This window comes from Oryctolagus cuniculus, chromosome 7 (assembly GCF_964237555.1).
Source record: "Oryctolagus cuniculus chromosome 7, mOryCun1.1, whole genome shotgun sequence".
In the NCBI taxonomy this organism is placed as follows: domain Eukaryota; kingdom Metazoa; phylum Chordata; class Mammalia; order Lagomorpha; family Leporidae; genus Oryctolagus; species Oryctolagus cuniculus.
Genome location: NC_091438.1, coordinates 54,013,974 through 54,084,325, shown reverse-complemented (window position 1 = coordinate 54,084,325; position 70,352 = coordinate 54,013,974). Strand labels below are relative to the sequence as shown.

The 70,352-nt window shown below is 52.3% G+C and overlaps 1 protein-coding gene across 2 annotated transcripts; it reads left to right on the top strand.

Moving 5' to 3' along the window:
• Positions 1–11,261: 11,261 nt before the first annotated feature.
• Positions 11,262–38,245, top strand: ATP1A1 (ATPase Na+/K+ transporting subunit alpha 1). 2 transcript variants are annotated; one of them, NM_001163074.1, is given in 23 exon segments: positions 11,262–11,300; positions 20,434–20,544; positions 21,111–21,170; positions 22,902–23,105; positions 23,904–24,017; positions 24,270–24,404; positions 24,493–24,610; positions 25,000–25,268; positions 25,676–25,874; positions 26,557–26,666; positions 28,221–28,355; positions 29,226–29,418; positions 30,216–30,391; positions 31,245–31,381; positions 32,214–32,364; positions 32,727–32,895; positions 33,011–33,165; positions 33,690–33,813; positions 34,997–35,142; positions 35,234–35,364; positions 35,629–35,730; positions 37,602–37,693; positions 37,895–38,245. In NM_001163074.1, coding segments are annotated over 23 exon segments (3,072 nt in total). In that variant the 5' UTR covers positions 11,262–11,288; the 3' UTR covers positions 37,924–38,245.
• Positions 38,246–70,352: the final 32,107 nt, after the last annotated feature.

Sequence of the window (70,352 nt, the reverse complement as noted above, 5' to 3'; positions counted from 1 at the left end):
GATTGTATATTTCAAAGATATTTTAAGACATTCAGAAATGTTCATTATATAATCTTTTATAAAAATAGAATATAAAACCATGCATGGAGAATGCTCTTCATTTGCGTTTTATTATGTCTAAAACAAGAGGGGCCAGCGCTGTGGTGCAGTGGATTAAGCTGCCATCTACAGTGCTGGCATCCCTGCTGCTCTGCTTCCTATTCCGCTACTTGCTAATGGCCTGAGAAAGCAACAGAAAATGGCCCAAGTGCTTGGGCCCCTGTGCCCACATGGGAAACCAGGAAGAAGCTCCTGGGTCCTGGCTTTGGCCTGGTCCAGCCCTGGCTGTTGTGGCCATTTGGAGAGTGAACCAGTGGATGGAAGATCTCTCTCTGTCTCTCCTCTTTCTCTGTAACTCTGCCTTTCAAATAAATAAATAAATCTTTTTTAAAAAAGGATTGTGGGGCTAATGATTGTGACAAATGATGAGTTTTCTTTTCCTCCTTATATTATACAACTGTTTCTAATTTCTGAACTCATTAATAAATAGGTCATTCTTTTTTTATAAAGATGTATTTATTTACTTACTTACTTGAAGTCAGAGTTACACAGAGAGAGATGGAGAGGCGGGGGGGGGGGGTGTCTTTCATCCACTGGCCCACTCCTCAACTGGCTGCAAGGGCTGGAGCTGCGCCGATCTGAAGCCAGGAGCCAGGAGCTTCTTCAGGGTTTCCCACATGGGTGCAGGGGTACAAGGACTTGAGCCATTTTCCACTGCTTTCCCAGGCCATAGTAGAGAGCTGGATGGGAAGTGGAGCAGCCAGGACTCGAACCGGCATCCATATGGGATACCAGCACTGCAGTTGGTGACTTTACCCACTACACCACAGTGCTAACCCCAAATAGATCATTCCTACAATCAGAAAAGACTTACACAGATGCTCAGATGTATTCTCAGTAGGTACTTTTTTGAGGTAGATAAGGAAGAGACATCAACCTTCTGTTTTAAATTAGAAATATCCTGCCTCTAATCACATAATTCATGGCCAAAAACAAGTGGAATCTGAAAGAGAAAGCAGCCTCTTGTGTTGGCAGGATCTGCCCCCTACTCCTCTTAGATAAACCTGATAAGAAGTGCACAGACAGGTTTCTTGGGGCCTCGCCCTGGCCGGCGCTCTGGGCTGCCTCCCTGTCTCACGAGTGCACCTGCAGGAGGCAAGGAGCACGAGCCTAAGACCCCACTTCTGCAAGAGCTCTCCCCAGCCTTCTGCCTGGGCAAGGGAGGAATCCTGAAACATAGCTCTGGATAACGTTCAAACGACTGGGCCTGTCTGGTTTTAGGTCATTCCAGGTCCAAGTGCTGCTGTCAAAGAGAAGCATTTCCACGTTCCCAAATTGCCGGAAGCCTAACTTTGGAATCGCTGCACCCTTCTCCCCTTGAGAACAAAGACTGCCGATTCCTTTCCAAAGATGCCTCGATGAATCCCCCCTCACAGAGACAACCTCCTTGTGGAATCTTCATAAAGACTCACTAGCTCACTTGTCACCAGCCATGGAACACTGTCCGTTCAGGGACAGATCAGGTGTGGTTGACAGCAAATGCAACATGGAACATCTTCCTGCCATGCCTCATGCCTTGTTCTTCAGGCTGGGATTTGTTTCCATTTGGAGAATCCACAGACCACGTTATCCTTTTTAAGTGCTTTTTATATTTTTGAAGTAATAAATGTCACCTATTTTTTTTCTTTTCATTCCAACTCTTAGGAAAAATATTAGTTACTTGGGTCCAGCTGTAGGAATTCGGCTCTGACTGGCCCCAAGCGGCTCTCCGGCATGGGTATTCTTTTTTAATCTCCTTCGACAACTCTGATGTTCAGCTAGAGTTGAGAGCTACTGATTTAAACTGTGAATCTTTGTCTCTACGACATATTTAGTATCTGTGATTTATCTAATGCCAAGTCTCTGGTCAAGAATGCAACATCCAATTATAACACAGATCCCACGGGTGAGATCAATTTTAGGATTTTTCCACATGGCTTCTAGAAATGTACTGCAGTGGGAATCAAGTACTGTTGGATATTTTACATTTGCCTAATTCCCCCATACCCTCAACAGGGATACTCAGGAGAAATCTCTTTTCTTGATGTAGAGACTGTGGGCAGCCTCCAAAGAAAATCACAGTATGGGTCTCCTACAAAAAGCCAACCCTTTATCATCAGGGGGATGTGGTCAGAAGGGCCGCCCTAAAAAAGGAAAATGAGGTTGCCGGAGGACTGTCTGATGCAAGTGTTGACAGAGGGAAGTTCGGCTGCCAAGACAACAGCTTTCGCCTCTGGAGATCCGGGACTGACAGGTGCCCCCAGCCTCCTTGCATCCCTGCCCAGCAACGGACCTCAACTCTGCACTCCTCCTCGCCCCCCATTCCAAACCCCGGGGATCTGACCCATGCACACGGAGCATGGCTCCAGGTGTGGGGAAGGAGTTTAATTAGAGCCGGAAAAGTGGATGCCGCGGCAGCAGAGAAACAGGAGTGGGTGAGGGAGCAAGGAGAGTGGAACGCTGTCCATTTGGCAAGGAAGAGGAGGAGAAAGAGGCTTCAGATGTGATTCTAGATCAATATTGAAAGAGCCATATTGGACAGGAATTAGTTTTGAGGAGGAAGTTCGTGAACTTGAATGCTTGAGGACAGGATGTGGATGAAATAATATTACAGCATCCTTTCAAATTTAGGCTAGTGCCCTTTTATTGAATTAAGGAAAGAAATCACGAGGTTGAGAGAGCACAAGTGAGCCTGCTGGGAGTTGGCACAGGCCACGGGAGGCTCTTCAGCCACCTCTGCTTTCTCACTCTCCACCCCTGGTTCCTGCTCACGCCTTCCCCCAGCCCCAGCGCCGGGCCCTGGTCCCTCAAGCCACTGCCCTCCCATTCACTCCATCACTCTAGGATTCTCCTTTTGCCTCCTCCATGGATCATGGCTGAGCGATGCCATCCGGCAGCCTGACGGTCCCCTGTGCAGGTGTGGGCCAGGGCCCTGGGTTCAATCATCCAAGGGAGAAGAGGCTCCCCAGGAAAGAGGCAGAGGGACCTCATCCTAAGCCTGGGAAGCCTACAGAAGATTTTTAATATTTTTGCCTCAATACCATTTTGAACAATGGAGAAGCTTCCTTGAACTCTCTCAAATTGAAAACACCAGTGTGTGTGTGAGTGTGTGCACGTGCATACACATGCATACACACTCACTCAGATACAGTTCTCTTGAGAAATGAGGAAACTGAGATTTATGAGATGAATGTCTATGAGTATCCAGGGTATCATGGAAAATTCTATTTTAAAGGAGTTGGTTCTTCAAATTACATATTTGGGACAACCCTCATTTGTTTGTTTAGAAGGAAAACATTTCTGTTCTCAGAGCTGATTCTTTTCCAGTGGCCCTAATGCTAAGGAAGCGGCACAGGGCGATGGGAAGAGAAGTGGCTGGGCTCTGATTTCCCTCTGAAAAGCAGCTCTGTGACCCTGGGGAAGCGGATGCACCCTCTTAGCCCCAGCCCACCCTGTAAAAGGGGGGGAGGTCTGCCCAGTTTTATTTCTGGCATGGAATTCTCATTGCAAAAGCTCAGTGTCCTATGTAAAACCCAAACTGCCTGCAAGCAAGAGTTCCATTCACTGCATAGCCCCTCCCAACTCAAGAATCAAACGCTGCCTAAGCAAGACTCTTAATTGCACTCAGTCCTATTGTAGACATTCCAGATATGTAGGACATGGACTCAAAGGAAAACCCCAGGACTTGCACAGGACCACCCAAGTTCAGAGCAGCCAACCCTTCCCCATGTCATCAGCTCTGTCTGTGCACTTGGCCCAGACAGCTCTAGCTAACGATTTGCATGCAAAGCCCCTGACTCCTTTTCTCTTAGTATGTGAGGATCTGAACTGGGGGAACAGGACTGCGATCTCCACAAGCCACTCACGCTGCATGCACATGTGTTCCTTGGGAGAGTAGGACTGGCTGGCAGCAGACAAAGCAGCAGAGACAGGTAGGGCTTGGCGCCAGCCTCGGGAGAAACCCTCAACATTCCTTCCAAGCTGTCACCCCTCTCTCCACTCGGAGAAGCTGGAAACACTCTGCCTCTGGAGTCCTCTAGGAGAGCAAGGTGATTTAAGTCACGCATATTTCTATGACGTAGATGTCCAAACAGGAAGCCAAAGAGAACTGACTTTCCAGCTGTTGCTTTTACAAGGCAGCATGTGGCTAGGAACGGACAAGAGCAACCATTACGGTTGTAATTCTCCATGTGTGCATCCTAGGAAATGTATCGTGGTAACCTGATCCGAAATGGCTTTCAGGATTTAGAAATTAGGGTTTCTCCACTGCCCATGGAATTTGAGCCCATGTTTAGAAGTCAGTGCTGGACCTTAGCTGACACTTCCATACCTGCCAAGAGCAGCTGATGGGAACCAGGTGGCCTGCTTCAAGCAGAATTCAATTACCCAGATGGCAACTGTTTCTTAATTCAAAACTTTAGCAGCGCTTTTTTTTTTTCCATTATGAAAAATGAGAGGGGGGAAAAATACATTGAGCCTTAGCACTCCTGGTTGATGAGATTAAGGGCAAGGCAGGCAAGCAGGGCCCTGGCCTCCACCAGCTCCCCGCAGCTCCAGTCTGCAGCACATCGCCTGCCCGACATGCAGCTTATTCCTGGAACAGGAGTGATGGCCTGAAACTCAGCCTCCTCTTGGGTTGGTTCTTGGGAAGCTAGAATAACTCTCCCTCACTAATTAGCGATTGCATTAGCAGATGGTATCTTTTTTTTTTTTTTTAAGTAAAAATGATAATTAAGTAAAGGTTTTCAATTGCATTTGGAGACAATGCTTTCTTTCTCCTGAGAGGCTGTGCGGCCTCAGTCCCTGCCGTGCACACCCTTACTCTGAAAACAGAAGGCTCTGACTACACTACAGCTGTGGGGCTTACTTCCCCAGTCCTCACAGGGCTTGGTACTAAGCAGACCAGTTCAGACAGGTGCAGTGTTGACTGGACCCTTTCTCCCAGCTTTGCGTGTAGCTGGCTGGCATTCAGGAGACAAGTTCCTTATTGGACAAGGAGATGGGTTGGGAAGAGGCAAGCAGCATGAAGTAGATTCTGCTCTCCACCCCTTCTCCTCCAGATACATTTTTGTGAGTGCCTTCATCATTCATTGGCCCTCCATCATTCAAGGGCTCAGGGTCTCCCCAGGCGGTAGGAATTTGGAATCGACAAGCTCTCAACCATTACTTCATGGCAAGCGATGTCCTAATACTTCCTGGGGATCGGGTCTATCAATCCTTATGGCAGCCCTGTGATGTATTTACCAAACTATATGGCTTTTATAGGCTGCCTATGACTAAGAAAATGTTACTGCTTGGGGCCAGTGTTGTGGTGTATCAGATTAAGACAACACAATGTTGCCATCCCATATTGGCGCCAGTTCATGTCCTGGTTGCTCCACTTCCAACCCGGCTCCATGTTAATGCACCTGGGAAAGCAGTGGAGGATGGCCCAAGTGCTTGGGCCCTGCCACCCATGTTGGAGACCCGGATGAAGCGCCTGGCTCCTGGCTTCAACCTGGCCAAGTCCTGAGTGTTGTGGCCATCTGGGGAGTGACTCAGCAGATGAAAGAGGGCGCTCTCTCGCTCTCTCTCTGTAACTTTAAAATAAGTAAATCTTTAAAGGAAAGAAAAAGAAAATACTACTGTTTGAGAAAGTGTTTGGTTGGGATTCTGTTATTTGATCAAAAGTTTTGGGTCTACCACCTCTACCACCACCATTACCATTATCACCATCATCCCCTACAACCATCTCCATTACCAGTGCCACCACTTCCATCCCACCATCACCTCCAGTACCACCATACCATCACCATCACCTCCTACCACCTACTTCCACTATCATCTCCACTATGACCATCATTCCCATCACCACCATCACCTCTGCCACCACCTCCATCACCACCTCCACTACCACCATCACCTCCAGCTTCACCATCACCTCCCACCACCACCTCCACTAAAACCATCACCCCCAGTGCCACCATCACTTCCATTTCCTAACATGACTTCCATCACCACCCCCCCCACTACCACCATTACCTCCAGCAACATCACCATCACCTCCACTACCACCATCACTACCACTATCACCTCCTACCACAACTTCCACCTCTGCCACCACATCCATAATCAAGTGTCAAATGTCAAGCTGGCAGGGATTTGTCAAAAAATCAAAAAGCTGAGATTTGTTGGCACAGGGACATCTTCAACTTGAGCTATTTGGACTATTGAAGATAAATTATTCATTAATTTGGCCTCCTCCTCCATTCTCTTTATTCTCTCAATTCCAGTCATTACATATGAGACTGATTGCCAAGTGGCTTAAATTTTCTTTAGTCAGTGGAATTGCAGTAAGCACTGGTCTCTTAGAGAAATGGCAGCCAAAAACGTCTTTGGACTATTTGGAATTTTGTTCAGTAAAACATACCGGGAAACCAGATAAAATGCCTGAGCCGTCTCAGCAAATTAAGCTATCTTCCATGAGTAGGAATTGTATGTTAACAGACTGTTAGAATTACGTCTTAAGTCCAGCATTTTCACCATATCTAGCAATTTAAAACACTCAGTGTGGGGGAAATAGTAGATAATAGGAAAGACAATGGAAATTTAGGCGTGCTGCGTGTGTGTCTGTGTGTGCAGAAAAGGAGGGAAAATGAAATCAGCATGCAAGTGCAAGGCTACATGGAAAGATGGAAGTCCTGGGCCTCTGAATCCAGAACTATGCACAGCACACTATGGGTGTGCTGGTTGTGAACGCTGTCCCAGTATAACAGTGCTGCCAGGGAAATCTCTCCACAGCTTCGATCTGATCTTCCACGCCCCGTCTTCAACCCAGCCATGCCTGCCTTTGGCCTGCAGGATAAAGTCCAAGGCCTCGGATGGCCTCCGAGTCCTCTACGTCTGGACTCTCCTCACTTCCCCAGGCCTGCCTCCTGCAGCTCCCACTCTCGCAGTCTAGGCTTTAGCCATTTTAAGTGACAGTTCTCCAACAGACTAATTTATTTCTGTCCTAAAAATTTTACCCATGTGCTGCTTCTGCGAGTGCCTGTCCTACCCCTAAACATGCGGCCCACTTAAGGAACTCCTATCCATCTTTCACGATCCAGCCCTAGCCAGGAAAGACTTTGCAACTCTGTAGGCAGAGCTGGCCTTGTCTTCATTCACGTTCCCATGTGCCCTGTGTAGACACAGCACCTCTCACTGTCTTACAACATCTCTTTGCGTGTCTTTTCCATCAGATGGTGAGCTGTTTGCAGGGAGAGACTGTGACTGAGTTACCACTACACACCAGCACTAAGCACTGTGCTCAACTCAGAGAAATAAACACCCGATAATTGTTATTATGGGGTGCATTTTTTTTGCATGAACTAGCTCTTATTTCTGCTAAACATTGTAGAGTACCAGAGGTAGAGGTTGGAAAGGTCCTTTATAAGAGAGAAAAAAAAAGAGGGACCCCTTCTTAGGGAAAAAAATGTGGCATCTTCAACAAACATTAACTGGAGAAAATATGTTTAAAAATTTATTAAGGTGCTTTCAAAGGGAACAAAGAGATGAGCAGAAAAGGAGTTTGGAAGGGAGGGTTTTGGGTATCAGAATTATCAGGGTGACAGATTTTTATGGTCTGTGGTGTGCCTTAAAATGTGCTTTTATTTTATTTACTTGAGAAACTAGCAGCCTGAAAAAGAAAGTTAGATGGGGCCAGGGAGAACTCCTATCTGCTGATTCACTCCACAGTAGTGGCGGTGGTGGTGGTGGAGTGGGCCATGCAAATGCTGGAAGCCAGGAACTTAATCCAGGTGCCAGGTACCCACTCACTGCAGCCATTGCTGCCTCCCCTCAGGGTGGGCAGTAGCCAGAGGCCAGCTTCAGCAGCTGCAGCTGGGTATCAAACTCAGGCACTCTGCTGTGGGACCTGGTATCTGAACTGCTGGGCCAAACAGCTGGCCCAGATCTTTAAAAGCAGGAGGAAAACAGTTCTTAGAAAATGGAATTCCAAGTTAAGTTTTGTGTTTTCTTTTTGGTGAAAAATTTTTTGAAATCCGTGAATTTGAGGGATTCCTAAAAAAGTGTACAGAAAGTGCCTATTATGAAAAAACTATGCATGGATTTCCAAATTTTGCACTGAAAGAAATTCCATCTTCTCAGAACTCACTGAAGTGCCCTGGCACGCTTCTTGACAGGAATGAAGGGATGGATTTGCAATGGAGGGCTGGACGGAGGCTTAGGATGAGGCGAGTTGGCTTTCAGGGGAACTGGGAATTAGGGAAAGCGTATGCCTGCTTATGGTTATTTCCATGCTAACCCCAGGCAAGTTAGAGCAAAGAAAATCCTGTGCATTCAAATCCCTTGTTCATTGATCTCCCCAATTTTTGCTTGCTATGGAAAAATGCTATCTTGGTGTGGGCTCCAACTCATATTCTAAAATCCTTAATTGCAGTGGTGTGTTTATTCAGTTCAGCCAGTACTCACCCAAAGTGCCAGCGCTCTTGGCACAAACACCTGACTTGCATCATGTTTTTCATACATCTGCTGAGTCTACTCACACGGAGCGGGTCAACCCTCCCCAGTTGTCATCAAACCCTCCTCAGAGCCCCCGTCTGCACTTGGCAGCCGCAAGGTGTATAAACACCGAGATTCTGGGCCAGTCGCTTTAGTTGTGCCCCAAGCTGGGAGCTGATGGGATAGGAAGTAGACTAGAGGGGCCTTACTCCCTCCCAGCCCGCCCCTCTGTGGAAGCTACATTTGTTCCCTGCAGTGGTCTGAGAATGAGAAAGGCACCCCAAAGTCCTCCCACTATCCTTGGTCGATCACACAGGGACAGGGCTAGGGAAGTGGTTGGTCTATGATACCTCAGACTCTCACGACAGGAAGAAAGAAGCCTCTTCCACGAAGATGACCTTGCCACCTTTGGTTGCCAGTGTTCCAAGGTGTCTCCTTCACAGCTGGACTTGCACAGTTCAGTCCTGGCCCACCCTCAGCTGTTCCTTGTTTGCATACGCAGGCCCAGGGCGCCACACGACAAGGCCAGGATTCTTTCCATCACTCTCTTCCCGTAGAAACGCCATTCTGTATTCTGAGACTAAACTGTACGTGGAAGATGGGTACTGTTTTGCAATTACGAGACCAGACGCCCCCACTCGCTAGCTGAGAACCCTTACGAGAGAGTCCCCGGGCTCCAGTTTCCCACTGTCTGCTGCGCAAACTGCAGAGAATTCAGAGCTACTGTATATGGGGTCCTCCCAAAAGGATCTTTGGCAACGTATGGCTGCCAGTGTAGCAGCTCTAGGGACAAAGAGAGAAGCCTTGGCCTACCAGGGCTATGTTGTTAAAGGAATGGATGATAACTTACCAGCGCGCACGCAGTCTCCCCATTCAGACCAGGGCCCAAATGGGGTATTCATCTTAAACAAGGAGAAGGGTCCTGGGCAAGCAAAAGCTTCCCACAGGGCAGGAGTCATGGGGGCAGTTAGGCATGAACGTGAAGCACTTTCTGGAACCTTGAAAACAACTTTCCAACCTTCTGTTGAATTCACAGTGTCGGGAATCCTGGGCTGGACGGAGGGACTTTCCCCTTAGGGGTCACGATTTTGAGTTCTGTTTACAATTCCTCTCTCCCGGTGGCCTGGACTGGTTGAACCAAGCCTGCAGATGGCTGGAGGAGACCCCACCCCTTAACAATGCCATTCTTGGGCAAGAGAGACTCCTGCAATAAAGTTCTTCTTTTTTTTTCCCCCTTTTTCTCAAGGGGGATGAAAATTAGCGCAATGATGTAACTGATAACAGAACGGCTAGTATCTCCTCCCATCTTTTCCAAGCTTCCTATCTTCATCTGTTCACGTGAAATTTAATACCTGAAGAGGACAGTGTTGGCTGCGGCTTGCTTAGGAAGTTAGGTTTTCCCCGAGTTTCTCCTAGGAATTCCCAGAGACGTGGAGTGCCTTTCTCCTGCCAATCCAGCGCTTTTCCAGAGGGCACTTGACTTTCCAGAAAAGCACCGTTAATAATAATAATAATGATAATGATAATAATAATATACTTTGTGTTTTAAGTGTTGAGGGGCTCCAGTCTCTACAGCCTTTGCTGGGGCAGAAATCAAAATCGAGAGAGAAGCCCCAAAGAGGGGCCCGGCTCCCAGAGGCGGGAGGGAGGATCCCTGGTCGCCAGGAATACCCCGGACTGCGCTGGAGGAGGGGCGGCTATGCCGGTGTGGGGCCTGCAGCAGCACCGACAGGCCCGCAGACGCATTCCTTCGGGGTTCAGGTTTTTCTCCCCTAAAAGGAGAGTCCTCACACTGGGGAGGCAGGCTCCCTTCACGTGGTGTGGATCCGAGTCCTTCGTCACCACTTCGGGGTCTTGTAGGGAGGGAGATGCGGAGGGCGCCTAGGGCTTCTGGCGAGGCCAGTTCAGACCCATTCCACCTTGAGGCCCAGCAGGGAGTGGTCACCACGACCTTCGGGGTCACCACGACCCTGGGAGGCCAGCCGCAGGTGGGCGAGCAGCCTGCCTCCTACCGAAAGGCGGAGCCCCTCCGGCGGGCGCGCCTCAGTCCCGCAGGAGGTCCCGGACGCGCTGGGAAAGCTTCTGTTCCTAGTGGGCGGCGACTGCAGGAGTCCAGGGGAACCCGCACCGCACCCACCGTGGACCGTAAGCGCCCTGCACCGCCGCCGGGTCACGCAGGCGCCATGGCCGCCGGGTCCTCGGCTGCCCGGCCTGCAGGCGCGCCCCACAGCCCTCCCAGGACGTGGCCACGCGCGTCCCGCGCCGGGCGCCCTCCTGCCGGGAGCTCGGGACTGGCCGCCACCGGCGCGGCCCCGGCCGGGGGCGGGGCTCGGGCCGGGGGCGGAGCCGAGCCGGCAGCCGGTGTCAGGTTGCTCCGGTAACGGTGACGTGCCGCGGCGTGGGCGGGGCCGGCACGCAGGTTGCATATTTTAGGAAGTGAGGAGGCGGCGCGGGCTTGAGCTGCGGCGGGGTCTGGGGCGCGGAGCAGCGGCGGGAGGAGGCGGACACGTGGCAGCAGCAGCGGTAGCAGCCCCAGCAGCGGCGGCGGCGGCGGCGGCGTCGGCCCGAGCCGCCTGCCGCCCTCCCTCCCTCCCGCCCGGCGCAGCCCTAGCTCCCCGCGCTCGGCTCCCCCGGCCCCGCTCGCTCGCTCTTGGCCGGGAGCTGCTCTTTTCCTCTCCTCTCCGCTCCACCGCCACAGGACCCGGCGCCGGGCTCCGAGTACCGCCACCATGGGGAAGGGGGTGAGTGTCTGGCGAGCCCTGGCGGGAAGAGGAGGAAGTCGAGCGGGCGGGCGCGGGGCGGGTTGGCGGCGCGCTCGGCTTCAGAGACGACGCAGCCTGGAAATGGAGGGAGCGCGGGGACGCGGGGGGGACCGCAGCGCCGCGGGGCGGTGGGCTGCGGGCCGCGCGCCCAGGGCCCTCGGGGCGGCATCCCCGCGCCTGGCTGCCCTCGCTCCGCCCGCCCTCGCCGCCGTCTCGCCTTCCTTCTTCCCTCCGCCCTCCGTGCCCAAAGGAAAGGCGCGCTCCTCCCCTTCCCCTGGGGCGTTCCGCGGGCCCCCTCCCGGGCCGCTGCGGCCCGGCGCCGGCGGGGCAGCCTCGGGGTCGAGTCTCCTCCCGCCGGAGGCGCCGGGGCTTAGCCAGCTCCGCGCCGAGGCGGCCGCCCTCCCCCAAGGGGAAAAACTGGCTTCCCCTTACCGCGGAGCCGGTCGGGCGGGCTGGTGCCAGAACGGGTGTGTCCGCACCGCCCCAAGATGGCCTTTAAGGTATACTTTTGAGAGCGTTGGTGGCCGCTTTCCTCGGCAGGAGGCGCCGCCGGCCACTTGCGGTGGTCATCTCGCCGGCCTAAAGCCATTGGAAGGCCGAGAGGCTGCGCTGGCGAAGGGCTGGCCCGGCGGGCCGCGGGCGGCTGGGGGCACGCCTGGCCTGTTGCCAGTACCGCAGGCTCGGCTCGCCTGGGAGCCTCCCCGGAGGTGGCGAGGGGTCTGGGGGGCACAGGCGATGGAGGGCCCAGGGGCGTGCGCTCCTGCGTTTTTGCCGCGCCAAGCCCTCGTTACCTTGGTCCCTGCAGAGGACCCCAAAGGGAGTCAAGGGTCGCTTGAGAAAAATGTCCCCCAAAGCAGCTCCGAAAGGGCTCATCAGTTCGTGGAATAAAAATCAACAGGGCAGGAGATACAGGTGGGAGAGAACCCTGCATTGTCTCCAGGGCTTAGCGCGGTGCGGACACTCACTGGGGCTTTGCAGGTCCTTAGGCGCCTGGGTGGGGACATTGTGGAGGGGGTTAGGGGGAGGGCGCATTCTTGGGGGACTCTAAATGGATTTTGAAGGAGGGAACTGAAAGGCCTTGGGCTGGTGGGGAAAACAGCCGAGTGGGAATGCACAGTGTGTAGGCTTTAAAGCCCTAACGGCTGGCTCAGGTACAGCAGCATCCTACCCTGGAGCAGAGTACGGCCCCTCTGCTCCCCACCGGGAAGCTGGTGGATGGTGGCCTGGGCTTCAGCCACGCCTTGGAACTCCAGGGCACTCCCGCACTCCTTCTGATTCCTAAGCCGGGTCGGACTGATGTTCATGGGAGGTGAAGGCCGTTGATTTGTACCCAAGGCCTTAGGAAGGTGAGGTGACTCGCTCAAGGTCAAAAGCTTGGTCAGACTAGATGTGGCCGATTGCTGGAACAGCTTGTGGTCTCCAGAGCTGGAACATGCACTTGATTCCTTCAGGTTGCCTTAGATGCGGAAGTCTGCAGTTAATCCTCAGGTGGAATGGGAGTGTTTGTGATACTAAATTCAGAGGCTAGGCAGATGTTTGGGTAACTTAAGTCGTGCCCCTGTATCTAGATGTCTCTGAAAACTACCCAGGCACAGTAGTGGTGCCGTGATATTGCGGCTGAGTGGGCAGTGCAGGCTCGACCCCCCGCGCCCTAGGAATCCCAGCAGAAGGCCTAGTGGCTGCTGCACAGGAGATGGAGGCTGCTTGTCTGGTGGGTTGTTCTGTGTTGAGGGTACTCTGACACATCCCACAGTAGAAGTGTGTGTGTGTGTGTGTGTGTGTGTGTGTGTGTTGTCCCCAGTGACTTACTGTGACAGTCCAAGTGTTCAGAAATGCTGGGATTTTTCCACACGGGGATTAAAATGTGGGTGGGGTGGTGACTAAAGCCCTCCTGATAATTGGTTAACCAGGAAGCCTGTGCCGGCAGCTGATTTTTAAGGTCACTGTTAGTTTCTTCACCTCTTCTCAGTACTGTTTGGGGCCTAGTTTTTGATGACATTTCAGGTATATGACTTTAAAAGATCTAGTTCCCAAGCATTTGCTACAAAAATGAAAGAACTGCTGCTGCTGCATCATTCCTGGATGAAATAGGATTTGCCCCCCCCCCCCCTTTCTTACTGGGTTTTCTGCCAGAGATTTGGCTTAAATCCTCAGCTAGGTCTACCACCCACAACTGTTTAGCTCACCACGGTGCACACCAGAACTGTTTAGAAATGCTAGAAACTTTCTGTTTTGTCTAGTTTATAAAAGATGGAGGGAGAGGGGTCCCAGCAGGTCTTCATTGTAGTTCTGGATTTGGTTTGATTATTAACTTAGTTACCTAGAAAAGAAAGCAGAGCTTCTGGGTAGTGACTGTTCAAGGGGCCGGGAAGAAAAGCTCCAGATGAAGGTTGCCCCAGGGCCCCACGTGTCAGCAGAAATGCTGGTTGTAGGGTAACGTTATCAAGTGCCCTTTTGGAGCTCAGCTTGGAAGGGTGACTAAATACCCTCTGGCCGCTGTAAAGCTAGTACTTTAGACTCAGCCCATTGTAAGGCAGAGTGGAAGGTTGCCCAGGCCTGGCCGTGGTGGGCAGGAGTTCCAGAGTTCCCTGCCTCTTGGGTTCTTTCCGTACTCTCTCAGGAGGGTGTATCTCCTTTTGGTAACTTAGTGTTTGCTAACTTGTAGTGTTCTCTGCCGGTAAGTTTGTGACAGTGCAGTGACTCACCTGGGGGGTGGCAGAGTAGGAGGGGGGAGGCCACATCATAAACCCAAGAAGGAGAAGGGAGCCTGCCCCCCATGCCTCCCCACAGTCCCGGAAGGTGTTCATCCAGGTCACAAACTCCTGGGACTGTTATTCCTAAACCACATTTAAAAATACAAAGCGAATGCAGCCTATGAAACACAATAGACTTGGCACTCATCCATGCGCCATCCCAGTAACCTTCTAGATCCATTGTGTTCTGGATATTTTAGCAACAAATGAACAGATCCAGTGACTTTCTCTTCAAAGAAGGCTATGGTCTTTTAAATATATCTACATTGAAGAATGAAAGAGTGGAAAGCCATAAGTAACGCAGCTCTGAGAGATTTTGCCTGGGAAAGTAAGCAAAGCAGTCTCTTCACTTAGAAGCAGGTTTTTTTTTTTTTTTTAAAGGCCCTGAAGCTGTCTCACGTGGCCTGGGGGCAGGACATTCACCCTGAGGATCAAGTGCAGTAATCTATGTTCTGTTTATAGAGGGAGTGCAGTGGCAGCCTGAGTTGCAGCTTTTGTTAGTGCTTACCAAGTAATGGGAGCAGAGAAAAGATCAGATCTCTATAAACTAGATTTGCTGTTTTCCTTCCCCGCTGTGAACATGTTAAGGATTGGAAATAAAGGGAGATACTATGACTTGCTCTTCAAAGGAAGGTCAGTTGGAAGCGTCTATTGACATTCATGAGCTTTTAACTTTGCTCTGGGAGCAGGGCTCCAACTTAATAGCATCTATAGAGTCTTCTTGGACTTTTCAGTAAGGGGTTTTCTCTCGTGGTTGCGGATCGTATTTACTTTTTTTTTTTTAATCTTGCAAAAGTAAAATGGGCTTTTCAGCCTTACGTGCTAGGAGGGAGCCTGGCCATTTGTGCTGAGCTGCCTTCCTCGTAGCTGCCCAGGGCCATCCGCCAGCCCACGGGCCAGGAGCAGAAATGCGAGTGTCAGATCAGATGGGCTCACAAGTAATCGGACTGGCTGGGTTTGGACAGCAGAACACCGGGCAGAATGTTTGCCCAGCCCTGCCAGATCTGGCCGGTTCTGGATGATACTGAACGGCCGTGTCCGGTTAAGTGATAGTACAGCATGGAGAGAACTTTAAGATCCACCAGCTCCGTTTCAGACTCCACGTCCGTGAACTTTCTCACAATTGCTGTGAGCGGAGTGTGTGAGAGGGAGTGTGTTCTTTGGCTGGCGCTGGAGGGAGACTGGGCTGTGTATGACGCAGCTCCTGAGCTGTGCTGAGGTCCCCGGTAGCGGGCCTCCTGATCACTTGACACTGATGCCACCAATGTAGGGGTGGCCGATTCTGCCCTGAGAAGACAGACTTCCCTCTGCGCCCTCCACTTTCTCTCTGCGTTGGTTTCATCTGGGTCCTGAGCCCGGGATTTGGGGGCAGTGAACGGCCTCCTCTAGCTCCTTTGTGACTCTACAATGCAGCGCATTTGGACATGATCTCTTTATCTGGTTTCATTCAAACTCTGTTTAGTAACAGCTATGAGGTACTCCCTCTCGGTAATCTGAAAAGTTGATTTCATGGTGGCTTATGCTTTGTCTTTGGAACTGCTAATCAGGGTAAGATTTTGTGGATCCAGGGGCTTGGTGTCAGTCACTGGGAGGTCAGCGCCCTGAGGCACTTTGGGTCCTGCTCTGTGCTGTTACCCTCCTCTGCCTGGCATCCCTTGTGCTTCAGGGGACACCCTGTGAATTGACTGGGTCCCCTGGGTCCCCTTGGATCAACTTGTGACAGTTGCTCACCGCATGTCTCTTGCAGTGTAGCACAGAGAAAGCCCCGACTCATAACCCCAGTGTCTAAGGTAGAGTGCCCCATTTTTGTGTATTAGTTTATTTTTATACCAACAGAGGCGAGATACATTGTTTTAAGAGGAAGTAAATCTAAACAGCATTGATTCTTTTCACATCTTAGGAATTATTTTTTGAAAGATCATAGATGTATGCTTGACTGTTAGAGGTAAGAGGGCTAGCAGGTTCCTTGGGAATTGTGTGTGCGCGTGTTTTTGAAAGGCAGAGTTACAGAGAAAGAGGGATTCACTCCCTAAATGACCACAATGGTCAGTGCTGGGCCAGGCTGAGTCCAGGAGCTTCATCCAGGTCTCACGTGTGGGTAGCAGGTGCCCAAGTACTTGAGCCATCTTCTGATGCCTTCTCAGGCCCATTAGCAGGGAGCTGGATCTGAAGTGGGGCAGCCCCAGGACTCAAAGCAGCATCCATACGGATGCCAGCACTGCAGGCAGCGGCTTAACCCTCTAGGCCTCAAAGATGGCACAGGAATTTTTTACATGCAGCCCGACAGGGAGGAAGCTTAAATCCTGTTCACACTGGAATGCAGGAACCTATGTGCTGCAGCCCTAGCTGCTCTCTTTGGCCCCTGCTGGCTGATGGGTTGCAGCCCAAGTGTGGAGACACTGAACTGGGTGCACACAGGGACCTTCTGCTTTGACCTTGCTAGATTGTATTCTGTGGCCTGTTGAAGGAGAGAAGGAATCTAACGACATGGCGGCCCCCTGGTATGGTGAGGAGTCCCCACTGGGGCTGGAGAGCGGCCCACAGCACTGGCTGTCTCTTGGCCCTCAGTTACGCCTTGCACGTAAACTAAACTAAAGTTATTTGGGAGTGAATGGAATGGAATGGAATGGACTGGGCTTGATCCTCCTTGACTGCTATTTTTCTTCCATTTTAGTTGACAAGATAAACTGAAGAAGTAGTCCAAAAGAGTTTTTCTTTGTAGGTTTAGCAGGTTTTTGCAAGTCAGTGTGAAATGTCAACCTCTGTCGCAGAGTGTCCCTGCACGCACAGTATGTTTGATGGTGACTTAACAGCAGCCTGTCCAGGACAGCTTGGAAGCCCCCTGCTGCTTTTATGTAAGGGGAGTGGCCAGACTAGGCTTGCTTCTAGGCAACCAGCAGGATCAGGGTCCAGCCCCCAGCTTCTCTGCCAGGCAGGATTTGCTAAAACCTCTTGGCCAACTTTGAAATGGGTTACATTTGGGGCAATTAACTTTTCCCTTTCTTTTCCGGGTTTTGAAAGCTGCAAGCCTCAAATGTTTTAGTTTCGGGTTTGATGGCAGTTTCTTGACTAATCAGACTATCAGATAGCCTTCTCTGGGTTCTTTGACAGTTATGCCAAGTGTCACTCTCAGTTTAGGGACCAGGAAACTGAGGCTACTGTCTAGGGTCACGTAGCTGGGATGTAGCAGCCCTATGTGACTGCAGGCGGAAGTCAGCGTACCAGCCACAGAGCTGTCTGAGGCAAGTAGGAGTCTTGGGCTTCTAAGTACCCTCTAGCCTTTCCCAGGAGGAAGAACCCTGAGCTTCCTGCACTGGCCACAGGGCGCTGTTCCGATGCGGTGGAGACTGCCCGGGACATCCTAAGGCGCAGTGGAGAAACCCAAGGGCTGCCTAACGTGGGGGTGGTGTTGGGGAGTAGCTGCAGCTGATGCAGGCCTCAAGCTGTCTATCCGCGGGCCAGATGCGTCTTTCCTAAACTAAATTGTACTGGTTTTTGTGTGATGCCTACTTCTCTGTACCCACTATCTCTGACCCACCCACCCCCCTTTGAATTTCTGCTCTTCGGCCCTGACGGGTCCTGGGGACACCTGCCTTGTTGGGAGCATGGAGGAGGCGTTTCTGAAGCAGTGGGCAATGTTACAGCCTTGATGCCTCCTGCCTACGGCTCTCTCTCAGGCCCCAGATCAGATACTGGCAGAATGCATGGTGGATCCCAGTGGATGGGGGCGCTAAGAAGCCCAGGGTGTGGTAATGACACTGCCTCCCACTGTGTCACATTGGGCGAGCCGTGCCCTTGCCTGGACTTCCCAGTTCCTAAATTAGAATGGGGGGCGGAGGGAGCAGCCAGCTTGCTTCATTGCACAAGTGGCCCTTGTGAGAACGCTGTAACCTGTGGAGCGTTGTGCTGGCTTTCCTTGGAGACATCCCGAGGGGTCCCATCACCAGGCCGCTGGTGGCAGTGGGGATGACTCAGGCCCACTCCTGTCTGGGCGTCAGCCAAGACTGCCCAGTTCTCTCAAAATCTGAAGGTGTAGGGGTCGGGTGCCCGGTGCCCAAGGTCGCTGGGGCTGAGCGAGGAAACACAACATTGATCATTCTTCTCGCCACAACTTTTTGTTTTTCAAGAAAATGTTGTTTTGGCCTTGTTTGACCCAGCACACGCACACACACACACACACGCTCACACACACACACATGTGGCCTTTCCAGCTTGGAGGCCGCAGTCATTGAGACCTCTGGGCACCTCAGTGATACGTGGATCCTGCCGGGACAAGCTCACATTAAACTATTGCTTTGCTGTGGGGAAGAACAGAACTGGGTAAGCTGCCTGGTTCCTCTGGACAGAGATTGCCTAGCAAAAACAAAGAATTAAAATGTTGAAGAACAAGCAGTGTCACGTGTTAGTACTTTCCATGTCGCTTTCACAAACGGCCTGATTTAGAGCGCACCTTCTGCAGCACTGGGTGGATGAAGAGGGGGAGTATTATTGGGAAATTTACCATGGATAGCTGAGAAGCTGCAGGCAAGAGGCTTGTTTTGTAAATGGGGATAACGGTTTGGAACACGTCCAAGGCTGGCTGCTCCAATAAGGCTTTCTGTCTCTCTTGGGGAGTGGAAAATATTGGAAGTCTGGAAATGATCGAAGTGTGGGAACGGTGAGCCTGGGAGCCGCTTTAACTCTGCTTTTTGTCTATTTAAATGTTTGGGGATGGCACTCAGCCATTTATGGAGAATTAGTCGGCTGTATTTTACAAATCGGTGCAAGCTGGCGGCGCCATTCACAGGGTCCGCCTGTCCATCTTTCCGGGGTGCCTGGGCGGTGTCTTCCAGTGGGGTGCTCCCCCATGAAATGTGTGAGGTACAGCTGTAGACAGCGGCTCTTCTTGGGGAGAAGCTCTTGCCTCTGCCTTTGGTTTTGTCTGTTTGCTGGCAGCATGCGCCTTATTTTTTCATTTTAATTCTGGCACCAAGAGCGGTCCTCCGGCACTCACAAATGCGGTCGCCGCGCATGGAGAGGACTCTGGCTATCTTTAGACCTGCCTCAGCCCTAACAGACAAGCCAGAGACTCAGGTGCCCCTTGGAGGAGGTTCCCCTTCTAGTGACATGCCACACGCGGTGGCCGCGGGGCTGAGCCACGCCAGGAGTATTTCAGGTCCTAGCGAATAGGGTGCTTCCTTGCAACTGTGTTGGAAGCAGGCACTTTCCTCCTTTCAGTCCAGCACAGTAAGCTTAGGGTCTGGGCACATGAGTACCCAGTTGCCACTGTAGTAGCTGGTAGGCGACTTCTCCAAGTTGGAAACCAGCAGAGGAGGCCCCCAGAGTCATTGGGGCCGCACCACGGGGCATGTGTTTAGAAAAGAGTGCGCATGTGTCCCCTGTGAAGCCGCACGTGTGGCAGGTGGCCCGTGGGGAGCAGCGGGGGAGTGTGGGATGAGGGGCCTCCCGTGCTCTGGGCCGGGCTTTGGAGCACTGAGTTCAGGCTTTGTAGATAAGCTCTAGCACTTCTAGCAGGGTGGGGGAGTGGAACAATCTAAATTTAAACTGGAGATCAACATTTTCTCTCAAAATCGTTCCAGTTTTGAAGAGCCGTGGGTGGACCCTGTGAATTATGTGACAGCGCACACGCTTTTCCTACATCCTGCTTATGTCAAAACACTTCCAGTGGCTTTCACTTTGGGGGTTTTACTTGGCTGCAGAATGGGGTGGGGACTCCTTTTGTGTCTCTGGAAGACTCTCAGGGACTTCTAGGGGGTGAGGTTTCTCTTCATCCAGTTGTTTTTTCAGTAAGAGAAGATGAAAAGGCTGGTGTTCTCTTGTGAGCACCGAAGCTGTTTACATTTGATGTTTAATGTCTTCTTGCAATAGGAAGAGCCCTGACGAGATACGAAAGCCAGTGCTTAGATGTGCGATAGCATGAACCACCTCAGGGACGCTGCGTGCGGTTGGCACGGCGACCTGCCCCAGGATGCCCCGCTGGGGAGAGGCGGGGCCAGGACGGTAACTCCGGCCTCTGTGACTTGGAGTGCAGACGCATGGGTACCGTGCTGTCCTCCAAGTGAATAATGGGAAGAAGACAGCTTCGTGGCAGTGGGGAAGGGGCTGCAGCACGGGGATTCTGGCGGCCCGCTCTCCATTCGCCCCAAATGGAAGTGACTGGCAGGCTTTGGGGTGGGGGTGGTGTGGAGCAGACCGTGGCAGGGTGAGCACGTGGCTCTGGTGACAGAGTGAGTGTTCAGAGCTCGGCATCTCCCTGGATGTTCTTCCTGATGACTAGCCATCCTTAAAACCGCCGAGATCCTCTGCTCCACATCTCGGGTCGCTACTCACAACCACGCCTTTCCTATATTCCCCCGCAGGTTGGACGCGATAAATATGAACCTGCAGCCGTCTCCGAACATGGCGACAAAAAGGGCAAAAAGGCCAAGAAGGAGAGGGACATGGATGAACTGAAGAAAGAAGTTTCTATGGTAGGGACCAGCGGGAAGGTTGGATTTGACTCTGTGCCCGTCCCTACGCCCTCACCCCAGCCCGTCAGTGAGACGGCTACTTTATTTTAAGAGTAGCATTGTCCAGCTCTCACCCCACGGTACAGAGCACAGCTGAGAAGGTTTTGAAAGTTGTTGACGGTTGATGAAATAATTGGGTCACTCTGGCATAAACCGGAGTCCGCAGCAGGACCCAGGGCTGCTGCCCCAGCCCCTGGCTTCTCTCTGCATCAGGCAGTCCAGGCTCCCCCAGCTCTGGAAGCGCCCACACACTTCACCCACCTCTGATCTTCCTGGTCGCCAGGGAAGGCCAGGGAGGTTCTCAGTAGATCTGGGAGCTGCTGGGTTTGTCGGAAGTGACAGGCCGTCTGTCCCGCGAGGACCTGTCGGCCCACAGCCATGAGCTTGCTGTGAGCCATCGCGATCCTCACTTGTGCACTAAGGCAAGATGCATGTCTCGGGCCCAGAGAGAGGAACGAGTGGTGTGGGTGCCTTCTCGGCCTTTGTGATGCGGCGGCGTTTCAGCCTTTGTTTCTGTTCTCTCCTAGGATGACCACAAACTAAGCCTTGATGAGCTGCATCGGAAATACGGGACAGACCTGAGCCGAGTACGTCCTCCTTTGCTTCCCAGCCTTCCCTGCGGATTTCCCGCCCTGCCGGTGGCAGCCACGATCCGTGGCTCTGCTGTGTGACACGCACAGGGCTTGGGCGCTCGCATGCTCCTATCTTGTTTTCCCGAGCCTTTCTGAGAGAGGTTGTTTTTCCTGCTTCCCGGTAGGTGAGAACCAGTTAAGTGGGAGCAGCAGGTTCTGCAGTTGGCTTCAGTGAAGCCGTGCTCATCCCCCGACCTCCTGGTCGCAGATCTCCCCTTTGTTTTTCCTCCTGTGTTGTGCTGAGTCGGCAGTTCCAATTTTGAACTTTTCCCAGCTAGCTCACTGCACTGTGTCAGAACCTTGGCGGTCCCATCAGTGACTTGAAGCTTGGGTACAGAACCTTTCAGTCAGATATGTGCTGGGGGATTTTGATAGCGAGCTTGCTACAAACACTATAAAAGTGAGTCGTCTAGGGGGTGGCGTTTATTTTTAGATGGTCACTAAGAAGAGTCTGAGGAATGGTGAGGATGCCAAGCTAGTAAGCAGCCATTGTTCAGGAGGCGGTGGGGCGGAGTGCCGGCTTGGGTACCCTGGGCTCCGAGGGGAGGCTTCGGCACCCCTAGAACCGTGCGCTGGGAGCTGCTCCGCCCACCGTTCCTGGTGAGCTCTCGGCACGGCACGTGCGTCATCTCACGGAGGGGCTTGGGAGGTGCATGCCCAGAGACTCGGGTCAGCTGCTTGGCTGTTTCCATACTTGTAAAATGGGGCTGGTAATACCGGGAGAGGGGTGTCATGGAAGAAGCAGGTTGACGGAGGGACAGCATTGGGTTCCGCACCTGGCACATGGTCATGTCTGGGTCTGTTACGGTTCTGTTAACTCTGCTGAGGGCTGAGCTGGAGGCAGAGGGGGAGCTGAGAGAATTCTCTCCTTTCTGACTGGCCTCCCCACCTTCATTTCTGCTCTCCCCACACTCCCTGGCCAGCTCCAGTATTAAAAAGAACACAATCACAAAATATATATGTAAGCACTTTTAGGCAAAAATATATTTTTATTTATTATTTGGTACTTGGGTAGTACAGAAAGAATCATATTTCCCCCTCTTTGCAGGAGCCAAATCTGTTGCTGTCGTGAGCCTGGGTTTTAGGGTCTGTTAGGAAACAGCAGGGTTTCAGCAGAGAGGGATTTTTCCCACAGACACTTTGCAGTTGACAGGTGAACCGGGGGTTGGCTAACATTGGCGTGGGTACCAACCCTTTCCTGCTCACCAGTGTTTTAATTGCTACCCAAAGAATAAGGTCCTATACTTAAAACTTGGCTGCTGGCCCAATGGGAGGTTGGATTCCTACGGAACTTTTTTCTCTTCTCATGTCTGTAGAGGGTTTTTCCCAACCTCCCTGACAAAAATCAATGCACAGGAAATGCAAAGCTCTTCATTTACAAAACTGAAATCAATCTCAATCGGTTAATAGGCTTTTGTTGTTGATTAAAAATGCAATTTGGCACGAATCCCCTGATCTGAAACCTGGGGGCAGGGGGGTGGGTATACGCGGCTGGATTCAAATTTGTCTGCGGATGAATTCAGGAAGAGTTTTGATGTGGGTGTCAGCATCACAGGCCGGGTGTTGCCCAGCACTCTGGGTTGGGAAATTGTTCTCCCCCGAGTCGGGTGTCCTAGCTGTCCAGCGAGGGCACCACTGGCGTGTGCTGGTGCACACTGTCTAATTTACGTCCCCTCTGCTTCTCAGGGCTTGACAACTGCTCGAGCTGCTGAGATCCTGGCCCGAGACGGCCCCAACGCCCTCACTCCCCCTCCCACCACTCCTGAATGGGTGAAGTTCTGTCGGCAGCTGTTCGGGGGCTTCTCCATGCTGCTGTGGATCGGAGCGATTCTCTGCTTCCTGGCTTACGGCATCCTAGCTGCTACAGAAGAGGATTTTGACAATGATAATGTGAGTTCCTCAGTTCCACGCGGGGCTTAGTCAGCACCCCTAGGGCATCCTCTTGGCCGTTTGCTGTCCACTTAACTTTCCTTCACCACTAGCTACTTCGGGGTTTTTAACACTGGCAAGCACTGTGCAGCAGGTGGCTTCCAGGCCCAGCCCTCCTTCTGCACTGCAGGTCTGTCTGCCCTGCACACACCGTGGGTGCACCTGCAGGCCAGACGTGCCCAGGTGGCTTTGCCCAGCCCCTGGCCCAGGGCTGGCTGCCCCACCAGGGAGGGCAGAACACAGCATGCAATGTCAGACCTGATGGGCTTGGTAGCCTTTCTTCAGACAGTTGCAAATTGTTTGGAAAATGTCTTTTTAATTGAGTAGGGGAAGTGGATTCATCTAGTGCAGGGGCTGGGGACATACAGCCCACAGGCCATCTGAAGACCGGGCAGTCAGTTGTCTGGCCTTGCCAAGGCAGCTGTAGGTGGGACTTGAAACTCGATAAGTCCATAGTTTTTAAGTTGACCATTTTGTGTGGCCAGAGAGCAATATTATAAATACCTACATAGCCCTAAAAAAAAAGAAAAAGTCTTACCAAGTTTAGTGGCCAAATGTCTGGGGGATTGAGTCCATTTCTGACCCCCCCGCACACACACACACACACACACAACAAGGGCCCTAGAAAGATCCCCGTGAAGATGGCTTCTGATGACTTCATCGCTCCTTAAAAGTCTGCTTTGATTCAGTCAAAAATTCACTGGATGTTCCCAGTTCTTCCCGAGCCGGCCAGCCTGAACTTTGCGTCTTCTCTCGCAGCTGTACCTTGGCGTGGTGCTGGCCGCGGTCGTGATCATCACTGGCTGCTTCTCCTACTATCAGGAAGCGAAAAGCTCAAAGATCATGGAGTCCTTCAAAAACATGGTCCCTCAGGTACCTGGAGTTTGTCCTGCCCCCACGGGGTGGCCCCAGGGGTCAGCCAGTGTGCCGTGCCGTTAGCACACTGAGAGCTTGAGCCACCTCCTGGAACGTGTGTGGATCAAGTTTGTAATTCAGATGATTGGTGTTACAGATCATTTGTCACTGGATGGCTTTCTTGTTAGGGCACCATCCTCTCCTTGTTGATGTCTTTTTTTTTTTTTTCTGATCTAACATTGTAAACATTATTTTATTTGCCTTCCAAAGCAAGCCCTGGTGATTCGAAATGGTGAGAAGATGAGCATAAATGCGGAGGATGTGGTGGTCGGGGACCTGGTGGAAGTGAAGGGGGGAGACCGCATCCCTGCTGACCTCAGAATCATATCGGCGAACGGCTGCAAGGTAGCCCTGGGATGGGTGCGGTAGAGGCACGCAGCAGCCTGTGGTGAGGCCGCGGGATTCGCACAGCACCTGTTTTTCTCTCCTCTAGGTGGATAACTCCTCACTCACTGGTGAATCAGAACCCCAGACCAGGTCTCCGGATTTTACAAATGAAAACCCGCTGGAGACGAGGAACATCGCCTTCTTTTCCACCAACTGCGTTGAAGGTACTGTGTGTCCGGTGTGGCCTGGTGGTCACCCTGGGCATCAGTAGCATCTTGAAACCTCCTCTGGCTCCTTTCCTGACAGCCCCAGCAAGTGCAGGGCAGAGGGGGTTCACCTGCGGCAGGGAGACCTGGGAAGCCTCGTGGCTGCTTTTTCTCTTCCCTGCACTGAACTAGGGTGGATCCCGAAGCCGCTGGCCTGCCACTGGATAAAAATCTCTTTGCAAAAGTGTGCGTGGTTTAAAACAAACACATACACACCCAGAGAGCTGGCCCTCAGACACGTGTGGTTTTGTCTGTTTTTTTAAACCGTGCTGTGTAACTGCAGATCTGTGGCTGCTGTCCAGGTAACTGCACGTTGGTACAACACCTTCTCCCGTTCTGTTTTTAAGGCACTGCACGTGGCATCGTTATATACACTGGGGACCGCACAGTGATGGGAAGAATCGCCACGCTTGCTTCTGGGCTAGAAGGGGGCCAGACACCCATTGCTGCTGAAATTGAACATTTTATCCACATTATCACGGGTGTGGCTGTGTTCCTGGGTGTGTCTTTCTTCATCCTTTCTCTGATCCTTGAATATACCTGGCTTGAAGCTGTCATCTTCCTCATTGGCATCATCGTAGCCAACGTGCCAGAAGGTCTGCTGGCCACTGTCACGGTAAGAGGCGTGGAGATGGCAGCCACTGTCACTTAGATCAGCAGTTACGTTTCGATAGTGAGAAAACCTCACATGTATTCACCTAGAAACCTAAAAGCATGCATTTTGTTCTTGTCACATAATGCAGAACAGTTTAATAAAGAAAGGAGAATTTGGGGATTCGTGGGGGAAGTGGAGTGTGTGGTGAGTCCTGGCTATTACTGTTTATCCTGCTGGGCTGTCACACACCTCTGGGAAGGAGTGGCTTCACAATCATGTCGCTGTTGCTACTACTTCATAAGCAGATTGGAGAGACTGCATTCTGGACACCTGTGTACCTAACCGTGATAGGCTGTAGAGGAGTTCGGATAGAATCCCAAGCTAGTTCAATGATCTTGTCTTTTTTTTTTTTTTTTTTTTTTTTTTAGGTGTGTCTGACACTTACTGCAAAACGCATGGCAAGGAAAAATTGCTTGGTGAAGAACTTGGAAGCCGTGGAGACCTTGGGGTCCACATCCACCATCTGCTCAGATAAAACTGGAACTCTGACTCAGAACCGGATGACAGTGGCCCACATGTGGTTTGACAATCAGATCCACGAAGCTGACACGACAGAGAACCAGAGTGGTAAGGCTGCCTCACGTTTTATCCATGGGCACCTTGCTGCTGCTGCTGCATGCTTTTTTTTGTTTTGTTTTGTTTTGTTTTTAAGATTTTAATTTATTTGAAAGAGCTACAGAAAGAGAAGAGACAAAGAGGAAGAGATAGGGAAATCTTCCATCTGCTGGTTCACTCCCCTTAAATGGCCTCAATGGCCAGGGCTCATGCAAAACCGGGAGCCAGGAGCTTCTTCTAGGTCACCCACGTGGGTTCAGGGGCCCAAGTGCTTGAGCTATCTTCTTCTGCTTTCCCAGGTGCATTAACAGGGAGCTGGATCAGAAGAGAAGCAGCTTGGGCTTGAACCAGCACCCATGTGGGATGCTGATTTTGCAGACACTGGCTTTAACTGCTGTGTTGCAGTTGATTTCTCATCCCACCACACTGCTGGTCCACTTTTTTTTAAATCACATGCATTTTTCTTAAGCTTATGGTAGTTTTTTAATTTTTTTTTAATTTCTGTCATTTGGTGAGGAGTCAAGGGTATGGGTTTTAGATCTTTTTTACTTGTCAATAGAAAACTTAATTTGCCTCACACTAAAAATGCCTAAAGCCTGCTTAGTTTCATTGACTGGCAGGTGAGATGCAGCATTTCCGATACACTTCAGTCTTCGGCAGGTGAACTGAGAACGTGTCTTCTTCCCTCCATCAGGTGTCTCATTTGACAAAACGTCAGCCACCTGGCTCGCCTTGTCCAGAATCGCAGGCCTCTGTAACAGGGCGGTGTTTCAGGCCAACCAGGAAAACCTGCCTATTCTTAAGGTACGCTCAGGACTTGCTCTGGTAGCCATTAGATTGCCTTCAGGGGTAGGATGTCCCAGGCACTGACTGCTGTCCGAGTGCTCTGTTTAAACAGCATGTGGCCTGTGTGGCCTGTAGAACCTATGCAGTGGCTGTGTGGTGGGCCCTGAATCACTCACAGTACCCGTGGTCTGTACAGGCAGGGAGATAGAGTGGAAATCCCACAGGCAGTATGTCCTGCTGTCAGCCAGTTTCCCTGTTCTGAGTTTATATGCTCTCGCCTAAGATAGCAAACGGTGAAGACTCCTTTAGTAAACCGGTCGTGGTGTTCAATGAGGATGCGGCCGTTTCCACTAAGCCCTGTAAGCCATCTATTTTCTTAAAATAGCTGCTTCTGTTGTTTGTTCTCCGCTTGTGTACTGAGGCCGAAACCCAGGCGCAGCCCTGTGGGCTTCTCAGGCAGTTTGGGGTGACTGGGGTCTCACCGTGCTGCCCCCGTGAAGGCACCGTCCCAGACACAAAGTCCTTTAGGAGGGCGAGGAGCTGCGGGGGGCTTCATGGGCCCAGCACAACCTCCGTGAAGCTGCCATGGCTGTTCTGGGTATAAACCTGATGGCCCAAAGAGGTGGAGGTGGCTTCTGGATAAAGGTGGCGTTCTTTAAAGGAGATACTCCTGACGTGCCGCTGATACTGATTTGAGGGCAGCGTTGTCTATCTGCGTGGATGTTTTCTAGGCCCTGAGCGTCGGGACTCGAGTAGCAAACCTTCAGTGATTCAGAAGCCCCAGAGAGCCAGCAGCTGGTGTAATCTCAGTATTTCAGGAGTTGGCCATGTCTGATTTCTACTTTGGGGCTTTTTAACCAAACCTGGCTACCGTTCTTTCTGCTCTCCTTGTGAGCATTCATGTGCTCGTCTGCACATCCAGCCTCACTTGTCAGGGCTCTAAAGCGTTTGCCGTGTGAAAGTCCGTGCAACTGGAAATGTGTTCACTGTGTCACTCAGGCTTAGCAGGCTGAATGTAAGTGTGGGTAGCTCCAGTGTAGACTTTAACTAAGATGCTAGCTGATGATGTTGCTGCTGGGATTAATGATAGCTTTCGCTTTGCATCCTTTGGGCCCAGTTAATTCGGGCAAATGAGCTGTGTTGAGAATACAAAGTCCACTATTTTGCCCTAGACACAGTTTGCTCCCAGTCCTGAGACCCTAAGGCATTTTCTTCTAAATTCCAGGGCAATGAAGTGAGCTATAAATGTTTGCTTTCTCACTTGGTGTTTTCAGACTCATAACCAGAAATAGGTAGTTGGGGTTAGTGTTGGTTTTAAGACTTTTTTTCCTAAGAGGCCAGAGGAAGGTAAAAATAGGTTGAGGTGGGTTGAAGGTGTGGCAGGCTTCTCCGGGGGCAGGTGGCATCTTCCCGCACCCTTTCACCAGAGGCTGACTTGGGGTGGGGAAAGAGTGCTTGGTGGGCTTCTGTCCCTCCCAGCAGCACCGCTTCCTCTCTCCTTGGGCGTTGTTTGATGCCTGTGGAGCTTTTCCGGGTCGTTGACGGCTGCCGTGTCTGTCTGTCTGTCCGCAGCGGGCTGTTGCAGGGGACGCCTCCGAGTCGGCACTCCTGAAATGCATCGAGCTGTGCTGCGGTTCCGTGAAGGAGATGAGGGAGAGATACACCAAAATCGTCGAGATACCCTTCAACTCCACCAACAAGTACCAGGTCTGGAGGGCTTGGAGCTCGTGTGGTGGCTGCAGGTGCACAAGCCAGGAGAAGCAGTCCCCTACCTACTGGAGTTTTGCAGGGTTTAACTTTAAATTTGACCCTTGACTTGTATATGGAAAATCTTAATTTATTTGAATATCAGTAGCTGGCATAAATGAATGCTCTTCCAGACCATTGTTTGGGCTGTATCGGAATTTTTACTTAGGATCCGGTGGGGGGGGGTGGGTTTGGGGGGAGAGGCTAGGAGTGTGGGCGTGACAATCATTTTGTATGCAAGTTTGTTTGTTTGTTTAAGATTTATTTATTTATTTGAAAGGCAGAGAGACAGAGGCAGGGAGAGAGAGATCTTCCATCCACTGGCTCATTTCCCCAAATGGCTGCAACAGCCAGAACTGGGCTTATCCAAAGCCAGGAGCCAGGAGCTTCTTCCAGGTCTCTCACACGGGTGCAGGGGCCCAAGGACTTGGGCCATCTTCTTCTACTGCTTTCTCAGGCCTTAGCAGAGAGCTGGATCAGAAATGGAGCAGCCAGGACTCGAACTGGCGCCCTTATGGGATGCACGCACTGCAGGCGGCAGCTTTACCTGCTACACCACAGCGCCAGCCCCTAAAATTTGCTGGAGGGAGGTTTTCTATGAGGACATGTGTCAGGAACTTATGTATATAGCATGATGCCCGTTGACTCTGCAGTAGCCAAGGTGTGCTGCTGTCATTCAGAGTTCAGAAGGAAAGAATAATAGCGTTGGTTGGTTCGGTTTGGTTTGGTTTTGAAAAAAAAGCAATCCTAAACAGTAGGTGGAGCTTTGTTTTCCTCCCTGGACTGCCGTATTCAGCCATCTAACGTGTGCATCTGAATCACCTTTCCCAGCTGTCCATTCATAAGAACCTCAACGCCAATGAGCCACGGCACCTGCTGGTGATGAAGGGCGCTCCAGAAAGGATCCTGGACCGGTGCAGCTCTATCCTCTTGCACGGCAAGGAGCAGCCCCTGGACGAGGAGCTGAAGGACGCCTTTCAGAACGCCTACCTGGAGCTGGGGGGCCTCGGCGAGCGAGTGCTAGGTACGCAGACACACCTGCTGACTCGCCCATGGCCGCCATCCCAGGACACAGAAGGGACGTCTCCAGGATCTTGACTCCGGGCTTCATTGTGATCCTGGATGATAAACCTTGGGCTCAGAAGGTGTCTGCTCTTTACTCAGCCTTGGGGTGTCCAGCGTGGACCCTGCACACTGGTGCTTGGGTTCATATTTCGATTAAGTGAACAAGTAAGCAGAGAAGTAGCCCTGGGGTAGCAGAAACAGGTAATTATAAGGTTTGCCAGACCTAAACACCCTATCATCAGGGAGTGGCTCTGAAGCCTAGGTATCAGTGCTGTCCATTCAGTCTTCTCCATGTTAAACAGTTCCCAGTTCTTTGAGGTTTGGTAATGGAATCTGACTTTCAGATGTTTGGTTCTTTTCTCAGACTCTGTATCATTCATGGATATGAAACAAAACACTCATTGATTGTAAAACTAGACTTTGGGGGCCAGCGTGCTGGGGCAGAGGTTCAAGCCTCTGCCTGAGATGCTGACATCCCCTGTGAGCGCCAGTTTGAGTCCCGGCTGCTCCACTGCTGACCCAGCTCCCGGTTAATCTATGTGGGAAAGCAGCAACAGATGGATCCCTGCCACCCACATGGAAAACGTGGATGGAGTTCCAGGCTCTTGGCTTCCACCTGCCCCAGCCCGGGCCGCTGCGGTCATCTGGGGAGTGAAGCAGTGGCATCCCGGAACAGGCAGATGTGGGCAGCTGGCTGCTACCAGCCTCATACCTCCTGCAGTGTAGACACGCTCACAGGCCCCTGCTCTCTCGCAGGGTTCTGCCACCTTCTTCTGCCAGACGAACAGTTCCCTGAAGGATTCCAGTTTGACACCGATGAAGTGAACTTCCCTGTCGATAACCTCTGCTTTATCGGGCTCATCTCCATGATCGACCCTCCACGGGCGGCCGTCCCCGATGCCGTGGGCAAGTGCCGCAGTGCTGGAATTAAGGTAGCACCCGCCGGGGACGCTTGCTCTTTTCTCCCCTGGAGGGCTAACTTCTCTTCTCCAGAGCCTTGGTTGTACGAGAGAAACCAAATAGTACTGAAATGCGGGTCTGAACAGCAGATGAGGGATTAGAGAAAACCCACGTTCCTAAAGAGGAAATGCGGGCGAAGGGAATAGAGCAAAGGCCTGGAGTACAACCGGGACTGCTCCGTTACTGAGCTGCTACCCTGCGCGCCGATGGCGTCTGCTCAGGTCTCGGTGGAGCTGATGGTCCGTGGGTGTCTGGTGTGCTCTGACTTCTTTTTCGAGTAGCTGACTGTGACTCAGGTGTCCTGCCAGCTCCCTGTTGGATGTTTGTGTCCCCAGGCTTTCATACTCAGGAGTCATACTGCCCTGAAAGGCTTCGTAGAAATGATTTCCCTACAGTTGCACTGTTTCTTTGAGACTGTATTCTTCCAAGTATAAGCACTGGATCGATAACAAGTTTGAATTCTTGTTACCTCCTGCTCTCCTCCCCGCCCTCTGCCTCAAATTGGGTCGATTTGAGAATGCTGACTAGTGATACGTGGCCCCTTGGAGGCCCACTAGTGTCCGTCTTCCCTTTTTGCTGGTTTTAGAGGTTGAGTATTTTTATGTGGCTGTGTAAAAGGGGAAGCAGATAGGTTGTGCGCTCACGCACCGAGTCTTTGGCTGGATGTTTGCTTTCTGTGAATGCGATGCTTGTGTTTTGACTCGCTGATGTTGATCGGTTTTATGTTTGCAGTCTTTGCCTTTGGCTACTCGGCTGAATCTCCTGCCGCTCATTCCTGCCCACCTGCAAATAAGACTTTTTACACTGTCCTGTCTCCTACCGCAGGTCATCATGGTCACGGGAGACCATCCCATCACAGCCAAAGCCATCGCCAAAGGTGTGGGCATCATCTCTGAAGGCAATGAGACCGTAGAAGATATTGCTGCCCGCCTCAACATCCCAGTGAGCCAGGTGAACCCCAGGTAAGGCGGGGAGCCCGAGGCACAGCCTGCCGTGGACGTGCAGGCAGGGGTAGTCTGAGATCTGTGCCCTGGTTCCGTACTGGTTTGCTTGCAGGCTTGTCTGAGTAGGGAATGTGCCTGCGCTCAGAGAGCAACTTTGCAGACCCTAGGGAGAGCTTCAGTCCGAGCAGGTCGTAGTGAGTGACACCTGAAGGGTGTGCCGTGCCCGGAGGGCTTTTAAGAATAGATGTTTCAGGGCTCCACCACACTGAGTAGGGAGGCTGAGGCCTGGGGAGCTTCAAAGTGCAGAACTGGCCAAGGCATGCAATGAATTGGGCAATTGCTTCCAATGTCACGCTACACTGAGCTCTGCTGCCTGTCACCCAGCACCTGTTCAGTTTCTATGTCCTTGCTAAAAATGAGGAAGGGACAATAGCCAAGGTAATTCAGGCCACCAAAGGGGGAGAAAATTGGTGATAGAGTACAATAACAGCGACAGACTTTCTTTGTTTTTCTAAGATTTAGTGCCCCTCACCCTGCTTTGGGGTCAGGAAAAGGGGTGTGGCCTTGCACAGCTCTGCCGCTTTCTAAGTCGTGGTCATGTTCCTTCTGCGTGTTCTACCATGGCGGGGAGGGGAGACAAGGTGGCCACACAGCTGGCCGTGAGCCTTGCGCGAGATCGTGGACGTGCAGATGCTGTGGCCTGGGAGGTGCTACCCGAGGGTGGCCTGTGGGACATGAAGAGGTCCCTGCACCCTCGGTCTGCTTGGAAATCCTCCTGGGTCCCTTGTGTGGCGGTGGACGGGGCCCTGAGGGCGCGAGGGGTGACCTGTGTCCGTCGCCCTGGTTGCAGAGACGCCAAGGCCTGCGTCGTGCACGGCAGTGACCTGAAGGACATGACTTCCGAGCAGCTGGATGACATCCTGAAGTACCACACGGAGATCGTGTTCGCCAGGACCTCCCCGCAGCAGAAGCTCATCATCGTGGAAGGCTGCCAGCGGCAGGTCAGCCGCTGCCAGGGACACGGCACAGCGCGGACACCCAGCCAGCTGTGCCTCCCACCCTGCGTGCATGGCCCGCTCGGCGGGGCTGTGCTGTGACACAGCCCACAGCGCTGCACGGCGGTGTGGGGCCTCACGTCCGTGCTGCAGATGGGAGTGGCCGCAGGCCCTTGGCCCCTGCCTTGAAAAGATGGGGGACAAGCGTGTCGGGGAGGAAGGGATTTTCTGCAGGCCTGGCCACCCACGTCATTGCGCTGAGCAGCCCTGGTTAACGTGGAGGCCAGGGTATGCGTTGTCCCTTCCGGTTGTCAGCCGGTGGCGGCCTGCTCCCGGCTGCTTTCCCACCACCTCCGCTTTGCCGGCAGGGCGCTATCGTGGCTGTCACCGGCGACGGTGTCAATGACTCTCCTGCTCTGAAGAAGGCAGACATCGGCGTGGCCATGGGCATCGCGGGCTCCGACGTGTCCAAGCAAGCAGCGGACATGATCCTCCTGGATGATAACTTCGCTTCCATTGTGACTGGCGTGGAGGAAGGTGGGGCCCTGCCCGACTGCATCCATCCTGTGCTTAGTGGACAGGCTTGCTTTCTGCCCTGCCTGCCTCTTAAAGCCACACAGCAAAGAGAAAATGACTAATCCTACTTCCCTAGGTCGTCTGATCTTTGATAACTTGAAGAAATCCATCGCCTACACCCTGACCAGTAACATTCCAGAGATCACCCCCTTCCTGATATTTATCATTGCAAACATTCCACTGCCACTGGGGACCGTCACCATCTTGTGCATTGACCTGGGCACTGACATGGTGAGTGAGGTCCCACGTCCACACCCCCAGCATGAAGTGGTGAGGTCATTCTTGGGTAGCACCTGCAAAATCTCAGGGGACAAAACACAGATCTTGAGGGCAGGCCTGAATCTATTAACAGCTGCTTCTACTTTGAGCGTCCTTTTTTTGACAGGCAGAGTTAGTGAGAGAGAGAGACAGAGAGAAAGGTCTTCCTTCCTTTGGTTCACCCCTTAAATGGCTGCTACGGCCAGCGCGCTGTGGCCGGCGCTGCACTGGTCCGAAGCCAGGAGCCAGGTGCTGCTTCCTCCTGGTCTCCCTTGTGGGTGCAGGGCCCAAGCACTGGGGCCATCCTCCACTGCCTTCCTGGGCCACAGCAGAGAGCTGGCCTGGAAGAGGAGCAGCCGGGACAGAATCCAGCGCCCCAACCGGGACTAGAACCCAGGGTGCCAGCGCCATAGGTGGAGGATTAGCCAAGTGAGCCGCGGCGCAGGCCAAGCGTCCTTGTTTTTGATGCCTTGAAATCCCTTGTGCCTCTCGCCCAGGTTCCTGCCATCTCCCTGGCTTATGAGCAAGCTGAGAGCGACATCATGAAGAGGCAGCCCAGAAATCCCAAAACGGACAAGCTGGTGAACGAGCGGCTGATCAGCATGGCCTACGGACAGATTGGTGAGCCAGGGCGCTGGGCGGGGACGTGCGGGGTGGGGAGCTGGGGATGCCCGCATGTCCATTGGGATGGCATCTGCCCCCCGCCCACACTGGTTTCTAAGGTGACACGTCCAGGGTGACTTTCAGACCCAGGATGAGCCATTGCATAGGGTGAGAGACGACAGCGGTTTTGTTTTTTTTTTTTTTTTTTTTTTTTTCCGGAATCCTCTTCCAGGGTGACGAGATCTTGCAGCCTGCCCAGTTCCTTTTTTCAGCCAAAACTGTAGTCCTTTAGATGACCAAGCAGCCCTGTAGCAGGGTTCAGCTCCTCCCCGAGAACCAAATATGTCCCTCCCCTTAAGCCTTGCAGGCACCAGGCACCAGGCTGCAGAACTGGCCCGACGCTGTTCTCCCTGGGTCTGACGCGGAGGCCAAGTTAGGCTTGGCCATCACTGCACGGCAGTGCCCGGGCCCCGACTCCTACATCCTGCTTGGTTTCTGCTCTGCCAATGGAGCCTGGCCAGCCAGCAGGCAGTCCCGGCAGTAGGCAGTCCACACAGCCTCCCTTTCAAATCCTTAGCCTGGTCTCTTTGAAGAGAAGCTGGTAGAGCCACCGTGTGTACAGCTTGACTTCTGGGCTAATGGGCTGCGTCTTTGTGGACACCTGGGTAAACGAAGGAAAACAGATTCGTTCTCATGGCAGCTGGCGCAGAGACTCATTCTCCAGTTGCCCTTCCTGACCTCCAGGAGGTCCTGATTTAGAGAGGGAGGAGGACCAGACATTGCCACCCTAAGGAACCTGAGGTGATGGTGTGGCTGGGCTGGTTACCACGGGGAAGGGGCGGGTCAGAAGTCCCACAGCGCCTAGCAGAATGGCAGCGTGTGGGGACTGAAGTCATCATTTTCCAGAGAGCCATAAATAGAAACGTGGATTTCCCCTAGGGGCCGTGCCCTTACACAAGCAGGCGATCAAGTAACAGAAGAGGGTGTTTTAAGAACAAGGCACGTTTGTCCATCTTGAAGCTTAAAAGTTGACTCAAAAAGTGGAGGGGGCCCTGAGATTGGCGTGCACCCCCGGGGTGGATGCTCCATGCTCCATCCCGTCACTCAGAGCCCACGAAGGGCCAGGCAGCCTTCATCAGCCAGGGATGGCGATGACCGCTCCCCCAGGCCAGCATTCAAGGCATTTTTTCCAACTTCTTAGGTATGATCCAGGCCCTCGGGGGCTTCTTCACGTACTTCGTGATTCTGGCCGAGAATGGTTTCCTCCCCTTCCACCTGTTGGGCATCCGAGTGGACTGGGATGACCGCTGGATCAATGACGTGGAAGACAGCTACGGGCAGCAGTGGGTGAGTGAGCCCCTGACAGCTGCAGCCACCCTGCCGCCAGCCGTGCGGGCGAGGAGCCGGGGCTCAGCTGGGTCTGCCTTCTGCATTCCAGACCTACGAGCAGAGGAAGATCGTGGAGTTCACCTGCCACACGGCCTTCTTCGTCAGCATCGTGGTGGTGCAGTGGGCTGACCTGGTCATCTGCAAGACCAGGAGGAATTCCGTCTTCCAGCAGGGCATGAAGTGAGTGGTGAAGCACAGGCCGGGGCCCTGGCTCAGAGCAGGGATTGGACAACTGAAACCCCTGGCAGAAGGCCTGGCGTCGGACACATGGGCACAAGTTCTGGATCCTTATAGTTTTGGGTGTTTTGTTTTGTTTTGTGTCTTTTTTGGAGCAAGTGGTTGTTTTTCATCTGACCTCTGAGTGCCTAAGTACAACTGAGAAAGATGTTGATCTGCCATTTAACAGAGCATTAGAAAATGTTCTAATTTTTTTTTCCTCTTTAGGAACAAGATCTTGATATTTGGCCTCTTTGAAGAGACAGCCCTGGCTGCCTTCCTCTCCTACTGCCCTGGAATGGGTGTTGCCCTTAGGATGTATCCCCTCAAGTAAGTGGGCCTCTCCACCACGTGCACTCTTGGCCAGTCGTCCCAGCATTTTGAGTGACGTGGACGAGAATGCTTGTGACCTGGGAAGTAAGGAGTGTGTGATATGTGAGTCCATTGGGTCAGCAAAGGCAGATGTGTGTGCCGGTAGCACAGGCTGAGGTCAGGCAGGCTCCAGGGCCTCGGAGGTGCACGACAGTGAACCGCACTGAGCACTCTGCCCTGGCCGGCCAAGAGCCCGGGCCCACATCCTGATCGGCTCTCAGAGTCACTGTGTGTCCTACCGCAAGCCTGCCTCCTCTCTGGAGAGGTCTGCGGTCCCTGTGGCTTTATCATCCATCATCGGAGGAAGCAGGCCACCAGTCTTCCCCTCAACACAGCCAGTGACCGCACTCCTGACAGACCTGAATGTCCGCATGGGCAGCTTTGTGAGACCCTGGCTATGATTTGTAGTAAGTGGTCGAGGAGAGGCAGCTGCCACGTGGGACCCCTGCGAGAAAGCTTTTGGTTTGAAGCACCCCCTTGAATTCCCACTGCCCACCATCCTCGCTCAAACCCAGCTGGCCTGTTGCCAGCACCTGCTTCCATTGAAGCCATCCCCAGGGCAGTCAGACCTGCAGCCTCATTCACTCGGTGCCGTGTGTGCACTGTCTGCGGTGCAGGTGAGATGCATCCAGTGTCGGTCTCCTGACTGTCCCAAGTTGTCAATCTTGCACCATCCAAGCCTGTGTTAGGTGAACCCCAATTCTCCTCTCCCCTGTCCATGTATTTGGTAAGAAGTGTTCCCTTCCCAGCAGTGCCCCTGCTGTCGCCTCCCACCCCATCAATCCCAATAGTTCTTGAGGGCAGATGGCCTAGGAGCTTGTCTCCATGTGCCCATGCCCTCCTGACCTTGGGCAGGTCTCTCTTTCAGTGTTTGCTGTCTGTCATCCCTGTTTCCCACCAGGCCGTAATATTTAAGGCAGGGCCACAGCGTCCTTTTTGCCTTTGTTCACCCCTCACACTGCATGGAGCAGGTGTTATGCAAAGTCATGTCCAAGTTCATGAGGAGGCAGCTGGGAGAGGTCAGGGAGCCTTCTAAAAGGCGAGAATAGAAAATCATGCTGAAAGCGTAGTGTACTGGGACGTGTCCATCTTTCAGGGTCCTTCAGTCTTTCTCTGCTGGGTTCTGCCCAGTTCTGGAAGGTGGTTTGGTTCCATGGTGGCTAAGTGAGTGATGTTGTGGAGGACACACAGGAAGAGGACGGGAGGCTATCAGAGACAGCCGTGCTCACTGCTTCCTGTGGGGATCTGAGTCCCTGCCGTGGCGCTGCCCGGGACCTGTTTCTAGGCTGGGGTTGGTGGGGTGGCCTCCAGGCCCCATGAAAGCCTTTGTGATCTGTTAGGACTCAGCTTTTTCTGGTCTCCAGGTCTGAGATCCAGAACACAGCTGGTTGTTCGAGATGCCACTGTCAGAGACCAGTTAGGGGACACATACATTCATTTTGACCCAGCGTGGCAGTTCTTTATCTTGCAACGCCAGGACACTAGACAGACGCGGTCAGAAGCGTCTCAAACACTTGAAAATGTCCAGTTGCTCTGGGATTGCCAATAGAAAGTGACTGCTGCCCCTGCCGTAAACCGACTCTTAGGCAAACCAAACTGAGGTCGGCCAGGGCTTGCTTGATGGAGCCCGAGGGCGGAGGGCCAGCTCTGGGCCCTGGGGCAGCGGCAGAGGCCTGGCTGGAGGCATTCTCCCGTTCTGTCGCTGACTCAGCCATCAGCCCAGGCTGTCCAGGGACGCCCTCCTTGTCGCTATGGTGATGTGCAGTTTCCCTGTCTTCCTTTGGGTTGTGGCTGTGTGGGTACAGCTCAGTGCTGGGTTCTGTTTGCAGGCCTACCTGGTGGTTCTGTGCCTTCCCCTACTCTCTCCTCATCTTCGTGTATGATGAGATCAGGAAGCTCATCATCAGGCGGCGCCCTGGAGGTAAGGCGGGCGGTGGGTGGGGGGTGGGAGGGCCGTGGCTCTGCAGGGTGGGGGCCTTTGGTGCTCAGTCGGGTTGGCTGAGACCACCAGCACAGCTTCAGCCTCGGGCTGTGATTCCGACATGGGTGGTCCCCGCCACTCTGCTGGAGCGGAGCGAGGGGGACCCTGGGGTGACCCGTTCTGTGTGCTTGCTTCCCGCAGGCTGGGTGGAGAAGGAAACCTACTACTAGTGCCCCCATCCCGCACGCCATGGAGCCTCACGCCACACCCTCTGCATCCGTCCCCCGCCCCCTTTGTGTACTCCAGCCTTGGGATTCGGAACTCCGCCCGGGTAGGAAAGCACCGGAGCATGTGGGGAGACGTCCTGGAATGAAGCATGTCGCTCTGGGGGGAGGGGGGAGGGCTGCCTGACAAACACCGTGTAGGGAATGACGACAGCGTGGAAGGTTTTTATGTGCCTTTTTGTTTTTGTAAAAAAGGAGAACCTGGAGAGACTGAGAGAATACATTTTATATCTGGATTTTTACAAATAAAGATGGCTATTATAACGGAGCTCGTCATATGTCCTCATGGCTTCTTTGGTGCCGGTGTCTGTCTGTGTGGGTCCCAGCACAGTCCCCAGGCGGCCACTCAGTGGCATCACCTGGGAGCTTGTTAGGAAGCCAAGCCCGAGCCGCTGAGGCAGAGACCGAGAGCCCTGGGGCCTGACACACTCTGCCCGTGACCTTCATTCACATTCAAGTTTGAGAACCACTGCTTAACAGGAAACTTTTTTTAATTCATTAATTTATTTGAAAGGTAGACTTGCAGAGAGAAAGGGGGAAAGATCTTCCATCCACTGGTTCACTCTCCAAATGGCTATAACAGCCAGATCTGATCCGGTCCAAACACAGGAGCCAGGGGCTTCATCCAGGTCTCCCACCCATGTACAGGAGCCCAAGGTCTTGGGCCATGCTCTACAGCTTTCCCAGGTGCATTAGAAGGGAGCTGGTTCGGAAGTGGAGGAGCTGGGACTTGAACTAGTGCCCATGTGGGATGCCAACATCCCAGGGAATGGCTTTACCCACTATACCACAATGCTGACCCCATGCCCTGATTCTTTATTCGGAGTGGATGGGTTTACCCTCTCAAGTGTAACTCTTATCTGGCTTTTGAGGCAGTTCTTCCATCTTCTGGTTCACTCCCCAAATGCCTGCAATAACTAGGGCTGGGCCAGACTGAAGCCAGGAGCCCAGAACTCAGTGTGGGTTTCCCCTGTGGGTGGCAGGACTCCATGTGTTTTGAGCTGCCTCCAGAGGTACACGTTTAGTAGGAAGCTGGAAGTGGAGCTGGGGCTCAAACCCAGACACTCCTACGGTGAGGTGTGGCCTCTCAAGCCGCACCCCACCCTGCAGCAGATGCCCGCCCCGCAAGGCTCTCAGAGCCCATAGTATGACCGCTGTCACTGACGTACTCACTGGGTATCCTGGCCATGCTGTGTTCTCTCCAGAGATCAGCACCCCGGCCTTAACTGTGTAGAGCAGCAGTCTACGCACACAGTGTGGGGCATGTGTGCCCACTGACCAGCGGTTCCCTCCATACAACTCGTCCCGTGTTGGTCAGGGTCAGGTCTGAGATGGTCTGGCAGAAGGCTCCCCTCGGTCCCAGCCACTTAACTGTTGCCGAGTGCTGTTAGCTGTGCAGTCGCCGAAGCTATGGAGGTTTTCACCCCTAAGCATGAAGAACAAGGAGCCTTCACCTCTGGCACGAAACCAATCTGCCAGTTGAGCTGGTGCTACTCTCCGGAAAGCTCAGTTCGTCCCACGTCTCCAAGTGCGGCTCCTGTCCATGCTATGCGGGGAGCCAGGGTGATTCCCTAGGGACTGGGGCTGGGCATTGCTCCCCACACCCCTGGCCAGCCACAGGACCTGGTAGAAGCAGGGCAGCCTGGGACTTCATCTTAGCCCTGCTGCTTGGGGGCAGTTTCTTCAGGTTACGCCCTGCTGCTTGGGGGCAGTTTCTTCTGGTGTAACCTGTGCCACTGTTCATGCCAACGTAAGGAAACTAGAATGAAACAGAGAATCGAGAGGTCTTAGGGTAGGAGTACCACAGAGGGCGTCCTGCACATCCCTAACTCGGGAGTACGGCCACTACTGTGGGCTTGAACCTGCACGCACCTTCCTGGGCTTGCCGCCACCTCCTCAACTGCACCCCTGCTGCCCAGAGAGACGACCAGTGAGATTATTGGAACGAAGGTCATGGCTAAAAAGTATCTGAAAGCTTGAAGCTTAGGCCCTGAAGAGGAACCCAAGGGGCTTCCAAGCCAGGACCTCTCAACTGCTCTGGGAAGTCCCCCAGAGAGATGGGGGGATTCCCCCAGGGTGATTCTGCCTTTTTCTGTTGAACAGTGCTCTGAGTTAAAGCTGTACAGTCAATCTTTTGGTCCAGAAAATGTAGATAAGTGGCCTGCATTCAGGGATGAAGGTGGTCCGGGAGCCAGACCTCCTGATGGGCTGGAGCCGTCTCAAAGGCAGAGCGAGGGCTGGGCTCTCATTTCCACCTCTGCACTGAGCCCCTACAGGACCCCGCACCTGCGTTCCCTGCGGACCAGTGCCTCTGAGCCCATCTAATGCCCGGCCAGGGCTTCTGGCCCCCTGCTGCCGTGGGCACTCCAACATAGGAGAGCATTTTTTAAAAAGGCTGTGAACTAGCAGATCAAAGATCTCTCTGCCTCAGGTTTTCTGCCTTTAAAATGAAATGAAAAAATATTCTTGTTTAAAAAAAAAAAATACGGATCTTGGGGCTGGTGCTGTGGCTTAGACGGTTAAGTTTCTGCCTGTAGTGTCAGCATCCTATATGGGCACTGGTATGGAGTCCAGGCTGCTCCACTTCCAATCCAGCTCCCTGTTTGTGTGCCTGGGAAAGCAGTGCAAGATGTGCAAGATGGCCCAAGTCCCTGGGCCCCTGCACTGCATGGGAGACCTGGAGGAAGCACCTGGCTCCTGGCTTTGGCGTGGCCCAGCCCCAGCCGTGCAGCCATATGGGGAGTGAACCAGCGGATGGAAGATTGTCCTTTTGTCTCTATCTCTGCCTTTCAAATAAATCTTAAGAAAAACAGTTTTTAAAAAGCTGTAGGGAAATGGAATAAAAGATCCTTTTGGTACAAAAGTTTTGAAGTCCATAGTTTTCATAGTCGTCATTTTCCGCGTACTTTCTGAGCCCCTGACTTCCTGCTGCTGCTCCTTCCTCTGGGGACGGAAGTGTGTCTCCATCCTAACACACAAGGCCCCACCCCTTCCTGTGTTCCTGCCTGCACCGGCTCTCAGCAGGAGTCACTGCCACTTCTCCCTCAGCTTGTCACCTCCATCTCGTTAACACCAGTCCGCCTAGATTGTCTGGTTGAGGTCACCACGGACCGTTGGTCCAGTGCACACTCAGTCCTTCCCTGGCCCTGTGGTCCCTGTGCCATCCACCACCGTCTTCCTGAACCAGCTCACTGTCATTGTCTCCGCCCAGCGCTAGGCCCTCAGCCCCTTCATTGCTCCGTCCTCCAGGAGGGCCTCGTCCCTTCTCTCTCCCTGCTTCTTACTCTTCCCAGGACGATTTCCAGCTCTGACCTGAGCCTCTCCCCCGAGCCCTGGGCCCAGAAATCCAGCGGTGCCATGGTATCTGCAGCGAGCATGGTGCACCTGCGTCTCCCCATGACAGACTAGCTGGAAGTCCTATGAAATGAACAGCTCTAGGCGGAGAGAACATCCGCTGCTCACGCTGGTGCCCAAACCCCAAACCGGAAGTTACCGAGATCTCTCTCTTGCTGTGGTCCCAGCCAGCACCCAGTCACCGATCACCCTGAGTTCCAACGTGGTGGCTGGGAGTGTGGGCTTCGTGTCTCGGAACAGCCTTGTGGAATGACCGAGGGCACAGGGCTTCTTTGTGCTCCATGGACCCTAGAATAAGGCTGATGTTTGGGACAGGGATTATACAGAAAGGGACTCACACCGTGGCTGGGGCTCAAGAAACCGCTTTCTCTGCTCCACATCTGGGCAGCTGCAAGAGCCCCGGCTGGATCTCCTCACTTCCTGCCTTCATCCAACCCCATGGTTTCTATAGGTTGTGTCTAACCAGGCGGCGTCGACATCAGCTGGGAACTTGTTAGACATGCAAATTCTGGCACAAGCCTAGGGAATCAGAAATTCTGGAAGCAGGGGACAGCAGCCTGTTCCAGTAAGTTTTCCTGATTATTCACACACACGCCAAAATCAGGAACCAATGCTCTAATCCACCTTCCAAGCACCAGGCGGCTGCTGTATTCACCCTGGACCCCAGCAGATAAACCCAACTCTGCTCAGCCGTTCCAACACCGTGTGGCTCCCCGATGTGCCACACACCCCTTCCTCGGCCATTCTGCAGTCCCCTGCAACCCACCACCTCCCCTCACCCTTCCTGCACCCTGGCTAATCAACCCACCTTTCTGGGTACTGCTCGGGTCTTTTTGGGAAATACTCTGGGGCCTCACTTCTGCAAATGCTGTTTTCGCACACTTCCACCTCTGGTTTTTCGCGAGTTCTCTGATCGCCCATAAGCGCCATGATGATGCAGACCAGGCTGTACCTGCCGCAGCATCTAGCACAACCAATGATGCATGAAGGATGAACACTCCTTATCATACTGTTTTATTTTTCTGTTGCACAAGCAGCCACACTTTTAACATCTCACTCTCACTCTGAGTCTGTTTCTTGGCTCAGAGCTTTCATTTCACCCAAGGGGCCTCCATGCCCAGACTTGCCACCAACCTGGGACACAGGGCCTCTCCACTCAAGACTTTCAAGTTTGAGAGTGTAAGTATGAGTCGTGCATGAAACTGGCATCCTACAGGGCTGAGTGGGGGAGCGCAGCGAGCACAGGCATTGGGTCAGGAAGATGAGGAGGGGCTGGCGCTGTGGCGCAGTGGGTTAAGCTGCTGCTTGCAGTGTCAGCATCCCATATGGGTGCCAGTTTGAGTCCCAGCTGCTCCACTTCTGATCCAGCTCCCTGCTAATGAGCCTGGGAAAGCAGCAGCAGATGGCCCGAGTCCCTGGGTCCCTGCACTCACATGGGAGACCTGGAAGAAGATCCTGGCTCCTGCCTTCCATCTGGCCCAGCTCTGGCTCTACAAGAGACACTGAGCGGGCCCTCGGCCCCTGCACCTGCCTGGGACCCACAGCTTTTTCAGTTCCCACCCTGAGTGTCAAAGGCCTCACAAGGAGCCCTAATGTGGACTCTCCCATTAGACAGTTGATGAGTGCTCTATACTTCATAGGGCTCTTAATTCTACCGATTATGTTGTTCAACAGTTCCATGACGATTAGGTTGGTATCCATGTTTTGTTCCCTGCTGTCTGGTAGCTCTGTGAGGTCAGGGAACTCCTCTGTCCTCTCCTGCTTTATCCCTAGTGCTCTGCTCAGAGCTGCACACACACGGAGAGACCCGAGCACCTGGCTCAGAGACCCACACTCCCCACCGAAAGAGGAGGGCAGAGGCACGTGATGCCACGGAGTCTGGAGGAGAAGGCAGGGCTCGGCGGCTGGGTCTCAGGTCTCCCACAAGCACCCCTTGCACTGCCCTGCAGATGTTCGTGCTGGTGGCCTGGGGGTGCCCCGGTGCCCTCAGGCTTGCTGGTGGGGCTCCCTGGGGAAAGAGGCTTGGGAAGCCTGGTTCCTTGGCTTCCTAAGGCCAATGAACTGGACAAGTCACTCCCTGTCCCCAGGCCTCTCTCACTGTCCCTGAGGGGGAGGCCAAGGCCACACTGACCCCGGGAGGCTGTTGGGAAGATGAAACAAGGAAAACGAGGAAAGACCTTGGCAAGCTGCCCGGTGCTGCAGAAAGGTTCAGTCCTCTCCCTTCCCCCACCCCACGCCCCCAGCACCACCACCACCACTGCCCAGGAGAGAAGCTTGGTGTTTCCACGCAGGGGCTCAGCCACCGCTATCCGGCAACTGTCCCAAACTGCAACCATTCTAGAGTGGAGAAACACAGCTCTCCAGGCGGCTGGGCACGCGATGCTTCGTTGCCGGCCCTGACACAGGCTGGGCAAGTGTTGGCGTTGGCAGCAGAACGCCAGCGCAGGGGCCGAGCCCCGGAGAGGGGCAGCGCGTTTCTACGAGACACAGAGAACAGGGCAGGTTAGGGTTGATGGGAAAACACAAGATCATGGAAAGTTTCTTGGAAATTAAGAGCACAGGCTGTTGAACAGTTACTCACGTGGATTTGCCCCCAGGAGCTGCTGGGTGATCAAGCTGCAGCTTGCGTGACTGGGAAGCAGGAGGCTGGCAGCGCTAATCCCAGGCAAGCTCTGTGCTGCCTCTCCCGCTAGGTCACCTAACGGGCAGATCCTTCCCGGGCTGCGTTAGGGCTGCGAGCTGACCCGAGGGGTGCTGAGTCTCTTACCTCCCAGGGCTGCAGCAGTCAGAGGCTTTAACCCTGTCCTCCCCAGCCCTGCCTCCTATAAAATGCAGGGACCCGGCCGGCGCCACGGCTCAATAGGCTAATCCTCTGCCTGTGGCGCTGGCACTCCAGGTTCTAGTCCCGGTTGGGGCGCCGGATTCTGTCCCGGTTGCCCCTCTTCCAGGCCAGCTCTCTGCTGTGGCCCGGGAGTGTAAGTGGAGGATGGCCCAAGTGCTTGGGCCCTGCACCCCATGGGAGACCAGGAGAAGCACCTGGCTCCTGGCTTCGGATCAGCGCGGTGTGCCGGCCACAGCAGCCATTGGGGGGTGAACCAACAGTTAAGGAAGACCTTTCTCTCTCTCACACAGTCTAACTCTGTCAAAAAAAAAAAAAAAATGCAGGGACCCTTCCCTTCCCTTCCCTCCCACACATATGGCTCCCACTCAGTCTAGTTAACGTGTACGTAGGAAAGCAGAACTGTGTAAAGAAGTTGTTGGGTAACATAAAAAATTATTCTTTTTTAAATTAATAAAAAGAATTACTTTATTTATTTGAAAGGCAGAGTTACAGAGAGAGAGAGGGAGAGATAAAGACAGAGAGAACTTTCATCCACTAGTTCATTCCCCAGATGGCTGCAATCAATGACCAGGGCTGGGCCAGACTGAAGCCAGGAGCCAGGAGTTTCTTCTGCGTCTCCCACATGGGTGCAGGGGTCCAAACTCTTGGGCCATCTTCTGCTGCTTTCCCAGGTGCATTAGCAGGGAACTGTATTGGAAGGGAAGCAGCGAGGTCTCGAACCTGCGCCCATACAGCACGCCAGTGTTGCAGGCAGTGGCTTTATCTCCTATACCACAATGCCAGCCCATGAAGAATCTGTAGTATGAATAACTGCTCTGTTTTCAACTGCTTGCAGTTTGAAATCTTCCCTAGAAATGACAGACATATGAGGCCATGATTGCCAGCCACACATTGCCCGTGATGTGCCCCAGACACACCCCTTAGCCCGGTGCGAGTCTGTGTGCGGGGGTTCTCTCCCTAGTCATAGACAGAGGGATGCTCAGGCCAGCTCTTCACCTGCTCTGTGGGATCCAGGAGCACAGCCAGCTAGCTCCCTGACCACTCGTGCCAACAGGGTGGTGCTTTCAGGGAGGGGGAGGGGTGGCAGCAGGCACTGCGGGCGCACCACGGCCTGCAGCAGCGTCTCTTCATATCCACTCCATTTCATCCTACCTACCAGGCGCACAGAGGGATGCGTTATTCCCACTTTACAGACAGGGGAAACTGAGGCTCAGGAAGGGTAGGACCGTGTGCAAAGTGGAGAGGCAATGTTTGAGCAGAGACTTGTGAGCCTTGGTCTTTCCACACCAAGCTGCCCTCCTCTCGGGACATAAAAGCACCCTCCCTTGCCATTGGTGGTTTTGACCTTAGCCCATCCCACTAACACCAAAGACCCACTCACTGACGTCAGCTCCCGGACACTCGTGGGTCTGTACGCGGACACCCGTCCAGGTGGTGAGTAGTAGGTACAGCAGCAACTCACTGGCAGCTCAAGACACAACCTCTTTCCCCCTGAGCACATTCCCACCTCCCCCAGGGGCAGGGCAGTCACGTGGCCGTGCAGGCAGTGGAACGTGAGCTGGCCTGATGCACACGTCACCTCCAGGCCTTCCACATGGAACCACTCCTTCCTACATCCACCAGCGGAGTGCGCGAGACATGGGAAGGCCCTAAAGCAATGGTTCTTCATCCTCGTCTGCATGCTGGACTCCCGTGGGGAGCTCCGAATATCCCCACGCCCAGCCTGCATCCTGGGCCAATTGATCAGAATCTCAGGAAGCAGAACCGGACATCAGCACTGAAACTCCCCAGGTGACTCCAACGCGCAGCTGAGGTTGAGAGCCCTTTCTCAGAGCAGGGTTCTCAACACGTGTTCCCCGCCCGGCAGTGCGTGCGGTGCACGGGAACTGTCGGAACACGCACTCGCTCACACGCTGAATCCGAAGCCCAGGGCATGGCCGGGTAAGCTTCCCAGGTGACTCTGACATGCGCTGATTCGAGAAGCGCTGTCCTGGAGGGAGGGAAGCCACGGGACAGAAGGAGCCTGGGCCCTGCGAGGCGGGCCAGGCCGGGAAGTTGCTGTGTCAGCAGCACCCAGCTTGGACTCCCACGTGAGCGAGAAATCAGCTTTTCCTGCGACCAGCCACGGACTGCTCGGGTAAGCGTTTGTGTGGCATAAGGGAGATGATGGACAACCAGAAGGTGGCAACTAAGCAGTGGTTTGTGGGAGCTGGCTCAAATCAGGTCACTTGTCACATTTTCAGGAATTTGGCAAACCACCTGACTTCACATTGGTAACACGCAACTGGCTAAGGTTGGAAGAGTTACACCATAGATAGCGTCAAAAGCCACCACCAAAGCTTGTTTTCCCAGAAATCTGGTTGTGAAACATTGGGCAGCACAGGGCCAGGCTGGGCATGACAGTGGAAAGGCCGCATGGTGCAAGGGCCCTGCACCAGAACAACCCACCAAAGGCGGCGCCACCTCCTGAGGCTTCTCTTCACAATCTCCTGCCTTTGCTGGTCCTTGCATTGGCGGACTGTGGGAAGCAGAGCGGGCGAACAGTCAGTAGTGTCGCGCGGGTTAAGCACGACTGCTGGGTTGACAGCAGGGCTTGTTAACCTTGGCACGGTCGATGGAGGCTAGGGCGGCTCTCTGCCGTGGGGGCTGACTGTGTACCGTGCACGGCAGCACTTCAGCGGCGTCCCTGGACCCGGGATGCCACTGGCGGCCTTTCTCCCACAGCAGTGACAATGAAAAGTGTGTTTAGCCCTTGCCGAATGGCCACCAGAGGGCAAAACCACCCCCAATTAGGAACCTTTGATTTAGAATCCCCTAGAAGGGGCTGGTGCTGTGGCATGGCAGGTAAAGCCACTGTTTCCAATGCCAGCATCCAATATGGACACTGGTTCGAGTCCCGGCTGCTCCACTTCCAATCTAGATCCCTGTTAATAGCCTGGGAAAAACAGCAGAGGACTGCCCAAGTGCTTGGGCCCCTGCCACCCATGTGGGAGACAAGAAGCAGCTCCTGGTTCCTGCCTTCAGCCTGGCCCAGCCCCAGCCTTTGTAGCTATCTGGGGAGTGAACCAGCGGATGGAAGATCTGTGTGTGTGTGTGTGTGTGTGTGTGTAACTCTGACTCTCAAAAGAAAAATTAAACCTAAAATAAAAAACAAAAGTAATATTTATTTTGAAGAAAAAAAACGACCTAGAAGAGACACCATGGGGGAGAGCAGGACCCCCGCGTGCCGTCTCAGCCATTCCCATACCAGTTGAGGAAGGACATCACTGGGTCCAACCACAGTCATCTATTGGCCTCCTGCTGCTGTGCTGCCACTCCTGGTCACTCTCTGTTCCTTCCTCAGACACACAGCTCAGCCTGCACCAGCACAGCGGGCTCTCGGTTTGGGAATATATGGGGGGCTCCCACAGTGTTTCATATGTGTTAGCCTCTGGCCCCTCCCTCAAGACAGTACTGTGCAGTGGTGGAGAGCATTAGTGCTACTGTACAGCTGGTCTGAGTGGATCCTGGCTCCGCAGCACCTTTGCTGTGTGACTTAAAGCAAGTTTCTTAACCACTCTAAGCCCCCACTTCCTTGCTGATCACATGGGGAAAGCACTGTTTCCTATTGCATAGAGCTGCTGTGAGAATAAAATGAGACCATATGCAACAGGCACTGGCTTTTGATTTACATTAGACAGATTTACAGCACGCACCCTGTGTGGTGGACACTGGGCACAGCATTGGGCAAAACACACCACGTAGGCCCAGTCCCGGCTGTTCGCAGCTGGTGGTGAAGATGCTGCAATGAGCAGTCTGAAGAGGGCGTGGTAAGTGCCGGCATCAGAAAAAGCCCCCAGGACTGCAGACAACGTGCCAGAGCCTATCCAGGCCTTGGGGTTGGAACAGGCTCCTCGCGAGAATACAGGTGGGCACTGAGCAGATCCTGCTGGCTCCCTGCGAAGCACATACCCCTCCCTTTGTTCCTGCCCATGCCATGCCCCACTGGGGGTACCCAGGGTTTCAAGGTCACCCTCAAGGAACACCAAATCTTTTCTCTATTTTCTTTTCCCTTTTCCCCCTACCATATCTAGCTCCAATTCCTTCCCTCTGCCTCATAGCTAACCATTTTACTGTTTATCTTTCCTGTCCATGTGTTCCTGCAATATAGGTGATTGTGTGCGTACATACTTCTAAACGCTTTGAAGAAAAAGTCTAGGGGCAAGTGTTTGACACACCAAGTAAGATGATACTCAGGACACTTGCATTCTATATTGGAGTGCCTGGGCACAAGTACCAGCTCCACTCCCATTCCAGCTTCCTGCTGCTGTGCACCAGGTGAGATCGCAAGTAATGGCTTCAGTGGATTGGGTCCCTGCCACACACATCAGAGACCGAGATGGAGTTCCCAGCTCCCAACTTCAGCCCTGTCCAGCCCTGGCTGTTGCAGGCTGTTAGGGAGTAAAGCCTAAGCCAGCAGATGGGGTTACACAAACAGAGAAGGAGAGAGAGGGAGAGAGAGAGAGAGAGAGAGAGAGAGAGAGAAGTGTCTTCCATCCAATGGTTCATTCCCAGTCGGCTACAACGGCTGGAGTAGCACGGATCCGAAGCCAGGAGCCAGGAGCTTCTACCAGGTCTCCCACGTGGATACAGGGGCCATCTTCTACTGCTTTCCCAGGCCATAGCAGAGAGCTGGATCAGAAGTGGAGATGCCGGGTCTCGAACCAGTGCCCATATGGGAGGCCAGCACTTCAGGCCAGGGTGTTAACCCGCTGCACCACAGCGCCGGCCCCTCAAATATGTTTTTTAAAGTATTTATTTGTTTGAAAGTCAGAGTCACAGAAAAAGGAAGATAGAGAGAGAGAGGATATCTTCCATGTACTGGTTCCCTCCCTAGATGGCTGCAATGGCCAGGACTGTGCCAGACTGAAGCTAGGAACCAGGAGATACATCTAGGTATACCACATGGTTGACAGGGGGATAGGCACTTGGGCCATCTTCCACTGCTTTCCCAGGCACATTAGCAGGTAGCTGGATTGGAAGTGGAGCAGTCTGGACACAAACCAGTGCCCAAATGGATGCCAAAATCACAGGCAGTGGCTTAACCTACTACACCACAACTCTGGTCCCTCAAATACATTTTTTTTATTTGACAGAGTTAGACAGTGAGAGAGAGAGACAGAGACAGAGAGAAAGGTCTTATTTCCATTGGTTCACCCCCCAAATGGCCGCTACGGCCCACGCTGCGCCGATCTGAAGCCAGGAGCCAGGTGCTTCTCCTGGTCTCCCATGCAGGTGCAGGGCCCAAGCACCTGGGCCATCCTCCACTGCACTCCCGGGCCGCAGCAGAGAGCTGGACTGGAAGAGGAGCAACCGGGACTAGAACCTGGTGCCCATATGGGATGCCGGTGCTGCAGGTGGAGGATTAACCAAGTGAGCCATGGCGCTGGCTCCTCAAATACATTTTTAGAAAAGAAATACTCTAAAGCACACAAAAGTAAAGATGACATAAATGCTAAAGTTTCTAGGTAGACATGAGCCTGAGTGTGTGTGTGAGGGGTCAAAGAAAAATGGGAATTTTTCTTTTTTTTAGTTTAATTTATTTGAAAGGCAGATTTAAACAAAGAGAAAAGGAGTGAGAGAATCTTCTATCTGCTGGTTCACTCCCCAGATGGCCTCAACAGCCAGGGTTGGATCAGGCCAAAGCCAGGAGCCAGGAGTTTCATCTGGTCTCTAACCTGGAAGACAGGGGCCCAAACACTTGGGCTATCTTCTGCTGCTTTCCCAGGCACATTAGCTTCCTCATCGGTCTGTCGTGTGGATGGAAAGTCAAATTCAAATTCCTATTGCCTTCATGATTAACAATGATTTTGCATATTTTGTTATATGGTCATTAGGGTTAATTCTTTAAAAAAAAAAAAGATTATTTAATTTAAAGGGAGAGAGAAAGATTCCATCCACTGGTTCACGGTTCACTCCAAATGCCCACAACAACCAGGTCTGGGCCAGGCCAAAGTCAGGAGCCAGGAACTCCCTTCTGATGTCCTACATGGGTGGCAGGGACCCAAGCACTTGGGCCATCAGCTGCTGCCTTTCCAGGCACATCAGCAGGAACCTGGACCCGAAATGGTGTTACAGGTGAAATGGCGGTGGAGGAAAAATTATCTCAGGTCTTTGTCTCGCATGGAAGAAGAAATTTCCAACTGGACAAGGCAGAAAGATTTAAAAGCAAGATTTATTAGAGTCAAAGACCTGCAGCCACAGTGGTATGGAGGCTCCAGAGAGGCAAAACCCACAGGGGCCAGTGGTAGTGAGGATTTTTAGCACAATTTTGAAAACAAACAAACAAAAAAAAACAAATTTGACAATCAGATTGACATTCAATTACAAGGTTGGGACAAAACCCATCAAAAGACCTAATTTGCAATCTTTTATCTTGTCTGGCTTGCTCATTATAAAACAAAGAGACAGCAGAAGGGTGGGATACCTAATTTGCTTTATGGCAAACTGGGAGCTATTCTCATAAGACTGGAAGCTTTCAAGGAATGGGCAGGCACGCACTTTTTATTTTTCTTTTCTTTTCTTTTTTTTTTTTTTTTTTTTTTTTTTTACAGGCAGAGTTAGACAGTGAGAGAGAGAGAGACAGAGACAGAGACAGAGAGAAAGGTCTTCCTTCTGTTGGTTCATCCCCCAAATGGCTGCTATGGCTGGCGCGCTGCGTCAATCTGAAGCCAGGAGCCAGATGCTTCTCCTGGTCTCCCATGGGGTGCAGGGCCCAAGCACCTGGGCCATCCTCCACTGCACTCTCAGGCCACAGCAGAGAGCTGGACAGGAAGAGGAGCAACTGGGACAGAATCCAGTGCCCCAACTGGGACTAGAACCCAGGGTGCAGGCGCTGTAGGCGGAGAATTAGCCTAGTGAGCCGCGGCACCAGCCTGGCAGGCACTTTAGACCTGCTAAGATTTTGCACCTTCAATTTCCACTGTTAACCCATCTGACTCCTCACGATGGTATTCCGATCTTAGGTTAACTCCTATCAATTGCGTGTCTGCACCTTTTACCCGTTTTTTTCTATTGAGGCTGCTGAATTTTTCCTGACGACAGGACTCCTTGTCTAGCTGGATCCTGATCAGTTTTAGACCCTGCGGGCACCTCCCATTCTGAAACTTGGTCTTGGCCCTGTCACTTGGTCCCCCTGCTTTGGACCAGGTATCCAGCCTCCCCTCCCCTTTGTAGCTCCAGCAAGGCAGCACCTGCCCGTTCTCATCTACTCCTGGGACTCACAGAGCCCCAGCCTGACGGGTGTAGGAAGGGAGTGGTGACCAGTTCTCCACTGAGTCAGAGCAATCAGCCAGAGGGCTTCCAGGCAAGATTTCCTACCCTGCAGAGACACAAGACGACCTAGTCTCTCCTCCCACTGGGTGTTCTCTGCATGTGACATGGGACTTCCGCAGCCCTCCTGCTCCCCGTGGACAATGAAACCCAGCACAAGGGCTTGGCATTCTCGGTGGCAGAGTTGAGCCACTGTACCAAAACCCTGGGGTCTGCCCCCAGTCTGGACTTCCTTTTAAGGGAGATAATAAGCAGCTTTCTTGTCCAAACCAGACTGACCCAGAGGGGTTTCTGGTACTTGCATGGGAGGGACTCACCCAGATACAGCTTCTAAGCCAGAGGTTTTCCAACGCTCTTGATCACAATCACAGTAAGAACGGCTTTCCAAAGCCCAAGCCAGCAGCTACACACGGAAGCGACACTCGGGTTCTTAGGTCTAATGTGCTCTAGAGTCTCTATACTAGACCTTGTTTAAATTAATGACACAGGCTACCAATGGGTCTTGACCCACAGTTTGGAAAACACTGATGCACAGCTCAGCTGGCTGAACCGAAAGCAGAAAGGATAATAGGCTACAGTCAAGTAAGACAGGGAGCTCGTGGGGAGCTGGCAGGGGGCTGGCGGGGAGAAGGCAGGAAGTGGGGTGCAGAGGATGTTTCTGGGAGACAACACCTTGCAGAGCCCTCAGTGGGGTGGAGCCAATCACACAACTCCCTCTGCCAAGGATGACCTCAGAGGGAGCCCCCGATAAACCTCTGTTGATTGGCTGCATCTCCTTCCACAGCTCTCCTCCCAGAATGCCTTTCTGCAGCCCAGCTGAGACCAGAGTCCTTATCTGCCCTCTGCCTGGCCCTTGGCACGGCCGTGGCCCTGATGCCTGCTAATTAGAGATGGCTGGCAGGATTACCAGGGCTCTGCTGTGGCAGCCGTGCCCAGCCCTGAATTCAATACCCAGTGCCCTACAGGGTAAGGGCTCACCTTGATAAGCCCGCAAGACAAAGCAGGTCTGAGACAGATAGGGTTTGTTCTCAACAGAGCACTCACCGTCTGAATGCAGGTCTGTTTCAGCCCTGAGGCTGGGAGCACTCCATGGCCTGGCAGACTCCCTCTCTCCTCAAGGTCAGCCTTCCTCGGCATTCCTCTGTGGAAACATCTCGCACGTGTAGCCCTGCTCCTGCCCCGGCTCTGCGGGCAGTTATGTAACACTTAGGGAGACTTGGAAGGGCAAACATATGGTGTCCTTAATTTCCAGCGTGGACTGGCTGCTCCACATTTTAGAGACTGGCTTTCCCACAAGCTCACACACACGTACATGTTCCCAACTCCTCATTAAGTTTCTTCCTGTAGCATTGCAGGCTTTTAAAAAGCCCAGGCCAGGAGCCAGCGCTGTGGCGTAGCAGGTAAAGCCGCCGCCTGCAGTGCTGGCATCCCATGTGGGTGCTGGTTGGAGTCCTGGCTGCTCCACTCCCGATCCAGCTCTCTGCTATGGCCTGGGAAAGCAGTGGAAGATGGCCCAAGTGCTTGGACGCCTGCACCCATGTGGGAGACCCTGACTTTGGATCAATGCAGTTCCAACCACTGTGGCATTTGGGGAGTGAGCCAGCAGATGGAAGGCCTCTCGCTGCCTCTCCTTCTCTCTGTGTGTAATTCTGACTTTCAAATAAATAATCTTTTTTGTTAAAAAAGAAAAGAGCCAAGTCCAATCTGCAGCCACCTAAAGGTAAACGCATAGCACACTTTGTCCCAATAACCGTGAGAGGCAGTGTGCTGTTTAGGACAGGTGGCTGGTGTGTCCTCTGAGGCCGGAGGCCACAGCCCAGGGCCACTGCACAGCCGAGGCTCCTTGCACCCTTGGCGTGGGCCTGACGGTGCGGCTGGGCAGCAAGGGGACTAGTAGCTGAATCTTCTCCCCCTAGCTGCCCAACACGGTGCCCCACTCACAGCTACAGCCAGCAGCTGGTATGTTATCTGCAGAGATTAAAAGCTCAGGGAAAGAAGCCTGATCCGAGGGGGTGGGAGGTATCTGGAATATGTGTTTCATAAGCCTGGGGAAACTGAGATCCGCATAGCATTTTACTCCCAGAAGAAAACACAGGTAAATATTTGCACAGGAGTGTAACTGCTAAGGGCACACTGTTCAGAGTCAGGATGAATCCAGATTCCCACCGTGGCTTTGTCACTTACTAGCTGCACACCCCGATGAGTCTCTCCTTTTTTTTTTTTTTTTATTTTTTTAAAGATTTATTTTCTTCATTTGAAAGACAGAGTTACAGAGAGAGGTAGAGACAGAGAGAGAGGTCTTCCATCTGCTGGTTCACTCTCCAGATGGCCACAACAGCCGGAGCTGCGCCGATCTGAAGCCAGGAGACAGGAGCTTCTTTCAGGTCTCCCACGTGGGTGCAGGGGCCCAAGGACTTGGGCCATCTTCTACTGCTTTCCCAGACCATAGCAGAGAGCTGGATCAGAAGAGGAGCAGGGCTGGCACTGTGGCTTACTTGGTTAATCCTCCACCTGCGGCGCCGGCATCCCATATGGGCACCGGGTTCTAGTCCCAGTTGCTCCTTTTCCAGTCCAGCTCTCTGCTGTGGCCCAGGAGGGCAGTGGAGGATGGCCCAAATCCTTGGGCCCCTGCACCCGCATGGGAGACCAGGAAGAAGCACCTGGCTCCTGGCTTCAGATCAGTGCAGCACGCTGGCCGCAGCGCACCAGCTGTAGTGGCCATTTGGGGGGGGGGGGTGAACCAATGGAAGGAAGACCTTTCTCTCTGTCTCTGTCTCTCACTGTCTGTGAGACAGAGGCTTTAACCCGCTGCTCCACAGTGCTTGGCCCCCTGACAAGTCTCTCTTAACCTCTGAGTCCTGTCCAATGTGTAAAATGGACAGAACCCAGTGAGACAGCTGGAGAAGATTCAGTGAGGTTACAGAGTGTGTGGCACGGTGACTGCAAAGAGAGAGGACTGTCCAAATGCGGCTGGTACTGCAAGGCTCTCTAGATGCCAGTGGAACACCTTCATGTGGACAGCGCAACAGACTTAGGTCAATACTCTTCTCTCCGTGTAAAGTATCATCCAGTGAAGGAGGGGATGGACCGGGCAGGCCCCTGGGTTTCCCCATTACAAAGGAGCTAAGAGTGCCCCCACCTACTTGGTGGCTGCCCGCACTGCTGCCGGGGACGGACGCTGCCACTGGTGTGTGCGGCTCCAGTCTTGCTCCATCAGACACGCTATACTTGAGCTCTTGCCTCTCCAGAGGTTGGAACTAATGGATGTAGCAAACTGCTGACTGCTTGGGCCTGGCCAGCTCACCTGCGGCACTGTCAGCCTATACGGCATCTACCTTCTCTCTGTTCGCCTGTCCACAGAGCGAGGGCTAACAGCTTTCATGCCATCTTAGTGACCACTAGTCCCCACCGCGGCCCAAGTACCGGGTTCAATGCCAGACTCCCTCTGTGCATTTTTTGCAGTAAGTCCTCACAGCTCATCTAGTGACTCCAGCTTGCCTGTCCCCTGCCCAGTGCAGGAGTGCTGCCGCCTGGGACAGCTCCGTACATGGACGGCTGACTCCCCGTCAGGGGTTCACTAGGAAACTCCTATTAGGACTGGGCACTGTGATACGCTTTCCATTACTGCGTACAGTTGATTGCATGCGCTCCTCTCACCGCCCAGAAGACAGGCACTGTCATTGCCCCACCGCATAGCTGAGGGGCCCTAAGGCCCTGAGGCTCTGAGGATGCGCGGAGTCCGCCCACGTGGGTGCGACTGCGCAGCCGGCAAGGAGCCAAAGGACGCCTGGACCCAGGGACGCACGGAGCCTACGGCGGCTGCCGAGGGTCATCCCGCAGAGCCCCGCGCGCCTCGCTGCGGGTCCTCAGATTGGAGACACCAGAGGCCGACCTCGGCCTCGGCCGGCGGGGAAAAAAAAGGTCTCGGCAGCCGCAGTCCCTCTGGTCACTCGCGGGGCCGCCGGTGGCTGACGCCTAACGGTGGGTGCAGTTCCAGAGTCTCCCAGGCACTCCTGGGAGTCGTGCAGTGTGCGGCTCCGAGCTGAAAACCGCATTGTTAACCGAACCACCCCCAGGCATTTTAAGAAAATAATTTAAACAGCACCTCTGATTGTACCAACAAGCAGATCATTGTCACCATTTGCTTCCTATCAGTATTTCTATGCGGACAGGATCCTTTTCACTTAGCCGTGAAAAAATACACACACTGATGCGGATTGGGACTTGTCTTCCACCGTGTAACATCTGCAGTTTCTCGTGTTATCACAAAGCCTCCCGAACTCTAATGTTTAGTGATAGGATGTTTTCTTCATCCGGTGCATGCACTGTCATTTAGACCTAAGCATCTTCCAAATGTTTAACATTCAAGTGGCTTCCAAAGTTTTGCCATTGTGAAGTGTTTGGCATACATTCTTGTGTATAAAATTCTTGCAGTATTTATACCAGTTTCCTTAGGCTATATCCACAGGAGTGCAATTCCTAGATCACAGAGTGTGCACAATTCCCGGATGCTTTTCTGTGGAAGGCGTAGGAGGGCGCCTCCACTGAACTCCATATAAATTCCATTTGTAACATTTCCCTTCAGGAACACAACTAAAACACACTTACAGGACGGGCGTTTGGTGTGGTGGTTAAGACACCCCTTGGGACACCTGCATCTCAAATCCAAGTGCCTCAGCTTGAGTGCTGGCTCCACTCCTGATTCCAGCTTCCTGCTAATGCACACTCTGGGATGCAGGTGATGGTTACAGAAGTTGGGTCCCTGCCACCCATGTGGGAGACCTGGATTAAGTTCCTGAAGCCTGTTGCAGGCATTTGAGGAGTAAACCAACAGATAGAAGATCTCTCCAGATATGTCTTTCTACCCATCAAATGAAATAAGGAAGTACAATGTGTTTCAACTGAGATATCTACTTTTAAACTGGGATCAGAGCTTGAAATTGTGAAATTTTGTACCCCGATACATTCTGGCGTCAGAAAGCAGGTTAGGAAGGTTCTTTTGGGTTAGGTTTCTGGGGACCCTGAGTAGGTGGCCACTTGCTCTGCCACTCTTGGCACTCTTGACTCCTCCCAGCCTCCACATGGAGTTCTGAGGGAGACCATGATCTCAGAAGATGGGACAGAATTCACTGGAGGAGAAATGAGATCATTCATTCATGAGCCCACATCCTTTCTTCTCCAAATGACAAGGTAGCAAAGGGAGTCATGATGTGGTCACCGGTTAATGCTGCCAAACAGCTACAATGACAACAGCCACCAAGGCATAGAAACTGACAGTGTGTCGGTTTCCAGGGGAGAGATCCATTCCCAGTGCAACTTTGTGCTTGCTCTGTGTACACTTACTCACTGCCCAGCGTCTGGAGGCCATTTTACCAGCACACGCTCCATCTGTGATTCCCAGTGATGGGCTGGAGGTGATCACTTGGGCTGGCTGTCTCCCAGTGGGCACGAGGCCTACGAGTGTTGAAGGGACTGGGGTGCAGTAGGAGACTCCGTCTGAATTAACCCTTTATCTTGCTGGGAAAACCCCTGCACACCCTCCTACACACCCTGCCCCTGCTCTGGGATCCCCCCAACCCCCAAGCCTTGGAGGGCACCTTCCAGTTCACCAACAACCACCCTGCACCACAGTCTTTGTAGAGGACGTTGTGACGCACCACCCAGATCCCTCTTAAGAACTGACAGACTTACTCCTCCATGGGGCCAGGGAGCTACCGGCAGACATCACTCTGCAGGAAACGTCTCTTGAGTGATGCTGCACCCAAGGTCACACAACTCCCCCACCCCTGAGGCAGTCCACATCCAATGGAGTATAAAGTTCTGGACCATCCACCCGAACTTCAAAGCTCCCTATGGGCTCAGGTCATTGTTGGGACTACTTTGCAGCTCAGCTTCTTCCTCTACCCAAACTCTTCCTCACTTTCCTTCTCTTCCAAAGGTACTGATCCCACGAATGCTCCCTAATCAGCGCCCTGTATGGAAATCTCTACCTCTGAGTCTGCTTCTGGGAGACCCAACCTGTGACACCAATCCCCCGTGAAATACTCGCTGGCTACTCTCTGGGAACCTTATTGTTGAATAAGTGTTATATAGCAATGATATGGGAATAAGGCCCACGACTCTAAACAGGTTAGTTTATGCCCTGTGGCCTATTTCATGGCACTTTTTTTTTAATTCGAAAGTCAGAGTTACACAGAGAGAGGAGAGGCAGAAGGAGAGAGGGAGAGAGAGAGAGAGAGAGAGAGAGAGAGAGGTTCTCCATCCGCTGGTTCACTCCCCAGATAGCCGCAATGGCCAGAGCTGCACCGATCCGAAGCCAGGATCCAGGAGTTTCTTCTGGGTCTCCCATGTGGGTGCAGGGGCCCAAGCACTTGGGCCATCTTCTACTGCTATCCCAGGCCACAGCAGAGAGCTGGATCAGAAGTGGAACAGCCGGGACTAGAACCAGTGCCCATATGGGATGCCGGTGCTTTAGGCCAGAGGAGGCCGTTGCACCACAGCGCTGGCCCCCTCATGCCACTTCTTTTTTCTGATCCTCACAGGCTCTGTCACAGTTGGCTCCTATTTCTAGGGGTGGTAGACTGAATACAGGCCCCCAGAATGCCTATGTCCTGATCGCCAGAACCTGAAAATGTGGTAATTATATGGCATGGAGGAATTAAGATTGCAAGTGAGTTAAGGTTGATAATCCAGTGATCTCAAAATAGGAAGATTACAGTGGATGATATGGGCTCAGTGTGATCACAAGGCTCCTTCGAAGAGGATGAGGCAAGCAGAAACGAGTCAGAGTGAGGAGTGACTATGGCGGAGGATCAGAGAGACTCAACGTGGAAAGTACTCCACTCAGCACGGCTGGTCTTGAAAATGAAGGGAAAGGGGCTGGCACTGTGATGTCGCGGGTTAAGCTGCTGCCTGCAAGGCCGGCATCCCATAGGGGCTCCTGTTTGATTCCCGGCTGCTCTACCTTCTGATCCAGCTCCCTGCTAATGGTCTGGGAAAAGCAGCAGCAGATGACCCATGTGCTTGGGCTCCTGCACCCATGTGGGAGACGTGCATGAAGATCTGGCTCCTGGCTTCGGCTTGACTCAGCTCTGGCTCCTGTGACCATCTGGGGAGTGACCATCTGCGGATGGAAGATCTGTCTCTGTCTCTGTTTCTTCCTCTCTCCCTGTAACTCTGCCTTTCAAATAAAATAAATTTTTAAAAAGAGAGAAAGAGAGGAAGAGAGGGAGAGAGGAAGAGAGAAAGAAGAAAGAGAGAAAGAGAGAGAGAAAGAGAGAAAGAGAAAGAGAGAAAGAGCGAGAGAAAGAGCGAAAGAAAAAAGAAAGAAAGAAAGAAAGAAAGAAAGAAAGAAAGAAAGAAAGAAAGAAAGAAGAAAGAGAAAGAGAAAATGGAGGGAAGGGCCATTAACCAAGGAACATAGGTGGCCTACAGAAAGAGTGCGGAAGGAAATGGATTCACCCCAGAGCCTCCAGAAAGGGGTGTGGCCCAGCCCAAAGAGGCACTCTGGGTTTCTAGGCCCCCACACTGCAAAAGGATGAAAATGTAGTGTCTCAAGTGGCCTGTCTTGATGCCGCCATCCCAGAAGAAAGATCGAAGTAGTCCTCCATAGCCTGAGTGAAGGGATAAACCGAGGATCTCAGCAGTGGAGAAGAGTGTAGAGTTTGTCTCCAGCAATGCTTTCTAAGCCTTTTTTTTTTTTTTTTAAATAGGGCATCACATACATCCAATATCCAAGAAAATAAAAGTGGAGCTGTGCTGATGGCTGCCCAAGGCACCTTAAATCACATCTGAAGAACTCTGAGGCTACGATATGAAAACCACAGAGTGAGGTCGCCTGGACCCCTCAGCTGGGGAGCGACGAAGCGAACAGCAGAACTCAAGTCTCAAGCCTAACTCCAGAGCCTTGGCCACGCGAGTGACTGTGGACGCACCCCGGGCATGCACATGCACGGCCTTCTCCACCTTCTCTGATCAGTAAGAGTCACGCCGCGTCACAGATCACCGGGCATCTCCTACACGCAGGTCCGCACCTTTCCTTCCGGATTTCTGGGTCTGTTTCACTTTGTTATGTACCAAGCCACACTTCCAGAGCCACTCCCATTGTCACTGGACTAGACAGCTTACTGCATGGTAGGACTGTGGCCCTACCAAAGGCCCAGCTGACCCTGATCCTCCCACCCCACAGGGCTGCCAGATACCTGATGCTCCACCATTGGAGCATTGCATTGCCTACAGAAAGAGCCCCTCAAAATTCAAATTGATTTCATTGAGTCTAAGGCTCACATGACGTCATTTTTAAACACCTTTAAAAATCAGGTTCTAACGTCTCTGAGTTCTTTATTTTTTTTGAAGACTTTTATTTAATAAATATACATTTCATAGGTACAGCTTTTTGGAATATAGTGGTTCTTCCCCCCAATACCCACCCTCCTACTCCCACTCCTGTCCCACCTCCTACTCCCTCTCCCATTTCATTGTTCATTAAGATTCTTTTTTTTTTTTTTTTGACAGGCAAAGTGGACAGTGAGAGAGAGAGAGACAGAGAGAAAGGTCTTCCTTTTTGCTGTTGGTTCACCCTCCAATGGCCGCCGCGGCCGGTGCACTGCAGCCAGCGCACCGCACTGATCTGAAGCCAGGAGCCAGGTGCTTCTCCTGGTCTCCCATGGGGTGCAGGGCCCAAGCACTTGTGCCATCCTCCACTGCCTTCCCGGGCCACAGTAGAGAGCTGGCCTGGAAGAGGGGCAACCGGGACAGAATCTGGCGCCCCGACCAGGACTAGAACCCACTGTGCCGGCGCCACAAGGCAGAGGATTAGCCCAGTGAGCCGCGGTGCTGGCTAAGATTCTTTTTTTTTTTTTTTTTTTTTTTTTTTTTTTAAGATTTATTTATTTATTTGAAAGTCAGAGTTACACAAAGAGAGAAGGAAAGAGCGAGAGAGAGAGAGAGATCTTCTCAGAGTGAATTGCTGGTTCACTCCCCAGTTGTCTGCAACGCTGGAGCTGTGCTGATCCAATCCAGGAGCCAGGAGCCTCTTCCAGGTCTCCCATGTGGGTGCAGGAGCCCAAGCACTTGGGCCATCTTCTACTGCTTTCCCAGACCACAGCAGAGAGCTGGATCAGAAGTGGAGCAGCGGGACTTGAACCGGTGCCTATATGGGATGCCGGCACTGCAGGCAGCGGCTTTACCTGCTGTGCCACAACGCCAGCCCCAAGATTCATTTTTAATTATCTTTATATTCAGAAGATCAACTCTATACTAAGTAAAGATTTCAACAGTTTGCACTCACACAGACACACAAAGTATAAAGTACTGTTTTAAGACTAGTTTTACTGTTAATTCTCATAGTACAACTCATTAAGGACAGAGGTCCCACATGGGAGGCAAGGGCACAGTGACTCCTATTGTGGATTTATCTGGGTTCTTGAAATTATACTTTTCTTTGCTTAATGGTACGTAGATGAATACAGCATTTTGCAATCAATGACAGCTTAGATGTGAAGAAGTACTCTATGTGACTTGGGAGGATGGGAAAAAAATGAACCCATCAGCACCCTTAAAAGCTGAAGTCCTCCAAAGCGGAAGCTTCAGAGTAGAACTTGGTTAAGGGACTGAAAATCAGGAGAGACTCTGAGCACTGGATAGGAATATGTGTGCTTGCGTGTGTGCATGGGAGTGCACATGCAAAGTACTGCACTCGCCGTGTGTGTGTGTTTGTGTCCATGTGTGAGTATGGATGGTAGCCTGGTCACAATAGGAGGGATCGGATGAGCCCAGCACAAGCGGGAGGAGAGCAGATGGGGACCTGGGGAGGGTTTTCTAAGGCTACATGAAGTTCATCTTCTGACAGGAAAGGGAATGCATGAATACCCTCGTTAGTTCTCGGAAGCAAGTAAGATTCTAGAATGGTTCCCAGAGTCCATGCTAGAATGGCATTCCTTATTTCAGAGTGTAATTAACCAAGTAAACACAAAATGCCGCATTTCAAGCATAAACGTGACTGTTTCACTCCATGAAATGAATGTCCCAGTCCCTCTGTGTAGTGGCTCGAGATGAGAGGATCAGCTCAATACCTGCTTGCTCTTCCAGTCTGTTTGGTTAAGAGAACTTGTAATTCATTTAACCAGAGTCCTCTGCCTTAATCAAAGGTTAACAGCCCAAAGGTATTGGCCAATATCGGGGTGACATTTAAGATCTAAAAAATAAATACATACCTTTGAGATACAGGCATGCGTTCATTAATTAACGGTTATGATTAAGACAGGAGTTCGTTATTCAAACAATTTTGCTTGGAACAGAAGGAGAAACCAAAATTGCAATCCAGAGCCTTGTTATTTCGTCTTTCCTACTGCAAAAATTAGCTATCACTTGATGTCCAGCCAGGGCCATGAAATCCCACTTTGCTTTGCCTTTCATTATTAGTTTGTAGATGTACTCCCCTGGAAAACAAATTGGCTCTAACGCGTGATAAAATTCTGTGCAAAAGGACAACAGACCTTTTCAAAATCACACAGAGGGAAAAACAACAGCTCTCTGCTAAAAGATTCATCCTGTTAACTCGCTACAATTCACCAATATGAATGCACATGGTTGGAATGTTTTTAAGTCTGGCAGAAAAGCATAAAGGTCTCAAGAAGAAATAGCACCGATGGCCAACCAAACGGAACACAGTGAACTGAAAATATCTCAGCTTTTGCAATGCCCCCTCCAGCCTTACAGCCCTCCCGGTGACAGTCCCAGGGCGCTCTGCAGGAGCTGCTGGTATTTAGAAGTGTTCTGACCACCTGAGGGAGGTTCGGGGAGGTCCTGGGATGCAGAAGTGACCACAGAATGCGGCCCTAAGTGGACAAATGGAATCAGGCAGATGAAAATCCTGCAAACAAATACTCTCTATGGAATCAGTTCCCAGTGTTGCAGACTCTTATCAGTGGTGAGTTTCTGAATGCTGAGTGTTTGCAGGACACAAGCACACTGTGTTAGGAGATGTTACAAACCATCCTCCTCAGATGCTTCCTGAGGGCATACTCCATGCAAGGCGTTGCATAGGGTGCCAGGGAGGATGCAAATTGGCCTCATAAAGGATCCCTGCCCTCAAGGTGCTCACAGACTGTGGGAGAGACAGATATGATCACTGCAGGCAGATGGACAGGGTGATGGTGCTGTCCCCCCACACGGTGGATGATGGGTGGAGTGGGAGTCGCAGAAGCGGGAGAGATGCATTTCAACGCAGATGGTGAGAGGAAAGGAGATAGCATCGGAACATGCGATAGGTGGAGGGAGGGGCATTTGATTCAGATCGTGGAAGCAGGGTAGGATTTTAGCAGGGCATGATGGGGAAGGGGTATCTGGGGGACAGACTGAGCACAGGAATGAAGATAGGAAACCACAGGGGTGTTCTGAGGAAAGGGAAACTGCTTGGGTGGACGGTGCCGGGGAAGGGAGGCTGGGCTGGACTGCAGGGGCAGCCTGCGGGACTGAGGAACGGGCGGCTGTGCAGCAGTGGGGTGCCCATCAGGCCCCATCATCTGTCTTTGCCACCAGTGCCACACCTGGGGGGGGCCGGCAGAGGGAGGAGCACATGCGTGGAGCAGCCTGGTTTCCATCCATACCGGAATCACTGCTCTGCACGTGGTCTGACCTCCTGCTGTGCCCTGCACCTGCAGAAACCCCAGGCTTTGTTGTAGTCTAGCAACCACTGCAACAAGCCCCTCACAGCCAAGACACCCCCTGCACCACCAGCCAGAGGGAGCCCTGAGGGGAGAGCCCAGTCTTCCCTTCCTCAAATTGGAGATGGACTCCCAGAGGTTGAACCCATTGTCCCTGTGCCACCATCATCTCTAGCAAAAGAAGTCCTATTTCCCATAGCCCCTCAGCCTCTCCTACCACCTCTCAACCCTGGACAACCACTAATCTACAACCTGTCGGTAGACATCTGTAGAGATGTGCCCGTCCTGGGCATCTCATGTAAGTGGGATCTGCAATGAGAACTTTCATGCCTGGCTGCCTTCCCTTGGCAGGTTCACCCTGCGGTAGTGTGTATCAATGCTTCATTCCTTTTCTACTGATGAATCATATTCCATTGCAGGTAAACCACATTTTACTTCTCCACTCATCAATTGGTGGCTGTTTGGACTGTATCTACCTTTTAGCTATTAGGGAAAATAATGCTATGACACTCGTGCCCACAGTTTGGTGTGAGTATATGCTTTCAACTATCCCAGGTATCCATGTAGGTTATTTTCCTATTCATCTCTGTTTCTCATAGGACTTAACAAGAATAAACATTTATTGAATGAATGAGTGATTCACAGTATCTCATTTTCTTAGGAGATTTTTTGGAGGTTACCACAAAATGCACCAACCCTAATGATGGCTGTTGGTAGTAAAACATTCTCACAGCTTCTGCTCTTGGCATATATATATATATTTTTTTTGACAGGCAGAGCGGACAGTGAGAGAGAGAGAGAGACAGATAGAAAGGTCTTCCTTTGCCGTTGGTTCACCCTCCAATGGCCGCCGCGGCTGGCGCACCGCGCTGATCCGATGGCAGGAGCCAGGTGCTTCTCCTGGTCTCCCATGGGGTACAGGGACCAAACACTTGGGCCATCCTCCACTGCACTCCCTGGCCACAGCAGAGAGCTGGCCTGGAAGAGGGGCAACCGGGACAGAATCTGGCGCCCCGACCGGGACTAGAACCCGGTGTGCCGGCACCGCAAGGTGGAGGATTAGCCTAGTGAGCCACGGCGCCGGCTTGCTCTTGGCATATTTAAGCTCAAGTAAAGTTGGGGTCTATCAGCTCACCTGCCTGGCTCTTCTTTTTCTTTTTAACATTTATTTGCTTGTTTGATAGGCAGAGTTACAGAGAAGCAGAGGCAGAGAGAGAGAGAGAGAGAGAGAGAGAGAGAGAGAGGTCTTCCATCCGCTGCTTCACTCCCCAGATGGCCGCAACAGCCAGAGCTGTGCCAGTCCAAAGCCAGGAGCCAGGAGTTTCCTCCAGGTCTCCCACGTAGGTGCAGGGACCCAAGGACTTGGGTCATCTTCCACTGCTTTCCCAGGCCACAGCAGAAAGCTGGATCGGAAGTGGGGTAGCCAGGACTCAAACCGGCACCCATATGAGATGCAGGCACTGCAAGAAGTGGCTTTATCCACTGGGGCACAGCGCTGGCCCCAGTGCACACAATTTTTAAAAGCACATGAAAGGGCCAGAACTGTGGCATAGCGAGTTAAAACCTCCCCCTGCAGCGCCAGCATCCTGTATGAGTGCCGGTTCCCATCCCAACTGCTCTACTTCTGACCCAGCTCTCTGTTAATGGCCTGGGAAAGCAGTGGAGGACGGCCCAAGTGTTTGGGCCCCTGAACCCACATGGGAGACTCAGAAAAGCTCCTGGCTCTTGGCTTTGGATCAGCCCAGCTCCGGCTGTTGTGGCCATTTAGGGAGTGAACCAGTGGATGGAAGACTCTCTCTGTCTCTCCCTCTCTCTGTCTGTAACTCTGCATCTCAAATAAATTATCTTAAAAAAAAAAATAAAAGCACATGAAAAGGAAAAAAAACTACCCATAACCCCAAATCCAGAAGTGGTTCCTGTTAAATACTGGTGTATACTCTTTTATTCTTTTTCTGTTTACTTTTTATGTATTGCTTTTCTCAAAATCATGGTTAAACTGGGGGTCCACACTGTGGCATAGCTGGTAAAGCAACCAGCTGTGGTACCAGCATCCCATATGGGTGCTGCTTTGTGTCCCGGCTACTCCACTTCTGATCCAGCTCCCTGATGATTTGCCTGGGAAAGCAGTGGAAGATGGCCCAAGTGCTTGGGCCTGTGTCCTCACGTGGGAGACCTGGCAGAAACTCCTGGCTCCTGGCTTCAGATCGGCTCAACTCTGCCTGATATGGCCATTTAGGAGTAAACCAGCAGAGATGAAAGATCTCGTTCTCTGTCTCTCCTGGTCTCAAATAAATCTTTTTTTCAAAAATTGTGATTATACTTTGGATGCTATTTTAGACATTGTTAATCATATTCTGAATATGCCACAATGCTATTAAATTTCTCCTTTATAATTTCAATGACTGTATAATATCACATCACATTGACTTAATGTATTTTATCAATGTAATTGTCATTTCTTCTGCTCCTTCTATTGTCTACCTCTTTTTTTTTTTTTTTTTTTTTTTTTTTTTTTTTTTTTTTTTTTTGCCAGAGTGTCTTGGCTTTCCATGCCTAAAATACTCTCATGGGCTCTTCAGCCAGATCCAAATGCCTTAAGGGCTGATTCTGAGGCCAGAGTGCTGTTTAGAAGATCTGTCATTCTATGAGTCTGCTGTGTATCCCACTTCCCATGTTGGATTGTTCTCTCCCTTTTTTATTCTATCAGTTAGTATTAGCAGACATTAGTCTTGTTTATGTGATCCCTTTGACTCTTAGACCTATCAGTATGATCAATTGTGAACTGAAATTGATCACTTAGACTAGTGAGATGGCATTGATACATGCAACCTTGATGGGATTGTATTCCCTGGCACATTTCTAACTCCACCATTTGGGGCAAGTCTGATTGAGCATGTCCCAAATTGTACATCTCCTCCCTCTCTTATTCCCACTCTTATATTTAACAGGGATCCTTTTCAGTTAAATTTAAACACCTAAGAATAATTGTGTGTTAATTACAGAGTTCAACCAATAGTATTAAGCAGAACAACAACAACAAAAAAAACATTAAAAGGGATAAAGTATTAAATTGTACATCAACAGTCAGGACAAGGGCTCATCAAGTCACTGTTTCTCATAGTGTCTATTTCACTTCAACAGGTTTCCTTTTTGGTGCTCAGTTAGTTGTCACCGATCAGGGAGAACATATGATTTTTGTCCCTTTGGGACTGGCTTAATTCACTCAGCATGATGTTTTCCAGATTCCTCCATTTTGTTGCAAATGACCGGATTTCATTGTTTTTGACTGCTGTATAGTATTCTATAGAGTACATATCCCATAATTTCTTTATCCAGTCTACTGTTGATGGGCATTTGGGTTGATTCCAGGTCTTAGCTATTGTGAATTGAGCTGCAATACACATTAAGGTTCAGACTACTTTTTTGTTTGCCAATTTAATTTCCTTTGGGTAAATTCCAAGGAGTGGGATGGCTGGGTTGAATGGTAGGGTTATATTCAGGTTTCTGAGGAATCTCCAGACTGACTTTCATAGTGGCTTTACCAGTTTGCATTCCCACCAACAGTGGGTTAGTGTCCCTTTTCCCCTACATCCTCGCCATTTGGATTTCCTCTTTTGAAAAATGTCTATTGAGGTCCTTGGCCCATCTCTTAAGTGGGTTGTTTGTTTTGATGTTGTAGAGTTTCTTGATCTCTTTGTAGATTCTGGTTATTAACCTTTTATCTGTTGCATAGTTTGCAAATATTTTTTCCCATTCTGTCGGTTGTCTCTTCACTTTCCTGACTGTTTCTTTTGCAGTACAGAAACTTTTCAGTTTGATGCAATCCCAAATGTTAATTTTGGCTTTGCCTGTGCTTCCGGGGTCTTTTCCAAGAAGTCTTTGCCGGTACCTATATCTTGCAGAGTTTCTCCAATGTTTTAAATTTATAAACAATTATAAACAATTTATAAACAATGCCATGATAAACAATCTTAGAATGCAACCAGAAATGGAGTTGTGAGATTGGAAGTTAAGAACATTTTTTTAAAGATTTTATTAATCTATCTGAGAGGTAGAGTTACGGACAGAGAGAGGGAGAGACAGAGAGCAAGATTTTCCATCCGCTGGTTCACTCCCCAAATGGCCCGGAGCTAGGCCGATCCTAAGAGCTTCTTCAGGTCACCCAGTGGGTGCAGGGGCCCAAGCACTTGGACCATCCTCCAGTGCTTTCCCAGGCCACCAGCAGAGATGCTGAATTGGAAGAGGAGCAGCCGGGACACGAACCCCGTGCCCATATGGGATACTGGTGCAGCAGGCAGAGAGTTAGCCCACTACCTGTGGGCCCCAAGTTAAGAAAAATGTTAAAGCTTCTTGAGCTCATTGCCTAATTGGCTCTCCGAAAGGGTATAACAACTCACACTGCTGCTGCACTGGCCACCGGCAATTTGGAACAGCCATCTTCTGACTGCAAGCTTCAAAATGAAGAGGTGGTGAGCAGACCCAGTAACATCAGAAGGCAGAGCCAGAAAAACTGGTAAACAGGCCCAACGCCGGGCAGAACAGAGAGCTGTGTGTTCTCAAAAACATCCTTATTCATCAGGAAAACGGTACACCACACCACCCACTCCCTACCCTTGGTGTCCTCTGTTTTATAGGGACAGATAACATACATGGAGGAGAGAGTCCCTCCCAGAACCACCGCCAAGCAAGTCCTTTAGCACAGCCGGGCAAGGAGACTCAGCTCACCGATAAACCACAGCACCCGGAGCAGGTTGTCCTGGGACCCTCGGTTTCTCCATCTGAAAAGGGAAAAGAACATGAGAGGCTGCCCAGAGAAGTTCATGTGCGTGTCAAAGCACGCTGCAGATAGCCAATGCCGACCTTCCTGCTAAGACTGGGCTCCTAAAGGTGCACGCAGGCTCCCTGGGGGTGCACGCCCGCAGCTCCCTCCCAGTGCTCCCCACCCCCTGCCCAGTGCCTGAGGACACGTGCCCCACCCACTGGGAACTCCAATCCACGTGGGAGAGACTGAGCAAGAACTTGTCTGTAAGTCACAGAAGGAGAAAGGAACACCTTCTCCTGTCTGATTTCTGGCCCGCAAGGTTCAGCTCTGGACACGGCCCATGCCAGCCTGTTCTCCACCCTTTGGATGGCAGCGGTTTCACTGCGGCACCTTCGCTCGGAGCTTAATTGGTTCCGTTGCTAGAGGCCCCGCTGCTGCCGTTCCCCTGTGCCTGTGCCTGTGCCTGTGCCTGATAAGGCCCCCGAGGTGAGATGAGGTGACGCGCTTGGCTCGCCCTGAAGAGCAGAGGGCGCCGTGAGAGGGTGAAGCGGAAGGACCGGCCGTCCTGAGCTTCTGGGTGGCACAGAATCAAGAACGTGGGCTCAGGGGCCAGAGCAGCACAGCACGCAGGGCCGCCTGTGACCGCGAGCGGCGACCTGGCGCACTGTGCTCAATCCACAGAGCCGCCTTTTCTCCGTCTCACTGCCAGAAATCATCTTCTCCTGTCTGTACGTGGCCCTGCCTCCTTCCCCCGGCCTGCTGGGATATATTCAGAGCTGCTCCGGAGAGATCCCAAGACAAAGAGGAGTGCCTCCCTCCACCGCCGTCTGCCAGAGGGGCAGCCAGCGCAGGCTCTCCCTCGGGACACGTCAGGGATGGCTCCGGGTGGGGAGTGGGGGTGACAAGTCAGGGGTGTGAGTCCCAGAGGAGGGGACAGGAGGGGACTCCGCTGGGAAAATAAATAAGCTAGCTGAGTCCAACAGCAGCTTCTCCTTTTCAGAAAATGCGGCCTCTTAGGATGGTGATTTTTTTCTGAGTCCCCGTGGGCAATCCTCACTCCTAAAGGGGGTTGTTAACTTTGGATGGTAAAATATGCCTTGCTTTGCAGGGACGTATGCTCAATAAAGATCACTTGCCCACTCCTACCAATAAAAAAAGAGGAGGGAGTCAAAAGGACTTGACTAATGCAAAGCTGAAAAACCGTGTGATGCTTCAAGCTCCATCCTGTACGTGACCCCATCCAGGTTTCACGCCTCCTCCACCTCTCTCCCTGCACCCTTGGCAGAAGGCAGCTGGTTGGCAATAAGGCAGGCTGGCAGGAGCCGGCTTCTCCCGGTGGAAATGTCAGGGACGGCAAGCACCCGGTGGAGTCCAGCTTCTGCTTCCCCGCTGGGTCTTTCCTGGAACGGGCAGCTCGTGGGAGCAGGGCAGGGCTCAGGACTGGGTGGTCTCTGCCTTGAGTGAATGTGAAGGAGGAGCCAGCTTGCATGACTGAGTGGCGAGATCTGAGGGCTCTCTCTGCACCAAGGACCGCTGGAGGCACTAGCTGCTACTTCTCCATCGTTTCACGGCCACTCTGTAAAGTGGAACTGTCAGGTGGAGAGTTAGAAATTAGTGTGTGTGTGTGTGTGGGGGGTGGCCCACGGGAAACAAGGCACCTTGGAAAGGAAAGGAAAAGAAAGGAATGTAGCAACCTCTGGCACACCTTGGAAGCCGCCACCCAGTGTTTTACTCTGCAAAGTCCCATCCATACCCCAATCAATTTACAGGTGTTCCCAGCCTCTCCCCCAAGGAAGATACCCTAGGGGAATGCCCTCTGCCCAGTGCCAAGTGGCTGCTCTGTCTGATAACACTGAGTAATAAAATCTTGGGAGGAATGTTACCTGTTTCACACCTAGCAACCCCTGCGTTCAGGAGGAGGGAGGAAAAGGGAAGAACTGGGCCCCAGTCCCCTACAAGGCCCAGTCCGAAAACAGACTGCACACTCAGTCTCTTCTGGGACACCTGCCTGCTCTATCAGATGAACTGTCAGTTCTCTGCTGAGATGTCCACCTCGCCTGTTAGGTGTATTCTCTCCATTAAACTATGTAACCTTGCTTTTTCCAGTCTGAATGGCCAGGTTCTGTCTCTCAGATTCTGTCTGGAGGGGCGCCCATCCACCCTGACCAATGCCCCAATGCCCTACCCCTGGCTGCCCTGCTGACCACTGCTCCTCTGCCTCGCAGCCTGAGTTCTTTCTTGCACAAAGAACCTCTACTGCACCCATCTCCACGAACAGAGCCATCACGCCTGTGAATCTCAGGCAGTTGGCTAAGGAATCAAACCACAGTTTTGATGAGAGCTCAGTTTGTGACTTCTCTCAACACTGACCTGTCCAGCCCTCCGCTAAGCAACCTGGGCAACGTAGACTTACAGCGTAGGATCTGCAGGGGAGAATTTG

Excerpts from the sequence above, each read along its gene's own strand:
- ATP1A1 (XM_051856055.2), top strand. Across the intron at positions 24,018-24,269 it reads TCAAAAACATGGTCCCTCAG|CAAGCCCTGGTGATTCGAAA; the intron begins GTACCTGGAGTT and ends TGCCTTCCAAAG. Across the intron at positions 29,419-30,215 it reads CCTCGGCGAGCGAGTGCTAG|GGTTCTGCCACCTTCTTCTG; the intron begins GTACGCAGACAC and ends GCTCTCTCGCAG.